The sequence below is a fragment of the Bidens hawaiensis genome, unplaced genomic scaffold (genome assembly GCF_021521415.1).
Source record: "Bidens hawaiensis isolate Kalapana, Puna unplaced genomic scaffold, B.hawaiensis_p1.1 tig00061261_1, whole genome shotgun sequence".
Lineage (NCBI taxonomy): Eukaryota > Viridiplantae > Streptophyta > Magnoliopsida > Asterales > Asteraceae > Bidens > Bidens hawaiensis.
Window position 1 is genome coordinate 1 of NW_027506485.1, and position 53,713 is coordinate 53,713.

Genomic DNA, 53,713 nt, shown 5'->3' on the forward strand with positions numbered 1-53,713 from the left:
AGCTTGAAAACTTTATGGCGAAAAAAAAAGTTGGCAAAAAATAATTAATTAAATATAAATAATTTTATTAATTGTAAAATAACAGACTGTTATACATTTTTTTTTCATATTGAAAAACGGGAGGTGTGAAGTTTTTTATCATCCTGGCGTCGAGCTATTTTTCCGCAGGACCTCCCCTACAGTATCGTCACCGCAGTAGAGTTTAACCACCAAGTTCGGGATGGGTTGGTGTGGTTCCTCTACGCCTAGGACACCAGAATATCGAACCATGAACGAAGAAAGGTATGAGATAAAATAGTGATTGCGAGGCCCCAATTCTTGACTGGGTGGGACACCAAATGACTCTGCCCTTCCATCCCTTGGATAGATAGAGGGGGAGGGCAGAGCTTTTGGTTTTTCATGTTGTCAAAGAGTTGAACAATGAAAATAGATGGCGAGTGCCCGATCGAATTGATCTGGTCATGTAGGAACAAGGTTCAAGTCTACCGGTCTGTTAGGATGCCTCAGCTGCATACATCACTGCACTTCCACTTGACACCTATCGTAATGATAAACGGCTCGTCTCGCCGTGACCTTCTCTTGAATTCTCAAAACTTCTGTCGCTCCATCCCTGCAGGGGCAGAGAACCCGTCACTGTCTCGGCTGTGTGGCTTTAGGTGCATGGTCATTGCCTCAGTAGGTCGATACTCGTGCTGAGCTTACTGGTCGTAGTATGTGTCCTTTTTCTTTTTGAAGATGGTGATCATAGGACTGCCTTTTATCAATGTAACAGGCTCAGTCTGCTTCTCCCGCTGTTTGTTCGAGAACTTGTCGCTCTTCTTCGAGTTTTTTAGGTTCCTTGGACTCTATCCTTCTATCCTATAGTTATAGTAGATTAATACAAGATCTGTCCTGGTAAATATTTATTAAATTCTTATAACTTACTCAATATAAAACATAAAAAAAACTTAGGAATTTGGTCCGGTTCGGTTTTTTTTTCGGTTTTTTTTACATTTAAAAACAAAACTGAACCGTTAATGCAGTTTTTACAAAAACATAAAACCAAACTGCCGATTTTTGCTTCGTTTCTGTTTTCTCGTTTTGGATTTTTCGGGTTTTTGGTTTTCAGATTTGTTTTTTTCGGTTTCTTGCACACCCCTACATATATCTAGGTTCGATTCCTGCCCCCAATATTTAGTTTCAAATACACTAGGTGATGATGATATTAAGCGAATATGTGACTTTCACTAATTGGATCAATGAGCTGAACAAGTTTATTTCAGGTGCATTATCACTATCGTATTTTCAGACGAATGTTCACGGAGTAACCCATTTGAAGGATTCGTTTTACGTTTAAACCAAAAAAAAAAAGAGTGAAATTATGAATTTATAAGTTTGAAGATATTAAACAAGAGCACATGAAGCCAAACATCAAACAAAATGAGTAGGCGTGGGCTTCCATCCTTTGTTTCTTCAGACACATGATTAGATGATATGAACCGATTATGATGATGCTGATGATGATGACAACCTCCCATAACATTAACATCTATATCTATATATAGACACAACATACAGATGGCCTCCTTGCTTCATTACAACTACGCCACACCTCCGATTATTTTTCTTCGAAGAAACGCTAATTTAGGATCCAATTCAAACCCGAACCCAAACCCGAATCCGAACCCGTGCTCCTCGTCCTCCTGTTTCCACGGATTTTCCTGGGCTTTCTCCAATTGTTTTGGTTTGTTCTTTCTTCGATTCGTCTTATGATTAGTTTAGTTTATTATTCAAATGGGTGGTCTTTTGTTTTTGTTTTTAACTTTTGTTTTCTTGATTTTATTACTCAAGCGGAAAGATGTTGCCAATCTTTTCATGACAATTATTCAGGGTATTTGTTCATTTTGTGTTTTCCCCCAAATTGTATTATTATTATTATTATTATTATTATTATTATTATTATTATTATTATTATTATTATTATTATTATTATTATTATTATATTGTTCTTGTCTCATAAAGCTTCAAACTTTATTGTATTCTTTTGGGGTTATTAAATCTTATGCGTCCTGTCTTTTAAAACCAACATTTATTAACTTTAATTATGCCCTAGTTCATAGGTATTAACATATGTTCTTAAATGGAAGTGATGAGGTGAAAATATAATAGCTACTAGGATTTTAATGTTCAAACAAACGTACCCAGTAAAATCCCGAGGGTGGTTCTGCTGACACCCCTGATTCAAAAATCCCTTTTTTTTACGTGTATGGGATATTTCTATAACTTTGTTTCTTGTTTATAATTTGCGGGTTTGAATTTATGTAGGTATAAGTAATATTTGGAAGCATCAAAGCCTTAAAGCTCACGCGATGAGCTCGACTCGAACTCATGGGAGCTTCATATCACCAAGTGCTGCCAATGGGGTGAAAGACGAAGAGCAGGATCATCTTCTTGTCCTTGTTCATGGAATATATGCAAGGTAATGTGTTAACTATTATTACAACACTGCTCTAAATCTTTAATAGTTGTAGATGTTGCCGTTTTACTGTTTTATAATTTGAGATGTTTGGGTCAACTTTATGTTCCTTAAAAGGCAGCTTTACTCAATAAGTCAATAACATATTAAAACAGTTCCAGTTCTTGCAAATGCAGTATGCTTTGATAAACACGCGTTGATATATTAGTATTTGGTTATTGTTTTTTAGCATTTGGTTTCATGTTTGATACTAACATGAACAATACTCTAAATCACTTTATGCAGCTCGAGTGACTGGAAATATGTAGAAGCAGAGCTCAAAAGACGATTGGGGCGACACTTTTTGATATACGGTACTACTTCCTCATATTCTCATTTCTTTCATTTATGGTCACAGCTTTCTAATTCTCTTCTTTTGAAGAACCACACATAGCATCATTGCACGTTTGAAATCTGGTATTTAAGTAATGTTTTAGGGTTGGCGTGGCTAAATGTGTATGTTTATATGTGTGTATGTATGTATATATGTGTGTGCACTTACTGGCATGGTTCAGTTCCAATTTAAGCAGAGAACCATGAAAACTGCATAAAAAACTTGTACATAGTGCTGAAATAAAGCAAAAGGTACACGTGGTTATGTGGTTTTCACAGTTACTCTACTTATTGGTTTTGTATTGAACGCCCCCCCCCCCCCCCTCTTTTCTCTCTTTCCTATATATATATATATATATATATATATATATATATATATATGAGTTATTTTATTTTATCTCAATATCCTATTACAGCAAGTTCTTGTAACGCTTACTCTAAAACCTTTGCTGGAATTGACGGGGCTGGAAAAAGGTTAGCAGATGAAGTAAGTATCCAAATCGCTGCCAAGTGCTTATTGCATTATATCTCATGTATGATACTTGATCACGAACATACATACAGGTGAAGCAAGTTGTGAAGAGTAGAGAAAACCTTAAAAAAATATCATTTTTAGCCCACTCGCTCGGTGGTCTAATTGCACGATATGCAATAGGTGTTCTTTATACCCGTACTGATGATAAATCAGCCGGCCAGATCGCTGGGTTGGAGGCCGTTAGTTTTATAACCCTAGCAACACCTCACCTTGGTGTTAGAGGCAACAAGCAGGTTTTGCTTTTTTATTATTTGAAATCGATTCAATTGATTGTAGGACTTCATATTTATAAAATAATGTTTTTATTTATTTATTTATTATTCAGCTTCCGTTTCTTCTCGGTCTTCCCATGTTAGAAAAAATTGCAGCTCCAATGGCTCCTATTTTTGTGGGACGGACAGGTAGTCAACTGTTTTTAACCGATGGCAAACCTGACCGACCGCCTCTGCTTTTGAGAATGACAACAGATGCTGAAGATGCCGATTTTATGTAAGTGTAAACGACTAAATATGGAAATCTTCATTAAAAGAAATAGTCAGATTACAATGCTTATTGTTTGTGTTGCAGATCGGCTCTTGGTGCGTTTAAATATCGTGTTTTGTATGCCAATGCCGCCTATGATCGTATCCTGCATGCGTTTAATGTGTTGCTCTTCATGCTTTTGTTTTTGTTTTTGTTTTTCTTTCAACTTATCATTTACTACTAGATATGGTTGGTCGGCGTACATCCTCAATCAGAAGGGAGTCTGAGCTTGTTAAGGTACATTATGCCCTATATGTAGAGGCGATTAATATTTTATCAAAGTTGCAAGTTCACACCAAAACATAAAATATTTTCATATATTGTTATGTATCAGAAATATATAGTTAAAATGTAGTTAAAATTTTTATACCCAGTCCTGTTATGAAAACATTGAATATTCATATAATATTTCTAGACCGCATGAAACATAACTGGAATGTACATTTATATGCTTAAATTCTCAGCCTCCTTTCAAATCTTTGGATGGTTATAAACACGTCGTTGATGTGGAGTATTGCCCACCCGTAGAATCCCAAGGCTCAAATTTTCCTCCCGAAGCCGCAAGAGCAAAAGAAGCAGCCCAAAATGTCCCCACTACTCAAAATACCCTCGAATACCACGAGATCATGGAAGGTAGACTCGTAAACCATTTCATTATTTAAGCTATCCAATAACTAAATACACTTCCATTGTTGATTACAGAGGAAATGATCCGCGGGTTACAACAATTGGGATGGAAAAAAGTTGATGTCAGTTTCCACTCTTCACTTTGGCCGTTCTTCGCACATAACAATATTCATGTACGTTATTTTTTATTATCATTATTATTATTTTTAGTGTAAAGAATGAATATTTAAACTCGGTTTTTGTGTAATTTTCAGGTGAAAGATGAGTGGTTTCATAAAGCGGGAGCTGGAGTGGTTGCGCATGTTGCCGATACAATTAATCAGCAAGAAAAGCAACACCAAACTTCTTCACTCATCACTGCTAGTTTGTAGTTATGGCATGTGCTTCAAGTAATGACAAGACTTGTGCCATTTTACTAACCAAGTTCATATAAGTATATTTATGTACCATGTATACACACACATGTACAAGTACATGTATGGGGTAGTGGTCCGGTGACAAACCGGGCAGCTTGAGTGAGAAGTTGAATAAAGTATAGGTTTAGTTTTGGAAAGGACATATATTGAATGTTTGCCTGTTTGATGGATGTATGTATAAGTGTACACAAAATAATGTAAAGAAATATGTTTCAAGTTTAGGGTGTGTTTAATTATATTATAACAAAAAGACTCATCACACACATAACAATAGTATATTACTAAGTTATTTAGATCATGATACATGAGCATATCCCACAAAGTTTTGTAATAAGGTTTCAACTTCATAAATTATGATATATCCTTAAGATCATTAAAATAGATAGGTGAGAATATTACTTAAGGCCTCATCGGCAACGATCTTATACATCCTTTCCGTTGGATGAACTGCGTCCCAAAACAAAAATCTATCTCGATCAGCACATGTACCCAAGCCTTTACAAGTAACACCGTATTCAATCGTTCCAGTCCCACAACACCCCTTTGTAGTATCTATAAACCCTGTGAAGAAACGTGGATCTACTCACTGGTAGCAGATCTACTTTCCTCGGGTGTGATTAAACTATTTCACCGATGGTTCTTCTGGATCCGAGTTCTTCCACCTACAAAAAGAACAGCGCCGTTACTTACCCCTCAGAAAGGGACAGAGGGGTCCTCTTTGGGGTAACCCTCCGGCGTGAGAATCAGTATCTTTTGGAGAAGATAATAATGTTGTATGTAAGTGAATCTCAAGGGTATTGCTAAATCGCTGAATACCCTTGATGATGTGACTGTGTGTTTTTCTGTAACTGACTGTGAGTGAATATAATTCAATGTGATTGAATGTGATATCACTGCTTGTAACTGTCAATGATTGAGTGTGAATGAATGTCCCATCAAAGTGGAGTTGATGCTGTATTTATAGTGCTAGGGTTTCCACTGGTTGGGCTCAGCCTCGTTGGCCTCCTCCAACCGCACTGCGCCATGTGTCCTCTGGGACACCTGGCGCTTTCTCGTTGGTTGTAATTATGTGGTAGCCCACGTGTCATGCTGAGTTGTCGACCTTTCATTTGGCAGCTGTCAACATCAGCATATTCTTACTCCTTAAAAAGATGCCTTCTAGAAGATTGTCTGACGTGCACAATCAAGGTTGCCCTAACCCTGATTTGGATAAGGACGAGGTTGATTATGTGCACGTGTGATATGCGCCCATCCTGAGGATGCGCGAAGTCTTCTTTTTATTCTCACGCGCAGATATTTCATGCGCGAGCGTGTGATAATGCGCCGCGCGATGGTGCGCCGCGCGCATATGCGACGCGCGAGCATATGTGATGTGCAAGAGCATGTGATATGCGCCGCGTGCATATGTGATGCGCGAGCATATGATGCCTGAGCATGTTTTGTATGTGCCATGCGCCTAGGTTTTGGCTTTGTGCCTTCATAATGTCTTTATCTTGTGGGTTGACCCGCCTTGATTGGTGTTGAGGCGGGTACATACCTCTTCAAGCCCCCCCAGTCTAATGTGTGTCTTATCTCGCGCGAGCGTGGTAAGATAGATATTAGACTCACTGAATTGTCCTTTTATAGGGGATTTTGTCGTTTTCGTGGTTGTTTCCGTCATCGCGCGAAGTTCTATCCACTTTGTTGAAAACCAAAGGTCCAAACACGTGGTTGGTTGGTGGTGACGTGCGCCGTAAACGTGTCAGAGGTTTCGTGTGCTCGAGGTGCTACAGTTGCCTTTCACGTCCCCTCACAGCTGTCTTGAACACGTGTCGCGCTCGCATTGGTTAGTACCTGCGAGTGGGGGCGCGTGTCTGTTCCGTGGCAGGTCGGTTTGTCACCTCACACAGCTGTTAGGGACACGTGTCGCGCCTTCGTTGGGTTGCCTCTGCGAGTGGGGGCGCGTGGAATCCGATCAGCTGCCACTTTTCTCTCTCTTGGTCCTATAAAAGCAGGCCCTTAGGTAATTTTTATCCTCATCTTTATTGTTATTCAAATTCGAATTCCTGCTTTCACATTCTGACTTGAGTGTTTACATCGATTCGAATCCTCGATTATCGGCTATTACAGTTGTATGTCTGATAGTTCATACTCGTCTAGCCCTTCAATCACCTCCGTTGCCTCTCGAAGACGCCGTGTGAAGTCTGTGGTGATGTCGACATTGAAGCAAAAAGGAAAGGGGAAGAAGGTTGTTGAAACCACATCGGAGGAAGTAGGGAGGACCAAGGCGACCAAAAGGTGGAATGAAATCCCCTGCAAATTGAAGCAGGCGGATCTCGACAACCTCATCACCTCTCAGGGGTTTCCCACCCTGTTTGGCTGCATGTTGCCTAGGTCCGGGCAAACGGCGGCGAACCCGCCTGCCGGCTATATATCCCTATATAGCCACTTTTTCAGCCACTGCAACCTTCGTCTCCCGATGACAAGGTTTGTGGGTGCACTGTTGAAGTTCTATGGGATTCACATATCCCAAGTCCATCCGTTTGGACTCGTGCGCGTGACTCACTTTGAGTTCATGTGCAAATCCCAGCGCGAGGAACCCACTCCTCGGCGCTTTCAATATTTTTATAAGGCCAAGATCCAAGACAATTGGATATCTTTTATTCCTCGCAGTCAGAAGGTGAAGTGCTCCACTGTTTCATTCAAGAGCCTTCATGACTGGTCAGAGAGGTTTTTTTATATTAAGGCCGGTGTGATCCCCATCCGTATGACCATGCGCTCTATCACTTCTGCGCCTGCGGATGAGGATGTCCTCAAGAACCCAACTGGCGCATGGGTTAAGAAACTGACCGCCGAACCATCCCCCGCGAAGAAAATTTGCGAGGAGGCGCTGGTTGGGGTCGGCATGAGCAGGCTCTGGGCCGACAGCGCGCTTGAGCCCGTTATCCAAGTCGACGGGTTGTGTAAGTTTTTTTTTTTTTTTTTTTTTTTTTTTTTTTTTTTTTTTTTTTTTTTTTTTTTATTGCGCCAACATCCTTCTTTTGCTGATATCATTTAACTCGTCTTTGCGCAGTCACCAAGGATTACATCCTTGCCGCTTATGATGAACATGTGGAGGGCGGCTCCGTCGAACTTGGCATTGGGGAGGTTGGTTTCCCGGATCGCTTCGATGACATGTTCATCCCAGTGGATCTGGATTTTGACTTTGACGGTGACGCGCCTGGTAAGCCTTCGCACTCTTGTTCATTCCTTTAGAAGACCCAAGCTTATTAACAGTTCTGTCGCTTGTTTTTGTAGATGCGCTTGAAAACTACGAGCTAGAGCTCGCGGAAGAGGAGGAGGAGGAGGAAGAGGAGGCACCTCTACTAAAGCGCAAAGCTAAGGGGAAATCTGGCGCAGGGGCCAGTAAGAAACAGAAGAAAGAGGACACCCCTGTCGCTCATCCCCATGCTCAAACGAAGAGACCTAAGGAAACCACAAAGGTTTCTTTAAGTTCTCTGCCTGTGAGAGTGGGCAGACCTCCTGTCCACTTGAGGTATGGTGCCGTCGCCTCCTCCGTTCGCGCTGCTGAAGAGATAAGCCGCGCCGCGCCTGCAACAGGTATACTTTGCCTATCTTCGTCTGATTGAGTAATTGTTAAACCGTTGGTTATTTGAATGTTTGCAGAGCCGGCGACGGTAACAGATCAGCCGCAGGCGCCACAAGGTGCTACGGCTGCGCCGGGGACTCCATCGAAGTCCCCTGTTCTACCCTCTGAAAAGGGTAGAATGAATTTTATGGCGATGTTCGACGCGCGAACAGAGTTGCGCCAAGGTAAGTGTTGCACATTTGTTTTCTGAATTTTTCCTTTTGGACTTAGTCATAAACCATTCCTTGTTTATTTGTTCATAGGAGTTGTAGCTGGTACAACAGTTGCTGATGATACTCCTGGCGCGGCTGCCGGCGCCGCTGGTTCTGGTCCTGCTCCTGCTAGTGCTGAGTCTCCCCTTATTGGGATTACCAAGGAGCAGGAGACGGTGTTGCGCGCCGAACTGGCGGCGTCTAGACCTCCTTCGCCTCCTCCTGCACGTAGCCCTCCCCGCGAGGCTGGTTTGGAGCCTTCCAGGTCGCAGCAGAAGAGGCCTGTTGAAGAAGACGAGGAGGACGAGGGGGTTCAAGGTGAAGACTCCTTAGGAGATCGCGCCAGCCCTGCGATGCCGCAAGTGTTTGCAGCGCAGACCTCTGGTGGGGCTGGCGCAGACATTCCTGCTTCATCCCCGCAGGTATGTATTGATTTGTTGGTCCGCTGCGCGTATCTCCCTATAAGTATGTTTTATGACTTAGGATTTTTCTTACATTTTTGCAGGAAGGTGACCACGTTTACCGCCCGAGATGGAATATTAATGAAGAAAGTTCCTTTCAATCCATGGGCGTATGCGAGGACTTCTGGGCTCATGCCGTGCCTCCTACTGAAAGGAGGTATCAAGAGGAGCGCACTCGCGCGGACTTGCTGAACGAACATGTTTTCGCTGGGTCGGCTTTTTTCGCTGCTTCCCAAGAGCTGCGTCGTGATTATATTAAAGTACGCGACGCTCTTGTGGAAGCCCAGCGAGAGGCTAAGGTGGCCGCCTGGAACCTGTCTGATGCTCGTAGCGCGAGCTGAGAAACTCCAGGCGGAGCTCAGTGAAAATCGAGCAAGTGCCAACACCGCATACATCAAGCGCGGGCATGAGCTCCAGGCTGCGCGGGAGAAGCAGCAATTGGCGGAGGCCGAAGTTGCCAAGTACGCGCGCAGAGTGCGTGTCTTGGAACAGCAGGCCGAGGCGCGTGACCAAGCTATCATCAAGAGTATTACTGAGAAATCATCATTGGAGAGCGAGGTTGCGCGCCTGAAAAGGGATTTGGCGGCCGCGCAGGCCGATAGAGATGAGGCCTTGGCCACGGCGGCGTCCAGCCAGGAAGCACTTGGTGCTGCGCAGGCGGAGAAAGAAAAAATTTTGGCGGCAGCAGCGTCTGACAAGGAGGAACTAAAAAAGGCTAAGGAGACTGTTGAGTTATTAAACTCTCAGGTTCCTGCCCTCGAGACGTCTGTTGCTGGCCTCGCGCAGGATCGCCAATGGCTGGTGTCACAGGGCATGGCTCGCTGCGCTTTGGCGATGAAATATTCCGCCGAGTTTCAAGCCCTTGTGATGGACTGTAATGCCGCCGCGCGTTTGGTGGGCCGAGCTGAAGGGTTTACGGATGGGTATGAGTATGGCATGCTGAGGAAGAACCCATCCGAGTACCCTTACAAGTTCGATGCGGCCTGCGCGGACATGGCCGCGGTGGGGGAAAAGTATATGAATACTCCCATCCCCATCCTTATGCAGGTACCTTGATCTTAATGAGTTTTACTTTACTAACCTTTCTAAGTGTTTGTACTCATTACTTTTCTAATGATTTACAGATAACTGCGCTTGCTGACCAGCCCGACCTCGGCGCACTAAAGAAGTTGCTTGATGATTGCGAGAGGGCTGGTGGCGATGATGGTGGCGCGGGGGATGTTGCCCCTGCCAGCGGCTCTGGCGCGGCGAAAGAATCTGCTCGTGACACCGTTGTGATCGAAGACTCCAATGAGGAGGAAGAACTTGACTATGGTCAGTTCGGAGATGAAGAGCAGACCGCGCCAGATGCTGCGCGAGATGATGAGGATGATGAAGCGGCTGACGTCGACGTGGAGACTTGAGAAGCCCTTCATCAAATTTTGTATATTTATCTTTTATACTTGTAGTTTGTAACTCATCATACTTGTAGATTTCGATCCAATGAAATGAAACTTGTTATCTCCTTTTCGTATCTTGCGCATTTCCATTCATCTCTTCATGTTTGGTTATATAGATATAAGATATGCTTGAACGTTAAAATAAGAACAAGGTTGTAAGGAAATTATTCACTTAACCTCAGTTCTATTTTGTTTGTGGCTCTCGCAGTATCTTGCTCATGCTGACATGCGCGCTAATTTTTCGTTATTTCTTTTTCACGCGCTGGTGTCACGCGGTATGGAAGTATGAGTTTAGCCATTACATGTCAGCTTGTGTTACTCAGATATCCACTATGGTTCCGCGCGCGGCCTCGACCTGAGACCTTAACATGATATGGCATGTACTTTGCCTTAGTTTTGTTTAAGGATTTTTATGATCAGGCTGCGCGGGGTGTAAGATGGATGTATGTGAGTGTTTTGAGCTAAGGCTCTTTGTTTTGGGCTAAGGCCCTGACGATTTTAGAGTTAAGACTCATTAACGTGCTTGAGCTAAGGCTCGTAATTTTGGGCTAAGGCCCTGACGTTTTAGAGTTAAGACTCGTTAACGCGTTTGAGCTAAGGCTCGCGCATGTATGTTTTACTTCGCTTTATTTTGTCTTGAAGTCAATATAATGTTGTCATATTGTTCCAATTTAATAAAGGAAGTGTGAAACATGTATGCAAAGGTAATAGAACCAATATTGAAAGATAGCGCGACAAATATTGAAAGATAGCGCGAATCATCATTAATGATGGCTTAAAAGCCTTGATTACAAATTTGAACTTTTTACATGAAGCATTTTCTAAGCTGTGCCGCGTTCCACGCGCGCGGTATCTTTTTTCCGTTCAAATCTTTTAAAGCATACGCGCCTTTCCCCAGGTCTTCTGAAATTTGATAAGGTCCCTCCCAATTGGGGGACATTTTTCCTGGGGGTATTGCGCGACTAGCTTCATTGTTTCGAAGGACAAAATCATTTTTCTTGAAGTGGCACTCTTTAACGCGCTGATTATAATATTTTTCCAGCTTTTTCTTGTATCTGGCTTCATTAATGATAGCCGCTTCTCTGCGCCCTTCAAGCAAGTTAAGATCTAATCTTCTTTCGCGGTCGTTATCAGTTTTGCTCATCATGAGTACCCTATGGGATGGGCATCCAATTTCCGCTGGGATCATAGCCTCTGTCCCATAGGTTAGGCTGAACGGGGATTCGCCATTGCTAGTTTTGCTTAATGTCCTGTGCGCCCACAAGACATTAGGTAACTCTTCGACCCAAGAATGGGATTCTCCCTCCAATCTTTTCTTCAGCCCATTTAGTAAACTTTGATTCGCGCGCTCCACTTGGCCATTCCCTTGAGGATGGTAAACGGACGTGAAGATTTGGTTGATGTGCAATTCTTTGAGCCAGCTTGACATCTTCCTGTCAGTGAATTGTTTGCCATTGTCGCTCACAATTTCCATAGGAAGGCCAAAACGGCAAATGATGTGGCTCCAGATAAATTGCTTCATCGCCTCAGCTGTGATTTTTACTAGTGGCTTAGCTTCAACCCATTTTGTGAAATAGTCTATCGCCACTACCAAAAATTTCACTCGCCCTTGCGCTTGCGGCAGGGGCCCCACAATATCAATGGCCCATTTGTGAAAAGGCCATGCTGAGGTGACTGGAATCAAGTTGTTTTTTGGACGCATGGTGTTTGGCGCGTAGCTCTGACATGCCTTGCATTTTTGGATTTCTTTTAGCGCATCCAAGTACATGCCTGGCCAATAGTAGCCTGAGCTCATCGCCTTGGCAACCACCATGCGCGGACCAGCGTGAATTCCACAGATTCCCTCATGAATCTCCCTAATCACATAGCTTGCTTCTTCCGCATCCAGGCATTTCATGAGCGGTCCAAGATAAGAGCGCCGGTACACTGTACCATCAAGCAGTTCATAGTTCTGCGCCTTGTGTCTTATCTTTCTCGCCTGTGCGCGATCATCCGGTAACTTCCCCTCTTTCAGGAATTCCATTATTGGAGTTATCCAGGATGAAGGAGTTGTATGAATTACCAGGACCGATTGCGTTTGCACTGACGGGCTGCTCATTATTTCCACCCTGACATCTTTGCCAAAGTGATCAAAATTAGTTGATGCCATTTTACTCAACGCGTCTGCGGACTTGTTTTCGCTTCGCGAGATGTGTATGATTCTGAAGAAGTCAAACTGCTCAACGAGCTTTTTTGCCTGCTCTAGATACAGAGGCATTGTGTTCTCCTTGGCGTCATATAGGCCGTTGACCTGAGCAGCTACCAAGTAAGAATCAACATGCGCCTCTAGTCTTTTAACCCCAAACTTGCGCGCGATGCGCAGACCCAGCCAGCAGGGCTTCATACTCAGCCTCATTGTTGGTACTCTTGAAGTCCAACCTGATAGCATAAGTATATTCATGATTATCAGGGTCTACCAGTTTGAGACCTGCGCCAGACCCTTCGCTGTTGGAGGCTCCATCAGTGAATAGCCTCCAAACATCTTCTTCATCATTTGCTCGCGGAGGGTCTACCTCGCGCTGAGCTTCTTCAATCTGTCCCTCTGGGATTTCCGTGATGAAATCCGCCAAAACTTGACCCTTTATTGCTGGACGGGGCTTATAAGTGATCGTGTGTTCACCTAATTCCAGCGCCCACTTTGTCAGCCTTCCGGAGAGCGCGGGACGTCGCAAGACTTGCTGGATGTTGTAACCAGTCAGTACTTCAATAGGATGACCATTGAAGTATCTATGGAGCTTGCGCGACGCGTGTGTTAGCGACAAAACTAACTTTTCCATGATGGAATAGCGCGTCTCAGGGTCTGTGAGCACTCGACTCACATAGTATATTGGCGTTTGGATCCCCTTGCGATCCACCAATAATACTGCGCCAATGGCGCGATCTCCAGCTGACAAGTACAATGTAAGTGTTTCGCCAGGAAGTGGAGCTGTGAGCGCGGGCAGCTTTATGAGACATTCTTTTATCTCATTGAAAGCTTGCTCAGCCTCAGGCGTCCACTTGAATTGGCTCTTCTTCAAACAGTTCCTCAATGTGTTAACGAATGGAGTAGATTTGCTGGCGTGGTTCGCTAGGAACCTGTTGATTGACACCAATCTACCATTCAGCTTCTGAACCTCTTTCATGGTGGCTGGTGAAGGCATGTCAAGGATGGCTTCCACCTTCTCAGGATTCACCTTGAAACCATCCTTAGTGACCATTACACCAAGAAATTTCCCCTCTTCCGCGCCGAAAGTACATTTGCTCGGGTTGAGCTTCATGTTAACTTCCGTTAGGCGCTGAAGAGTTTCCTCGATGTCATTGAGCATTTGTCTCTCCTCCCTGCTCTTTATCACCAAATCATCAACGTAGACTTCTAGATTCCTTCCGATTTGTTCATTGAAAACAGAATCCATAAGTCTCTGATAGGTGGCGCCCGCATTCTTTAAACCAAAGGGCATTTTTGTGTAACAAAAAACACCCTTGTCGGTTCTGAAGGCCGTCTTGTCTTCATCCTGTGGTGCCATTTGAATCTGGTGATAGCCTTTGTAGGCATCCAGGAAACATTTGAGCTTGAATGGCGCCACGGAGTCCACCTTTGCGTCGATGTTTGGTAGTGGGTAACAGTCTTTCGGACATGCTTTGTTGAGGTCCTTGAAGTCAATACACATCCTCCATGACCCGTTGCTTTTCTTTACCATCACAGGATTGGCTACCCACGTCTGGTATCGGATCGGGCGGATAATGTTTGCGCGCAACAAGTCCTCAACTTGCTCATTCATGGCCTTCGCCTTTTCATCCCCCATGATTCTCTTCTTCTGAGCAATTGGCTCCACCGACTTGAACGTGTTAAGAGAGTGTTGCGCCAAGTCTCGCGGGACCCCAGTCATATCGGAGTGTTGCCACGCGAAGACCGTCATGTATTTTGTGAGCAACCTTTTCACTCTCAATCTGGTGTCGTCTGAAATGGTAGCGCCAATTGTGACCGTTTGGTCGGGGAATTTTGGGTTTAAAATCCACTTCTCTGGCGCATTGTCCGCCGTTGGAAGTTTCATTCTCCCTTCCCGCGGCGTGGTTGTCACTGCGCACAAATGATCGCGGTAAACAAATGCTACGCCTGTTGGTGTAGGGATCCCCAATGCGCCGTGCGCTGGCGATGGTACAGCATTAAATTGGGCAATTGTTCCCCTACCCAGGATCATATTGTGGCATGACGTGGTGGGCAAGACCAAGAAGTTGACCACTTCGGCTCGCTTGTGCTCATCATCCCCCATAGTTAGTTCAAACTGAATCTGGCCTAGGGGATGTATGATTTCATTTGAGACACCACAGATTGGTGCGTTCACAATTTCGAGCCGAGCTTGGTCTGCCGGGTCTAACTTTCTGAAACACTGCTCATACATAATGTCAGATTCGCTTCCAGTGTCCACCAGGACCTTTGACACTTCGTAATGAGCAATGTGTGTGGTAATGACGAGAGGACTGCTTATTGAAGGGCCTCCCCTGATTCTTGGGAAGATGACTTGCTGCTCGCGCCAATCTCCGTGAATTTGCGCGCTTCTCTTTCTTGACGTCTGCCCTTGTCGTCCCCCCTCAGCCACACAGATTCTTTTGTACTTCTTGCTGGCAGAGGCTCCCTCCGGTTGCTCATCTTCTATTCTTTGGTTTTTTACCAAGTGAGCCAGCCTGCCAGACTTTACATCCTTCTCGATCGCATCCTTTAAATGATGGCATGCGTCGGTGTTGTGGCCCGGGGACCTGTGAAATTCACAATATTTACCACTGTTTTGCGGCCCCTTGTAGTGTAGTTGCTTGGGAGGCTTGAATTGGACATTCTCAGTACTTAACACCTGTGAAGGTGTTTTAGTGAGGGGAGTCCATATTCTTGGCAGAGGTCTGCTAGGATCTCTGCCGCCCTCCCTCTTGTCACCCTCCCCGTGTTTACGAGCATCCTTTTGGGGCTGGGGTGAGTTTGGTTGCGCTTGTTTTTCCGCGGAAGAAAAACTTGTTGGCTGCAACCTGGACCATACAGAGTTCTGTTTGGCCCTCTTCTCTTTGCTGCGCGGTGATTCAGCCTGATGCGCTCTTTCTCTTGCCCTATCTTGGGCAATCTGTTTCTCATTTCTCGCGAAAACGCGCGATGCCTCCATTAACTTGGCCCACGTGGTGGGCATACCATCTTTGCTTACGAGAGCTCGTCGTAACTGATCACTGCGCGCGCCTTGTATAAAGGCCACGCGCAGGAGCTGCTCAGTTATGCCCCCGATTGCCAGGGACTCCTGATTGAAACGAGTGATGTAATCTTCAATCGTTTCATCATTCCTGCGGATGCAGTGCATGATGTCATCAGGATCGCGCGTGTGCCTGCGCTGCTGTACGAAGTGGGCCTGGAACTTTTCTAATAGTTCCTCGAAGCCATCAATTTGCCCTGTCGGCAAGCTCTCGAACCATACTCGCGCTGCGCCTGTGAGGCAGCGGGCAAACATATGACACCATGTTGGCATCGTCCAGCTCTCTAGGTTTCCCGTGTTATAGAAACCTTGCAAAAAGTCATCTGGATCTGTCGTGCCATCATATTTCCCCAGACCACTTGGCATCTTGGTCTTGTGCTGGATGGGAGCCTGCGCGATGCGCGCAGTAAACTTTGAGTGTTTTACCAGGATGGCTGGTCTGTAGGGTGTGGTTACGTCCACTTGCCCTCTGACCGGTGGGCTGTATGGCATGTGCAGATCCGGATCTGCTCTGGCTCCTGGCGCCATGTTCACAGGCGCGCGGAGCTGCGAGCCTCCTGCATGAGTATCCCTTGTCTTTCTCATGCTATGCACCTCTTCATCACTGAACTCTGTGTGTGCAGTGTGAACAGAATGCCCTTCTTCCGGCGCACGCGGCCTTTTTGTGGGCTGCTTCTCCATCGCTTGCCTTTGTGTTTGGTCGGCTAGCTTCTTCTGTTTGATCATTTCAGTGTACTTTTCCATCAGACGCCGCTGCTCATTTATGAGCCATTCATTCGGATCGTCTGCTTCATCTTCTGGACCCATTGGTCCCTTCAGCTTCGCGCCGGCCATATTTTGTAACGTGCGATCGTCTGGAGGAGTTTCAGTCTGGCCGTGAGGGGTTGTGACGAAGGGACGGTTGCTGGTGGTACGCGTAGAATCACGCGGAACCCTCAGAACCTGCTGTCCGTCGTTAACACCCTCACGTTCAATATCCTCCAGAGCTTGATCAACGTTACGAACTCCAGAAACCATGGTGATTGAATTTTTTAGATCTGGATGAGATCTGATTGCCGTTTGTAACAGTGGATGGCGCCAATGAAGAAACGTGGATCTACTCACTGGTAGCAGATCTACTTTCCTCGGGTGTGATTAAACTATTTCACCGATGGTTCTTCTGGATCCGAGTTCTTCCACCTACAAAAAGAACAGCGCCGTTACTTACCCCTCAGAAAGGGACAGAGGGGTCCTCTTTGGGGTAACCCTCCGGCGTGAGAATCAGTATCTTTTGGAGAAGATAATAATGTTGTATGTAAGTGAATCTCAAGGGTATTGCTAAATCGCTGAATACCCTTGATGATGTGACTGTGTGTTTTTCTGTAACTGACTGTGAGTGAATATAATTCAATGTGATTGAATGTGATATCACTGCTTGTAACTGTCAATGATTGAGTGTGAATGAATGTCCCATCAAAGTGGAGTTGATGCTGTATTTATAGTGCTAGGGTTTCCACTGGTTGGGCTCAGCCTCGTTGGCCTCCTCCAACCGCACTGCGCCATGTGTCCTCTGGGACACCTGGCGCTTTCTCGTTGGTTGTAATTATGTGGTAGCCCACGTGTCATGCTGAGTTGTCGACCTTTCATTTGGCAGCTGTCAACATCAGCATATTCTTACTCCTTAAAAAGATGCCTTCTAGAAGATTGTCTGACGTGCACAATCAAGGTTGCCCTAACCCTGATTTGGATAAGGACGAGGTTGATTATGTGCACGTGTGATATGCGCCCATCCTGAGGATGCGCGAAGTCTTCTTTTTATTCTCACGCGCAGATATTTCATGCGCGAGCGTGTGATAATGCGCCGCGCGATGGTGCGCCGCGCGCATATGCGACGCGCGAGCATATGTGATGTGCAAGAGCATGTGATATGCGCCGCGTGCATATGTGATGCGCGAGCATATGATGCCTGAGCATGTTTTGTATGCGCCATGCGCCTAGGTTTTGGCTTTGTGCCTTCATAATGTCTTTATCTTGTGGGTTGACCCGCCTTGATTGGTGTTGAGGCGGGTACATACCTCTTCACCCTGTACATGATATAATTTCCTTCAAAATTAAAATAGAAGGCGGTGATATAATGCATATCTCATACAATTGTTAAAGAAACAACTGACCGTATTTACTAGGGTTCTGAATTGCACTTTGAACGAGGCCATAAATGTCGACGTAGGCCGTTTTCATCCCTAAAGTTGTTTTTAATGTAAGCAATGCGTTTTTTATCTTCGAGTTGAATGAAATAGCTACGTTGTTGTACTCGTCGTCACATTTGGCGCCCTTCAGCGTCTTGACCAAAGGCATGCATCCAAAAGGAGGAACCCCAACAATCACCAGTCTTCTTGCTCCCATGGAATGCATTTTCTACAACAATTCATACTCATCATATATTATTATGTTTATCTTATACTCCAATTCATATAGTCATAGAAATTACTTATATTAATGTTTTACTTTTGAGAAAATATAAACAGTCACTTTTTATATGTTTTATACCACTGACGTGATACATGTGAAGTTGTTTTCAAATGTCTACGGTATAAAACATGTAACAAAATGGCTATTCACATTATTTTGTTACGTTTTCTTCATTCAAAAGTGAGTACCTTGACGCAACCATTTAAAAGAGAGATCAAGTAATCTCCATATTGGTCGACAGTGTATTGGGCACGTCGTGTGAGCTCCACGTAATAGTTTTGTAGAAAATCGTTTGTTCCCATGCTTAATATAAACACGGCGTTCTTGACAGATTCACGGGCCTTTTGCGGTCCTACCTTCATGCTAAAGTTTCTTTTATAATGCGCAAAATACTTAAATTGGTGCGACAAGGACAGCACATTCTTCACATGATCAATAAAATAAACTTGATATTAGTATGACAAACTAAAAATCAATCGATGATAAAATTAATCAACTAAGACGTGATATTAGCTTATATAAGGTTGAATTATTTTATTAAAGTACTAGCTTTTGAACCCGTGTATTACACGGGATTTGTAAAATAATAAAGATAAAAAGATCCAGAAAGAATAAATAAAATTATAGATAAAAAGAAGATAAAATATATAGTACAGACAATAAGAAGTCTATAATCTCAAATTTACAAATTCGATTTTTTTTATATACAATATTTGCAAAAATTGTTTTGACAAATTACCCGTGGATAATTATGATAATGAGATGAGAGATTAAAAAATTAGAAGAGAAATTATAACTCATTACTCAATTGTTTTGTCCCATGACCCATGGATATGTAAGATAAATAAGATGAGAAATTAGAAAATTAGAAATTAAATTGTAACCCATTTAACAAACTTATTTTGACTCATGACCAATGGATAATTACGATGAATTAGATGAAATAATAGAGAATTAGAAAGAAAATTATAACATATTTGCTAATATGGTTTTACTCCATAACTCATGGATAGGTAGGACGAATGAGAAGAGAGATTAGACCAAGAATGAATGTAAAATTGTCACATCATCATCATTATTTTCTTTTATTAGTATAGTGAGATTGTATACATCTATAAATATACATGTACGCATAAATTATTATTTTTAATTTTTTTTTCCTATCTCAAGCCCATATATATGGTGAGGCGTTGTTATCTTACTATGCATATCGTGTTATACATATCATAATAATACGACATAGTTGTATCATTTTAAAAAAAGTATGTTAGTAAAGCACATACCGACACTTGAGCCGTAAGGTCATCATAGCCAGAACCGCTAGAAGCAAAACTAACACCATGGGAGAGATCGAAGGGTCTCATCGGTTCTTGGTCGAGATATGGTCGTATCTCCTTCGTATAACCCAATGCCTCGGCTGAATGATATAAAATCAATAATTACAATTATTATTATTACTTTTTTTTGTTTTTGTACTCATGACATCATAAATTGTTAGAACTTTGATAATGGTTAAATAATATTTAATTCATTAATAAATATAACATAGATGTGCAAGTTAGCATTTCAATGCAATAAAATGAATGCGACGCGTTCTCGTGTTTTTTTGCACTTAATGCAACATTCACCGATCTGTAATGAAAGACACCCAAGAAAACTAAAAATTATAATAAAAAAACTATGAAAATCAAATAAATAATGAAACTTAATCCAATTAATCTCATATAATAATACCTTTTTAATTTGAAAGTAAATTATTATTTAAATCTTCTCCATTAGAGTTGTTAAAAATGTCTCCCTCTTAAAAACACACATGCTCTCAATAAAAAAATACATTACCGATTAAATTTACAAATCAGTAGTTTTATTTTGAGAAAACTTCATAGAATAGTAACAAACTTTAACCATTATACCAATTAGGTTACTCTAACTTTATTTGTTTCAATTACGTTGCTCACAATAGAATATTTATTTATTTATTTTGTCTCAATTAGATTATACGATGAATTACTTGTTATCTTTTTGAATTATTATATCATTTTTCTGAATGGCTAATTATTATATATCATTTAACTAAATTAATGTTAGATGAATTTAATTTATTTTTTTTTTAGAATTTTAACCATATGTTTATGCTTAAATGATATAAAGTTAATTAGTATATGAAATTGAAAAACTAAAAATATTTTAATAGAAAAGTATTTCTAATAATAACAAAATTGAAATATGGTGTTCTTCGAGAAAACAAACAAAAATAATTTTTATATATTTTAATAATTAAGAAAACATGTTTTTTTAATTTGTCAATTTCTTTAATTAATAAAATCCATGTCACTAATTTTAAATTACATATCATCGGTCCACATCATCGTTTACAAAAATTTTTAAATGAAAAATATGTCACGTCAGATAATTATCTACCTAAATGATAAAAAAACGTATAATTAGTACATATGTAAAACTTAAGTAATCTAAATGAGAGAAAAAAATTGTGGGTAACCTGAATATTAAGAAAAAAAAAGTTTGCGAGTGACATAATTGAAACAAAAAAAATTTCAATAACCTAATTGGTGCAATGATAAAAAATTGTTACTATTATATAAAGTTATCCATATTATTTTTCATTAACTTAACCTAGTTGAAAATGTTATTAATTAACTACATATTAATGTTGGAACTTGGAAGCTTTGTTTGTGAAGAGTTTGGCAGTAATACTAATCTTATATATGTACTTTAAGAAATTATTGTTGAACAACAAGGCATACGAAGCTTTTATATACGCGCTAACTCACACATTCTAAAACTACTTTTTACATGTGCATCTTTATCCTGATACTAAAATGCTCAATCATCTAGCATGTTAACAACGATACATCTAGGCTACAAGCCCTTTCGTAACGTTTGCATATAAAATATCAAAATTAAATTTTAAAACAAATTGTTTTCTTTTTTGACCAAAGAAAATTGTTGTTATGTTTGGTTTATATTTTATAGAGTTTATATACATCAAGTTTGATTGAGTTAATGTATCAAACTTAAGCAGAACATGATTGTCGCATTGATTTCTAGTTGTGGTGCTCGCGGGCGGTGATGAGAGCGGCAGATCATATATATTTAAGAATCAAATAGTATTATGCTAGCTAGTTGTATGAAAGCATGTTATATATATATATGCATGTACCTATGAAGTCAGTGGCAAGTCTTCCATTACTAAACCTCCCGGTGGGTCGACCACCAAAGAAGTCCATCCCATATGGTGGAAAGTTACTCTTATCATCCGTATTAAGGCGGTTGTTATTCCCCGGATCAACACTTGAATCGCCAAACACGAACAAACCTGTTATATTATTCTTGGCTGCAATCTGCCTTATTTGAGAAATAGAGATGGCATGGGCCTGTGGAACTAAGGTTACAACAACAGAGATCAGTACCATCAGCATCATGTTCATCATAAGTAACAACCTACTCATATTTGTTTACTTGTAAATGTTTCAAGTTAATGGAGACTTCTCCTTTGAGCTCACACTTGATGAAAATGACCAAAGCCTCTATATGCTATAAATAGACACATTGAATAGTAGGTCATTGAATGATATGTTTGGTTCGGAAGATTAACATTTATTTTGCTTTTATCTAACACTTGATGAAAATGACCAAAGCCTCTATATATATGCCATATAGACTTTTGGTTGCTGTGTTGCACCTTGTATTTGTACAATTGTGCTATTTGTTTAGTATATGTATAGGCCCAACAATTTATTCAAACTATTTATCACAAATAAAATATCCTCGTCGATTTCAAATAACACGCGGTGGCAATACTGTAATTTTCATCAAATCTGATCCACTGCTCCCATAGATTCTGTCCACATTCACCATGACCGTTCAACAATCCGTCACCATCCAATGATTATGTCCACCGTCCACCATCCAACGATTCCGTCCACCGTATACCATCTTCCTCAGTCGACTTGTTCACAGGTCATTTAATAAAATTGGCCAATTGAAATTGAAATTGTTGAACTAATTGATCAATTAAACTTTGAAATTGGTCCAATTAATCATCAATTTGAAGTTTCAGTTGATCAATTTTGAGTTTTGAGCAATGGGTTTTAACTGAACGTTTAAAGTTTCAAGCCTGAACGTTTAAAGACTTAAGGCTGAAACGTTTAAAGATGTTCTTTTTTTGGTCAGAACTTCTTAGAACGTTTAAAGATGTTATTTTTTGGTCAGAACATCTTAGAACGTTTAAAGATGTTTTTTTTTTGTTAGATATTCTTTGAACGTATTAGAACGTTTAAAGGTCTTAAGTTTTGTTTCAGAACGTTTAAACATAATATTTTGAACCTTAATCAGAGCTCGATTGAGTGCATTATTTCTGCAATTCCATAACTGATTGATGTTTTTGTTAGAAATTCTAAACCTTTTTGTTAGAACTTCTAAAGTTTTGGTACAGAACTTCTAAACTTGAACGTTTAAAGGTGTTCGTTTTTTGTTAGAACGTTTAAATGTACAGTGTCTTCAGTTTTGTTTAACATCCAAAATAATTTGCAACTATAAAATTGAAGGCTCAAATTTGTATGATTAGGCGAAAAATTGAAGAACAAACAGCAATCGTTTGTTTAATGGTAAAAAAAATTGACCGATTGTGTTTGAAGTTTATTCGCAGGTAACGAACATTTTTAGGTTTAGATAAACAATTTGTGACTTTCAAGGAACGTCTAAAAGAATAATATATATACATCTACATAATTTTGATTGGTTTAACACATAAGTGAATCAGATTTGTTTATACTGTTTGTAATGTTTTGGGTATTCCTTGGTGGTTTGGGTTGTAGTTGGTTTTTCTTTGTTCGTACATTCAGACTTTTTTGTTTCTTGTGAGTTTTTTCGTTTTTCTTTTTTAATATATTTGGACTTTAAAAAGAAGATATATTAAAATGAATATGAAAAAAATATACAGTTGTATATATTTAAAGCACTTATAATGAGACGAATGTAAAATTGACACACAACTAGTTATCTATTTCATTTGCATGATTTCTTTTCAAGATACAAGTTGGCCTTTAAACTGTTTTGTATTGCTTTTACTATATATAAGCTAACATCATTTATGTATATGTTTTGAAAATAGTAAAAGTTAAATATCATATTTAAAATAAAAAACACGCTTTTGTATTTCTATCAAACTTATATTAAATTCTTTTTTTTTTATTAAATTATCTACTTCACTGAAGAGGTAGGTCCCAGCAGAGCCCAGTTGGACCCGCAAGACTCACCTTGAAGAGGAACGTCTGCGCAGAAACCAACTGGATCCGCAGGACCAACCATGCTCAGAGACGTGACGTCCTTACGCGCAGTACGCAAGCTGGTCCCGCAGGAAATGCCTCCCAATGGTGAAGGACTCCGCCTGTCCCCGCAGCCTCGGATACAAGCCATCAGGGAAGGCCACCCGCGCAGCAAGGCTACACGCACAAGGCACTTAGCTCTCAATCACTCAGTGTCACCTGAAGGAATGAGCAAAGCCGGGAACAATCCCGCACAAGGGCGGGAGGGGGAATACTCCCGCCCAAATAAGCCAGTCCGTACGATACGGGAAGATCTTCTGTACTGTACCTGACGAGGTATGGGAAAAAGATCTGACTAAAGAGACGACAGCTTACTGACACAGTATGGCGAGCAGCATGCTCCTGTACTGTGTCACTATTAGCCGCTGCCTACTCACCAACTACTGCCATACCACGTGCGTAGCCGGCAGTTGGTGGAAAAGGAATAGTACACAGCAGGCCTGGTCATTATCAGCCGCTGCCTACCCACCAACTACTAGCAGGGCACGTGCGTAGGCCACTGTTGGTGGAACAGGAACACTGTTGCAGCCGGCCACACCTCCTTGGAAACCTACCTTCGGCTATAAATACCACAAATGGTATGACCATCATATCTTATCTTATATCATCATAATATACCTGATATCTGCTCTAGCAATCTCTTAATATACACTTATATTTAAAGAGCAATCTAGTCTGATTCTCACGCCGGAGGGTGGTCACAAGGAGGAACCCCCCCCCCCCTTCTCAGTGACAAGCTCACGGTGTCTGTTTTGCAGGTTATCAGAAGAACCATCTTCTCAGGGTCTAACCCCTCGTGGGAAACATCTATCTAACCCCCAGGTTACCAGTAATCTGCCCGGGGTCCGGTTAGTGTTTCTTCATTGGCGCCATCCGTGCATAAAGCTAGAACTTTGTTTTTCTCCAGTTTTTTCAAACTTCTAAGATGGTTAGAGAAACTCCGGTAACCACAACCCCAGCTACTGGGGGGAATACCGGCAACACAGTTTTTACAAACACTACCCCGGCTACCCAAGCCGGGGCAAGTGAAGTAAATTTTACGAACACTACCCCAGTTACCCAAGCTGGGGCAAGTGCAGTAAATAATCGCTCACTGGGAATCACCGATACCCAGTTAGAGAAACGAACAAGACTCCCCCGCCAAACACTCGATGAAGTTAAGGCATGGGCGGAGGCACGTCAGAGGGAATTCCAAGCTGAGTTGGACGAACGCTTGCGTTCCGTCCAACAGGCTGACGAATTCGAAGATTACTTGGATGACTCGGAGGAATCCGACTCCGACGCGAACCCTCGCCATAGGGCAAAAGGGAAGCGTAAGGAAACGGACTCCCAACCGAGAAGGCATTTTGGACAAGCCTTCAAACCAAAAAGCACAGGTGGAAGTCCACGAGACTTCTCCAAAACATTCAGACCAAACGTTGCAAATGCGGGAACGTCCAAATTTGCAAGGGACATTGCGGAAGCAATCGCCCCTAAAAGTGCCAAACAAATGTCCAGCATAGGCACATATGATGGTATATCCGACCCAGATGATCATTTGAACAGATTCATAGCGGGGGCAACCGTCAGTAGTTGGACGGAACCTACATGGTGTTACATGTTCCAAATGACACTGGTCGGGGCTGCTAGAGCGTGGTTCGATCGTCTACCGGTCAACCACATCTACGACTGGGCTGACTTCCAACAGAAGTTTAGCCAACACTTCAGCCAGCAAAGAAAGTATACCGAGGAGCAATGGACAATCCTCAACTGCATTCGAGAAAAAGATGAATCTTTGCTAGACTTCATAACTCGCTTCAACTCGAAGAAGCTAAGTCTGGGTAACATTAGCGAAGATCTTGTTCGCGCTGCTTTTATTCAGGGCGCAAACGACCCAGAGCTCATCCGCACCTTAACGGGTAAAGATGGCATGCCATCCACATGGGATGCCATCATGACAGCAGCTAAACGCTTTGGGGAAACGGAGAAGCAACTGGGTAGAGATCTCCCACAGAGCACAAACCTCTACACCCAGAAAACAAGAGAAGACAACGTTCTCACCGCCCGATTAAACAAAAAGCGGAAGCTAGGCATTTGGCAGTCAAGGGTAAACTTTGACACCTCATCCGGCTTGTAGCATCGGTTAGGCGGAAGGGATAACGTACAGTCAAATAAGAACTCCAGATGGACGCCGCTCACTAAAAGCGTCACCGAGATATTCGCCACCGAGGAGCTCCCATGGCCAAAGCCTCAAATAATCCGACATCGCCACAATGCTGATCGGAGCAAATACTGTGAATTTCACAGGACAAAAGGCCACAACACCGAAGAATGCATAGACGTGAAGGACATGGTCGAGGCATTCGTCAGAGATGGGACGCTCGCGCACCTCGTGGCGCAATGAACGCTGAGCAGGCTGATGCGTGTAGAACCCCAGCTGGGGAAAACACGAATAAAATTCCAGCTTCAATATGGAGACTACATGCTGCGTAAAGAACGAGATCCCGAACCAGGTGCGTATCGGCTCGATGGCACTCCCATCCCAACAACATGGAAGGGAGCTCATTTACACAGTTTGCATGTAAATCAATTCCAAATTTGTAAAGAAAAGGCCAAGAGCCACTTCTAATGGAAATGATTCTCCTTAAAACATTGACGCTGATGATTTTACATTTTTATGAACTATCAACACGGATATGCCGGTTTTCACCGCATAAATACGTGGAAAGTCGTTGCGTGGGGAAGGCGGCAAAACCCGCATAAACCCAAAAAATGACAAACCTTCACGCAGGTCAGTCGAAGGGGAAAAGTTCAGTCTCCCATTAAATGAAAGTGCCGGTCTATCCGCATGAATCATGAAAAAGGGAACTAAACACTAACCTATTGACAACCGCGCGTCGAACGGTTAATTTATTCAACACGGATATGCCAGTTTTCACCGCATAAATACGTGGAAAGTCGTTGCGTGGGGAAGGCGGCAAAACCCGCATAAACCCAAAAAACGACAAACCTTCACGCAGGTCAGTCGAAGGGGAAAAGTTCAGTCCCATTAAATGAAAGTGCCGGTCGATCTGCATGAATCATGAAAAAGGGAACTGAACACTAACCTATTGACAACCGCGCGTTGAACGGTTCAAAACAGAATTTCTAACAAAAGGATGAGGAAAACCTACACGCAGGTCAGATAAAGGTAAAGTTTAGCCATCCTACTACGTGCAAGTGACGGTCCTACCCGCACAATCACGGAAAAGGAAGCAAAACTTCACACCTATTATCTACCACGTTCAAAGGTTAACTTATCCTCAGAAAGGATGAGGAAAACCTACACGCAGGTCAGATGGTAAAGTTTAGCCATCCTACTACGTGCAAGTGACGGTCCTACCCGCACAATCACGAAAGAGGAAGCAAAACTTCACACCTATTATCTACCACGTTCAAAGGTTAACTTATCCTCAGAAAGAATGAGGAAAACCTACACGCAGGTCAGATGGTAAAGTTTAGCCATCCTACTACGTGCAAGTGACGGTCCTACCCGCACAATCACGAAAGAGGAAGCAAAACTTCACACCTATTATCTACCACGTTCAAAGGTTAACTTATCCTCAAAAGGATGAGGAAAACCTACACCCATGTCAGATATAGGTAAAGTTTAGCCATCCTACTACGTGCAAGTGACGGTCCTACCCGCACAATCACGGAAGAGGAAGCAAAACTTCACACCTATCTACCACGTTCAAAGGTTAACTTATTCTAAACACTTGGAAAATTGCTAATTTAAACTAAAGTATGCAAGTCATATAACGTTTATAAGGCAAGGAATCCAATAAAAGAAGCGGTCTTACCCGCACAAAGATTTATATTTCATAAGTATTCATTACAAGAATGGCCGGGTAACTACCCGCCTACAAGAAGATAAATCTATACAAGCTAAGTCTATCCTAGCAGTGGGAAGGGATCTTCGGGATCAGGCTTCAGGGCCACTTCCACTTGAACCAGCACCATCAGTAGATCGTGGCAGTTCAAGGAAAGCTTTAAGGATAGCTAACCCATCATCAGCAGCAGCAACTTGATTCACCTTCTCCACCACCGGATGCGGGAAGGCGGCGTACTGATTCACTGCTTGGTCGTAAACAGCTTCAGTATCAACATTGTACAAAGGGAAGTTGGAAGGCGGGATGCCTTTTTCAACGAACCCTAGACCAAGCAGGAAGCCGACCTTTTCCCCATCCTCGTGAGAAGCGTTGAGGGCTGCGCTCATAGCATCATCGTAAGAGGTCTCAGCAAAGACCCGATGCACAACCTACAAGAAAATATACAAGTGTCAAAACCTTTTCTGTTTACAAAGAAAAGCGTAAAGACATGAAAAACATACCTGAGACAACGCTTCTCGAAGAAGCCATTCCTTGGCAACCAGAGCTTCTTGGAGGGCAGCTTGAGCTTCGTTACGGGCGCGTTCGGCTTCACTCTTGTTGAGGTTGGCAAGCAACACTTCTTTAGCCGCAGCCTCTTCGACGCCCTTTAGCTTCCGCTCAGTATGGTCAAGCACCCCCCTCTGGTCCAAGATCTCCTGGAGCTTTTTGGCGTCTTCCATCGCCAAGGCATCATGAGCCTGCTGGAGAGCCTCTAATTTGGCTTTAAGTTCTTCATTCTCCACGCGTAGAGGCTCAGCAACAGCTTCAGCCTTGGTGGCCCTCTCAGTTGCGTTCCTCGCAGTTTCCTTGGCCAGCCGAAGCTGTTCATTAACAGCTTGGGCAGCCTTGGAACGGGCCTCGAGTCGTGCCTGAACTTCAACCTCGAGGGCCTTGAAGGCCTTCTCCTTCTCCGCAGCCACTGCGGTAAGTTTTTGGTTCTCCTCCCGGACAGCCCGCGCCTGAGCTACTTCCTTAACGCGAGCTGCTTTTAACTTGTCGTTTTCACGACAAAGCAGCTCGACGCGCGGCTGCATCCGGGCCAGGAGAACCCGAAGCTCATTGCTAAGCCTACCCTCCTGGTAGCTAGCCATGGCTTCCCCCAATGCACCACTGGGAGCAGCGTGACGAGCCCATTCCACGCACTCCACAGGGGTACGAAGGGTTGTTCCTCGGCGAATGTTCCATCGTGGAACATACACTTCATTGGAATCCGACACTGCAAAAACACAAAGCAGTTAGGAAAAGATGATAAAGAAAAAATATATAAAAATAGGCCAAAAGAACCCTACGCACCTGTAGGGTCAATTACAGGCCGATAGCCGCCGAACCCATCACCTGAACCCAACGGAAATCCATCCAAGAGGTCAGGCAGATGGGAAGGTGGCAGAGATTGGCGAGAAGCCCCATGCGTACCTGATGGATCGGCCGTCGTTGCCGATGGCGGGGGCATGGTAGCAGCCGCCGCGGTCGCCGCCGCGGAATCCGCAGCAATAGTAACCGCCGGCTCGGTGAAGGATGCTGTAAAAATAGCCTTCACAGCCGGCGGTGACGTCATCTCAGCTGGAACAGTCGGCTCAAAGGAGTGAGCAACTGAACCAGCGGAAGCAGGCGCAGGCGCCTGGGTCGACGCCTCAGGTAGGCTGACCAAGCCTACCGTCATTGGCGGGGAGGTACCACTCTGCGCTCCACCCTGGAATGCGTCAACATCCACGCCTGCACAAAGAATATAAGTGTTAAATGATATCAAACTATGAAAATAAAAGCTAAAGGAAAGTTGTACTTACGGGTTTTCTTGAGCCTAAAGGTACGGAGAGGCGGGGACGGACCCGATGGAGCCGGCCTCTTTGCGCCGGTCACCGTCGTCTTCTTTGGCTCTCCGGAGGTGACAGTCGTAACCTCTGGAGCGGTGGTCTTATCACCACCGGGATTCCCCGCCACCTCTTCGCTCTCGGTCTCCGAGTCAGACCGAGGCGCTGGATCGGCTGTGGAGGCCACCTTCTCCTTCCCCTTCCCGCCGGCAGCCTTCTTCTTCCGCACCAACGAAGGACCATCTGCGGATTCCTCATCAGAACATACGATTAGAGGAATTCCAGCAGAGGTTTCAGCATTGAGGGGTACAGGGTCGAATAGCGCCTTACCTGGCCGACGGGCGCTAAGGATCTCATGGCCTAGCGGATAGACCTCCACGAACCGATCCGCCGTTTGTTCCAGGATGGGCAACTCGTTCTCGTCCAGAGCACGAGTACCCATCCGAGCGGGACCGTCAGCCTCCCGCGGGTTCAGGAGCGACTGCAAGTCGTTCCCCTCTGAAATAAACAAGAAAGAAGTTAGAAGAAATTCAAAATCAACAAAAGGGAAAAAGGCATACCGTAAGGAACAGAGTTCGAACCGTATTCGAGGACGATCGAAATCTTGCGCGCATCAGCCTCCTTCCACACCCGGCTCATCCCCAGCATCACCATCCCGGACTCCGCAAACCGGTAAACCGGAGATTGGACCCGAGATATCTTCGAGAACCATTCCGCCTCCTGGTAGCTGGAGGCGTGAAGGCTTGGGAGAGCTTGCCCATTCTTAAACTTCATGGCAATGGGGATGGCGCGAGCGGATATGAAGAAGAACTCCCACTTCCACGAGCGAAGACTGCGCTCGGTCGCGCAGATCTTTAAACCCTTAATCCGGGTTGTCAATGTGTACCACCCCTGGATGCACCTCCAAGTATAGAAGGTTATCAGGCGGTCAACATAGGGCTCAACGCCCAAAATCCGGCACACCCACTCGAAGTGGCGAATCTTGGCGATCGCCATGGGGTGCAACTCGGTCAAATGAACACCATGCCTCTCAAGGACACGGTAAACAAACTTTGTCAATGGGAACCTAAGATTCCCATAGACAAAGAATGCAGCATAAACCCCGATCTTGCCTCTGGGGGCATCGTACATAGTATGATGGGGTTCAGGAAACTCAGGCTCGAGAGACTCGAGCATGAACTTCCTGACGACATACCGGTACAGATCGCCAGGCAGAGCACACTGGCACTCGCCAGCAGTACTCTTGTCATCGGCTGTGGATTCAACATCACGAGACATCTTGTAAAAGAAGAAGAAAACGATTTCGGGAGAATGCTTGCCTGAAAAGGTGAGTATTCGCCGGAAATCGCAAAGAAGATGAAGAGAAGAGTGAAAGTGTGGATTACAAAGAGCCCTCTACCCCTTTATATACTAATCGCAATTAATGCGATGAAATTAATGCGGAAGAGAGAGAAAACGAAGGTGCAATGAAACTATGACACGTGGCAAAAAGCAAGCTGGCAACAGCTGTTGACAGGACGCATACCATTAATTTCGCGGCCACGCGCCCGAAAAATCGCGCCCACGCGCCTGAAAAAGCGTCTGGAATGACCATGTACTGTCACGTCACCATAACTTCCTGCACGATCTGACACAGTCAGAAGAAACCGTCGCACGACGTTTCAGAGTTTTGGACTGTTCTTCTTTCTACCAACTCTTCGAATTTCAAAATTCAAAATTCAAAAAGATCAAAAAGTAGGCGGGAAAATACCCCTTACCTTGGCAAACAAGTAACCGTAAGACGGATGCGGGTACAGTGTTAAGGCAAAACCCTTCACATACCTAGCACCAGCAGGGAATTGAAGCCAAGAAAACCTTGGCGAACAAGTAACAGTAAGACGGATGCGGGTACAGTGTTAAGGCAAAACCCTTCACATACCTAGCACCCGCAGGGAATTGAAGACAAGAAAACCTTGGCAAACAAGTAACCGTAAGACGGATGCGGGTACAGTGTTAAGGCAAAACCCTTCACATACCTAGCACCCGCAGGGAATTGAAGCCAAGAAAACCTTGGCGAACAAGTAACCGTAAGACGGATGCGGGTACAGTGTTAAGGCAAAACCCTTCACATACCTAGCACCCGCAGGGAATTGAAGCCAAGAAAACCTTGGCGAACAAGTAACCGTAAGACGGATGCGGGTACAGTGTTAAGGCAAAACCCTTCACATACCTAGCACCCGCAGGGAATTGAAGCCAAGTACCTCGGCAACCAAGTAACTATAAGACGGGTGCGGGTACAGTGTAAAGGCAAAACCCTTCACATACCTAGCACCCGCAGGGAATTGACGCCAGGAATACCTTGGAAGTAAAGTAACCGTAAGACGAGCGCAGGTACAGTGTTAAGGCAAAACCCTTCACATACCTAGCGCTCCGCTGGGAATTGAAACCAAGAAGGATCTTCTGGGCAATGCTTGCGGAAACGGAAATAACATCCCCGCATAGCGGGAACGTCGAGAACTACGTTGTTTGAAGCTCCAGGATGGAATTGGTGGTTTTAACATAATTGATCACTATGTTCAAAACTACCAAAACCTCATGGAGAATCCACACAAGTGGGACTCAACGCTCCTGACTTGCGAGGAGGTTACAGACCTGCCCGCATCATACCCAAAGACCAAGCAGGAAACTCGGGAATTTCTGCAAGTGACAAGGACTTCCGCGGGAGGAATCCCCATGGAAAACCTTAAAAAACCCTTTTCAAAAACCCTTTGCTTAAGTCCAAAAGTTCACCTCACTTTATTAAACACTCATGAGAAGAACATTGGACTGGGGGGACTTGAAGAGGTAGGTCCCAGCAGAGCCCAGTTGGACCCGCAAGACTCACCTTGAAGAGGAACGTCTGCGCAGAAACCAACTGGATCCGCAGGACCAACCATGCTCAGAGACGTGACGTCCTTACGCGCAGTACGCAAGCTGGTCCCGCAGGAAATGCCTCCCAATGGTGAAGGACTCCGCCTGTCCCCGCAGCCTCGGATACAAGCCATCAGGGAAGGCCACCCGCGCAGCAAGGCTACACGCACAAGGCACTTAGCTCTCAATCACTCAGTGTCACCTGAAGGAATGAGCAAAGCCGGGAACAATCCCGCACAAGGGCGGGAGGGGGAATACTCCCGCCCAAATAAGCCAGTCCGTACGATACGGGAAGATCTTCTGTACTGTACCTGACGAGGTATGGGAAAAAGATCTGACTAAAGAGACGACAGCTTACTGACACAGTATGGCGAGCAGCATGCTCCTGTACTGTGTCACTATTAGCCGCTGCCTACTCACCAACTACTGCCATACCACGTGCGTAGCCGGCAGTTGGTGGAAAAGGAATAGTACACAGCAGGCCTGGTCATTATCAGCCGCTGCCTACCCACCAACTACTAGCAGGGCACGTGCGTAGGCCACTGTTGGTGGAACAGGAACACTGTTGCAGCCGGCCACACCTCCTTGGAAACCTACCTTCGGCTATAAATACCACAAATGGTATGACCATCATATCTTATCTTATATCATCATAATATACCTGATATCTGCTCTAGCAATCTCTTAATATACACTTATATTTAAAGAGCAATCTAGTCTGATTCTCACGCCGGAGGGTGGTCACAAGGAGGAACCCCCCCCCCCCCCTTCTCAGTGACAAGCTCACGGTGTCTGTTTTGCAGGTTATCAGAAGAACCATCTTCTCAGGGTCTAACCCCTCGTGGGAAACATCTATCTAACCCCCAGGTTACCAATAATCTGCCCGGGGTCCGGTTAGTGTTTCTTCATTCACGAAGTCCATATAAAACATTGACGAGTTATATTATGTGATTAATTGTATTCTTTCGTGAAATGATACTAACTTATTATAACAAACCCAATAATAAAAAAAAGTAGTCATGTTAGCAGTAATAATAATACCAGTAATAATATAACATGAGTTAACTATAATTTTTAAAAGATTACTATAGTAACTTGGTAAAAATGTAACTTTATAAAACTTGAACATATAAATACTATTTAGACCATGTGCAGTGGGACGCTATCAAAATGTTTAATAAAACAAAGGTGATGATGGGGATAAAAGATTGAAAAGAGAAAGAAAAAAACAATAAAAACAATAAAACTTGTGAAAATGATTCCAGGTGTTGTTGTATTGCGGGCCGGGTCGTGCTGCTTGCTTGCCCGGTTCAGTTGTACCTTGGTTCTATATAATACGTTTTCGTTGGTCTTTCAAAAAAAATAATAATGAAAGTACCTTATCTCGAAAAATTATTGAGAAAGGACTGGTAAGTAGTTGCATTGAAGCATGCCATAAATTTTGTTGCACTAACATGTGCGAATGATGGCCATTGGCAGTATTCATTTAAACTGTAAGGAAAAATGGTATGTGTTTATAAGAATGTTACAACATATTATGTTATAAAAATGGTATAAGAAAACTAAATGATAATTAACTTAAAAAAAACCAAAGAAAATAGTTTACAGATCAAAATATTATACAAAAAATGACACGAATAAATAGAAAATAACTTTACAAAATATACACAAATGCAGTGTGCTTATTTGCCATTAACTCTCACACAATCTGAAAACTTTAATCATCATGTTTCGGTTCGGTCTTGGTGTTTGCATCTTCAACTTTTGTGACTGACCCAAACGATAGCTTTCGGTTTCTCAAAGGTTTGTTTGGTGAGTTTTTATGGGCTTTTTTTGCAGGGCTGTTGACTTTTTTTGGAGTCAACACAACCAGGACTCTTTTTTCCCATGGCTGAGCAACAACCCATCTATCCACCCAACTCCAATCCCAATTTGCAGTGGCCAGTTTTGAATCCTTTGGGCCTAAACTTGATTTTGAATCGGGCCTCCACTGCAGATTCATGTTAAAATTAAGGGAGTCAATTTTCTGACATAACACGGATCCTAAATCATTTTTTGCGGGTACGGGGTCTGGGTGAACCCGAGAAGACGTTTAGCTATATGGGCCTTTCTTGTGTGACCAGTTTGACCCATCTTTTTATTTTTTATTTATTATAAAATGTGTTTATATAGTTTAAAACTATTTTAGTATTTTTACCCCAAAGTTTAAAAGTTTAAAAATAAATTGGGATGCTTTAAACATAATTAGTTCAAGAAAAAATAAAAAATAATATGTAATTTGATATTTTAAAGTATTAATATGCAAATAGAAACTAAATAAAGTTCTTTTTTCTGTTTAAACGAGTCGCGTTACTGTTCATGTCTGTGTGACACGATTTTCAGGTTCGTGTCGTCTCGTGTCTTGGTCGGGTTTGACTCATCAACCAGCAAACACGACCCGTTTATCAGCTCAATAATCACCATTACTTGACTCAGCTCTATCGATGTTTTCTTTATAACAAAGAAAACGCAAAAAAATTGTTAGGATTCATATGGGATTGTGACCTGATGAGAGAACGCATATGCCATAGCGCGCTCGCGCTTTACCGCTGCTTCTTCTCTCTGTTGTATCCTTGCAAGAGCCTCATTTTTTGTATCAGAACCACCACTCCACTCCACCTGATATGTGATTATTAGAACATGTAAATAAAACTGAATCTTAATGAATAATTAAACAATAACAGAATAGACGACTTTTTGAAGCTGAAAATGATAATATCCAAATGAGAAGATATGTTTCACCTCTAGATCATGGAGCTTAGTCTCAAGTTTCAACTGATTTTCTAACTTCTTTCGTCTGATTCCTCCATTTTCAACCATGTGTTTTCTGCGCGTTTTTATCTGGGCTTGTATCTTGGTCCATGATTGAAGATTGATTAATGTGTTTGATGCTTGTTTCTTGCCAAAATCACCTCGTGTAAGCGTTTGCAGTCTTGATACTCCTTTCAAATTCCTTAAAACCTTTCTTGCCTTGTTACAAAAATTGTTAACAGTTAGCTTCTTTTTCTTTCCACATAAGTGAATATAACATTGATGAAATAATCGATTGTTCGTTCGTGTACCTTAAACGCCCTGAATGCAGTTTGGATCCGAGTTGCAGCTATATTCTCACTGAGAGTAGTTTTGTATTTTTCTTGAGGTTGGGGTTCCAAATTATATGAATCCGGTACTGAAAACCCCTGTTCCAAAAATAACAAATTAAGTTAAAAAAAAAGGTTCACATTGGTTTGCAAAAAGGTGAAAGCTTGATAACCGAAGTTGTCCGTTACATTCACAAGATTATGAAAACAATTCTTGTAAACAAATACGTACGCGTACCTTCGTCTTGTTTTTTGATTTTCTTGATTTACTCAAGTTGATTATAATCTTGAACCAATGTTTAGATCCCATTGTTGATGCTACACTTTCTTTATGCTGCTAGATAACAAATAGCATATAGATACATTTGAGAAAAGATTCAATACATTTGGAACACGAAAAAATAACAATATTCAAGAATATAGTTGAACCATCTTCATCAAACAAAGTTTAATAACATTCTTGAATTTTTTTTATTATTGTTGTTTTTATATCCTCATTAGTTTAAGAGTTGGAGAGCTACTCCTTTGACTTTCAAAAGTCAATACATTTCTTTATGGAACACTTGTGCAATAAACTAAAATAGATACTTGTTACATGATCATCTAATATGATAGCATTGTCATAATATGCTAAATCTGATGTTCATTATTCGGGCCGACATGCGAAAAATGGTAATACGGGCAATATGACTGTCAACGATCTGCGCCGTCACGTCATGAGTCCCGTATGATCTGAGCAAACACCAACTCATACAATTTGCATAAAAGTATAAAACTTTATGGCCCGTATGACATGTCAGTATAGTATAACACGTCATACGACCTGTACAACCAGTTTGCGCTTGTCATACGCCTGTATAACACATCATAGTTCTTAAATAATCAGAAAACTACATAAACCTGTTTATATAGCAGAAACCCTAAATCCAATATGGGGAATTATGCAAAGATAATCAAGGGTAATTAACAACATACACAAACAAGAACAATGAGTAATCCAATTAGCCAAGATACATGAAACCCTAATCAAGATTCAATAAAAATGTAAACTTTGACATATATGTCTACTAAAAATCACATACCAAAACTCAAGCTCCCAAAATAAGTGAAAGAACTTAAAACCAGAGCAAAAATGGTGTGATAACATTATGGGAAAGGTGTGTGTTGTGTAGATATTTGAGGCAATTGGGCATGGCCCATTACTGCATACCAACCAGCTAGCTCACTTATTTCATGAAGGTACAACAGGGATGACAAATTATTGCAATGATTGAGATGTAGTTTAATGTGTCTCAGCAGGAATCTTATTATGATTGTATTTGGTGAACAATAATAAATTAACCAAATTGGTATAAACTTTATGTTATGATTGTGGTTGGTGGGTTGGGCAGAAACATTATAAATTGGAAATCTTGTTTGTTAAATCAACAAATTCAGATTATGCAAAATTGGGGTGGTGGTTTGGTTACAACTTACAACAAAATTTAGATTAAGAAAATCGTGTAAGACACGTGAACCTGAATGCGACCTGTTGACCCAAAAGTGTTTAAATTTTTATTTTCTTCACGGATTAATACTTTAAATTTATATTTTTACAACAACAAAAAATGCAAATTTGTATAAAGGAATTACATTTTAATTATAAAATATTATGCCAATTTCCTTTTTATGTTTAAAATTTGGGATAAGAAACCTCACTCGTTTAACTTATTACATAAAAAACATTTAAAAAATGGATTAAACGGGCAACCCGTGGACCCATCAAGTTGAGCCGACCCGTTTACCTAAATTGGTTCACGTGTATATGGTCGGGTATGGGTCATAGATTTTCAATAATATGATACTGAGATTAAATTGTCATCTCTACCAGAGCCGGTTGGACCATATATCTAACCCAAGTTCTAGCTTTGGGCCACCCAAAAATCAAGGCCCCCATATTTTATAAAACAAATAATATATTAATATTAGGTTTAGTAAATAAATGAATAATAATCAATGTTTTTGCTTTATGCATCGGAAGTTTCAATATTTACGTTCAATAAGTTATTTGAATATATTTTTACACATAATATAACTACAATAAATAAAAATTTTAACTCCGGTAGAAGAGATTAACAATACTCGTCCTATTGTCATCCTTACATAGAAGAGGCATATGCTGTCAAGATGGAAAAAGCATACCATGCTCAAACTAAGTTAATAGAATCAATTGCGTTTGTTTAATCACTTTGCATATTGATTTGAGTTACAAATGTGTTGGACACAGATTAATTATGATCCATGTCAATGAGATGTTAGATAAACAAGAGTAATCAATAACTAACCCTACACAATTATTTGGAAACAACAAGCATATGAATGGTAATGTGGATGACACTTCTTTTGTAGTTTCTATGTTAACAGGAAGTGATATGTGACTAGTATATGTAGACGTCTACTGTTTGTGTGCAATCTGGATAGTTTTTGATTTATATATGCACAAGATACACCTTGGAGCGCCTTCAACGCCAATTTCTGGATAAAAATAGGTGCTTAGGCTGATGTCAGTTTTCGAGATGCCGTTAAAAATCATCTCACTCTTTCTGTACCATACTTTTGATGGGATATTAGTAGGCCATTTGTTTGTTTGTTAAAAGAAAGGATAGAAATTGGAATGAATGACTACAAGTGTTTGTTTGATAGAGAAACTAATGAAAGCATTGTACCATATTCCACAAACCATGGCCTACTAAGCTCCTTTAGTATCTCATCTCTCTAATATAAATGGAAAGACATATTTTTAAAATAATAATCTGTCAATATAATTCATTTTTAAGTTTAATAGATAAATCAGATACTCCATCTCTAATACATTCAACCTTTGAAACCATTTTAACTTATACTTGAAACAGTACTATGATTATAGAGTAAATGTTTATAATATTATTATGGAAGGATAGGTTTTTTTAAGAATGATTAACACAAGTTATAAAATAAAAGAACAGTCAACCCGGCCCATTAAAATGATTTGTATAAACCCACCCAGCCATGTTTAGGCAGTAGGCACGCCACCCAACCCGATCGCCCAGTCATCTAACCAGCTCTACATATAACTGAAGTCTTAACAATGTGTCACCTGTTTTAATATTTTGAATAAAAAATATGTAGTTATTAGCATGAAAACACATTAAAACCCAGGTTGCTACATGCTAATAAAGAACAAGCAGTCACTCAAAACCGATCCTCAACGTACATTTGACCTCAGAGAAAGTAAAATGCCATAACCGCGTTTAACATATTTACTGCTTTTCCACATCATCAACAATAACCAATGCTTTTGATTGGGGCGGCTCGGTTTCTTCCGAAGCATTTGTCCCGTCTTGTTTCTGCTATAAATATTAAAGGATATGCCCAAATTTCATTAAAAATTCTAATATAAAAAAAGTTAACAAATTTAGTGAGTAGCTGCAGTGATTTGTGGTCAATGTTACCTTCTTGGTTAGACCTTTAGTCTCCATGAGATGATAAAATGTTTTCATTAGCATTTCTTCCTCTACCTAAAAAGTGTTAAAAAGATGATTAATACTCGGTAAGTAAATAATAATAATAATAATAATAATAATAATAATATATAGCAAAAAAATTACCTGAAGTTTATGTAATTCATGTGACATTGATCTATAAGCATCCATGAGGAGTTCATCTTGTTTCTCCAAGTGTCTACACATTAAAGATGAATATCATTTTCATCATGCTAATAGAAGACAATTCAACAAAGAATACTACCTTAACACGTCTCCGGTGTGTTTAGAATCCATTGTTTTCGAAAAAAAACGAGGCTCCAATCTTAGTCAGCCGTCGAGTGAATTGCAGGCTCTGCAAGTAACAAACAGTCTTGAGGCATTGTAATGTAAATCAACTCATTTTAAACTATTGACTGTAACAAAAGTGAAAAAAATAACAATGCCTTTAGTAAAATCCTAATATCCATATCAGCTATTTGTATGTTATCAATTGATATGATAAAGGTTATGTTATGTTTCTTTCTGTTCTACACCTCAAAGAGTTCAACTATTCATATGAATTAGCTATCATTATCAATGGTTTCAAATATACAATTGACAAAATAAGTTAGCATGGATACTGCATACATTCAATCAACTATAAATCACACCAGTAAACGTGTTAAATGATGAATCAACAAGTGAATTGTTTAAACCCTAATTGTTGATTTTAGGAATAAATCAATTCGTGACGTAAAAAACTATAAGAATTGGAAGCCAGTTATTATTACCTGAGAAATCGGAAAACGTGGGGGTATAACAGTGGTTCGATGGCGGACGCTCGGCAGTACGAGGCGGCGAAAGGAATGCTACCTTTATTTCCAAACTACTGATTTCCCCCACGGGTGTCGTCAATAAAAAAAACCCATGTGTGATCAAACTTATACGCTGGTAATACCCGAGTGTTATCACTTACATTTGTTATGTAAGTAAAACCCGGACGTTGCTGATTGTTGTTGGTAAAACTCAATCGTTGTTAAAACCTAAGCATTGAAACCTGAACGTTGATAAAACCAAATGTTACGGCACCTTGTTGACGTGAATTTAGTCATTATCGTTTACGTTCGTTAATAGTATAAAGTATAAACACCAAAAAAACACACATATTCAACGCGCGCACATGCAACACACACACAAAAAAAGTAAATCGGTCAACAAGGTGCCGCCAAATAAACCGATAGGAACCTTGCAGCACCCGAACTTCACTATTTCTTATGCATATAATGTCTAATCAAATTAAAATTTTACCTTGTGTATTTTATTCTTTTATTTTGAGTAAACTTCAATTTTTCGCCAGCGAGGTTATCTTCAAAATTAAACTTTTATCTTATGTATTTCATCATTTGGGTATCGAGCCGGGGGTCTCACCGGAAGCAGTCTCTCTATCCTTATGGGGTAGAGGTAAGGCTGTCTACATCTTACCCTCCTCAGACCCTACTATAGCTTTGTTATTGGTGGGATATACTGAGTACGATGATGATGATGATGATGATGATGATGATGATTTCATCATTTGGGTCATTAATGTTTCCATCGTAAACAATTTTCGTCCCTTAAGATTAACCATTGTAATGGTTTTGTCATGTCTCAGACATGTAAGATGTAAGGAGTATTATCGTCTTTTAACCCTATGTTATTAAGAATTATGCAACTATGTAAAAATAATACATGTATGAAAGGGTTAAAAAATATGAGGACTAAGATTTGAGATGAATAGTTAGACATCATATAAACTAGTGAATCGAAATATTTTTTTAAAAAAAAGTCATGTATAAATGCTAGAGAAATAAATGATGTAAAACAAACAAGTGAAGCTTAGTATCTACTAAGCTCGAGGGTTAACTCCAGTTAGTATCTATAGTTAGTATTCAAATAAATTACATTCAAGCTTAGATCTAGTTCATTTAGGCCTATCTGAGTCGAATTTTAGCGAGTCGAGTTCGACTAACTCTATAGATTTTAAAGAAACTTGATTGGTATGCGTATCTCTTGTGAATTAAGTACATAACACTCTTAGAATGAAATATTTCATTGGTATGCTCACGAAAATTCAATCAAATAGTGCTGTCAAATGTCAACTATGATCAGAGCCCGAAGTGTATCGTATTTAGAAAAATATATGATAACACAAATATTAATAAATAACCAAATTTTAATAACGTTGTCAAACTAATAAAGCTTGATACACATACCAACTTCACGTCATCACTAAACCAATTGATGCATACATCAACTTTGTAATATACAACCTGTAAATTGTGATTTTTTAACATATTTTAAAAGGTGTATTATTATATTTATAACTTGCTTAAAGAATCATACACTCTATATTATTTATATGTAAATGGTTTAACGAGAGACGCAAATGAAGAAAAAGAATCTTTGAGTGATATAATATAAAAAGCAAATGCACCTCTAAATTTAACTTTCGTTTATAGTTTATTTAATAACTAGTTTTTATTTCTGTATTACGGGGTTGTTTTATATTATTTGTTTTTAATATTTATTTATTTTTTAAAATTTTATCTTTTTTATTATATAAAAGTTAATAATATACTTATGCTTTGATGATAAATTGTTTCACAAATAAATGAGATATTATAACCCGGTTTAAAAGTTATATGGGTTTGATGAGACCCAATAGCCGTTTATTTTTTTTACTATAAAATTGGTTTTTTAATTATAACTTATATATATCTTTTTTTTAAATAAACCAGATATTAATTTATATCTCTACTTTATAGGATTTTTATATCAAATATTGGTGAGATTAGTTTTTAATTTAATGAGATGTTATAACCCGTTTAAGAAATATCTGGGTTTAATGAAACAATCTGACCACATAGCGACACATAGGATTTTTATGTTTTTGTTTATATATATTATAGATTTATTAAAAAAGACCGGATTATATTAATCTGAACTATAACTTATTGATCTATAGTAATGGACTATTACCAGCAAAATGTAAAGTTAAAATTGAATTTCTCTTAACTCATAGAAAGGATATATATCACTTATAATAATAATAATAATTTAACTATACTATTAAAGCAATAGGCTTTAAGTCCATTTCTCATCTTCATATTGGTTGTTGAATAAACATTCCATGTATATCAATCACTTCTCTAATTTCCATCTTAATAAAATAAATCTATAATATATTTAAATAAGATACAATAAATTATCTTTAATTATTCTCTTTCATATTTAATTTAATTTTAATCTTGAATCTTTTATAGTTATCTTTCAAGTCAATAATTATAATTCATACTTTTGACTCCGACTAATTATATTCATTTTGGGGAATTTCTAGGCAAATAATGATATTTATGAAATTATCACTACTAAATTATATCATATTAAAAATAACAGGTCAGATATTTATTCATTTTGGTGAGGTAATTACTATTTAACATTTCTCTTAAAATAGTGTATTACCAGAAAAATTAAAGTCATGTCACATTAACTATTCAATTTAATGTATTTTAGATAATAGATAATTTTGATAATTAATTTATATTTCATCAATAGTATTCAATATACATATATTACGGATTTAAGTTTAGTATAATTGGTTATAATATTATATTTCTGAAAATTTATGAAATTTATCGATTGACTCACATAAATATAAAATTTTACTTATATCAACAATTATACTATGCATAACTATTAAGCAAACCTTTAAGAATAAAATAATAAGAACCATCCACAAATGTCAATTTCATCATATCTACCATTCTAAAAATTTAAATTTAAAACATTTTAAAAACATAACAGAAGGAATATTTAATTATGGAATTTCTATATTCTAATCAATTATTAATTATTATTTGATTAACTATTTGACTAAGCATCCATAAGGTTTACTATAAATACGTATGTTGACCAATTGACTTATTCTAAATTTAGCAATTAATGATTTAAATATATGAGGTTGATTTTAAATTTATATTTTGTCATTGAAGTATTATAAAATGCAATTGATGTAATTGATGTATATGAGGTTGATATTTGTTTAAATATATATAGTCTAGATTTAAAGATATTGATTTAATTAATTTGTACTTATAATATAATTTAACAACATTACATTTTAGTAATTCAAAATTTGAAAAACAATTAATCATCATCCCCTAATTTTTGTCCATGCTTTAAAGTAATTAAAATTCCATGATTCTTGGTTCTTAATTAATTCCGTATATACATTCCTTATTTATTCAAGTCTCCCAAAATTCAAATACTTTACTATTTATGTATAAATACTTCACTTTCACACAAGAATTCTTACACTATCATACCACCACCAAGCAAAAATGATTATCTTTGTTTCTAAGGTTTATATTTTTCTTGTGTTTATATCGTCCATTTTGTTATTTGGTTTTTTGGGTTAAAAGTGTTATTGTTCTCATATTGTTTTCTAGGAAAGAGGAAAAATGAAGATTATTTCTAAGTCATGTAGGTTGAATTGTATCAAGGCAACGGACAATAAGGTTAGCTGTGATAATTTAAATGGAAGATTTCAACTCTATTTTGGTTATAATAATATGGAATTTTGGTGTTATAATGTCAGATGATATTATTAAAATTAGTTTTAGATTTATGTAAAATATATTATTAAAATTATTATGAATATTTAACATGATATCATTTTGTTATGTAGCCAATCTTTCAAAAGTACCCATGACTCGAGAAGGAGCGTCAATGATTTTGTCTTTTGATTTGGTAAGCACTATAAATTAAATCATATTCCACATTTATATGCCTCTAATAAATATATGCTTTAATATTTTGGTTGTTTATTCAAACTGGTGTTTAAACTATTTCAGATGCTCTTCTTATTGTGCCAATGACACCGGCTGAAAACTCCAAACTTAACACTTATGTCGCTATAACTTCTTTGACTTTAAGTTTGTGTACCTTTGACTTATTTTGAATCAATTGGTTAAAAGACTTATATTTCATACTCTGTTTGATACACTTATCATATTATTCCGGTAAGGTTTTATATCAATTATAATTATATTGTTTTCCCTTTTTTTTGTATTTATATTAATAATTATATGATTTTTTTTTATAATCTCTTTAGGTTATATATCAAAGTCGAAGATTCAATGGAGATCGTCACTATTTCGTTTTTCTGGTAACGTGATTCAAATTTTCCGGTTGCAAATTTTAACATTAATTTTACATTTTTTCACATGATTCAAATATTCTATAATTTGTAATTTATTTTTTATGTGATATTAATATTAATATTTAATTTTATCATTTCAGGTTATTGTCCCCAACTTGATATAGCTAATTTCATGGATTGAAGATTGTTTGATAAGATGTCTTTTATTTTGTTTAATATTGATGTATATTTCTGTTAATATTCATGTATATTATTTATTTTTCACAATTTTTGTAATTCAATTGATTATTATATAATTCAGAAATGAAATTTAGTTGATTATTCTTTATATGCTTTGTTATTGCTAATTATTATTATCAAAACAAAATGAATATAATGTTTATTAATTAACAGCATTAAATATTAATGGCAAATTAGAAATTGATTCACTATTTTCGAAAATATTTTAATTTAAATTCAAATTTTAACTTAATAATTAATGTTACTTTGATGACTATATGATAACTTTTCAATTTAGAGTTTACTTTTTTCCAAATTTAAATTATATTCAAATGTTCTTTCCGAATATAATTAAATCATTTAATAGTTTTCTAACTTTTCTTAATTTACATTATGATAGTCATTTATCAAAATTAATTACTTCCTATAATAACATTGGTGAGATTAACTTTTCTAATTTCATCAAATATCTCAAAATTTAAAATCATTTGAATGACATGATTAAAATCACATTCAATTACCAAAATTACATATCATTCAATTTATCATAATTATGCAAAATCATCGGTTTATGAATTAATTGTAATTAAAACCTTTAATTATTACATATATAAACAGGAAAATTTGTTGATTTTTTTTATTTTCAAGAGATTAAGAGATCCAGTTTCATAACATTTGGTACTAAGCTTAATAACATTTTTTCATATTGATTTATTTATTATGCTTACTTAAATTTATATCATCGACTGTTGTAGGAATTATCAAAAGCAGTTTTTAATTCGAGTTCGAATTCAAAACAGCTTTTAAAATATACATGATTTTCAAATTTGAATTCAAAAAATTTTAAATTTAAATGATTGACTATTAATGTTTTCTATAACACCCAATTTATTTGAACTATGGAATAATAAAAGTCACATTTAATCATACATTACGAATTATGTTTAATGTATAATATTATTTCTTTAATGTTTAACACGATCTGATATTAGTATTCACGTAATGTGAGATATAATTTATCTTGTTGCAACCAACTATTTTGAAGAACATGAGGTTTTCAAATGCATCAATGTCATATGTAATTCACATGTTATATTGGCATTGTCAAAGTAAGAAATTTTAAAGTATATGGAAACTTTGAATGATTATATTGTAGTATTGTTTAAAAATGTTTGTCAAAACAGACTCGGGTCACATATCAAAAACATGTTCGGGAAAATGTGAGTTACGAGTAAAATGATTTTAGCTCAAACGCACATTTAAGTTAACAAATATTTATTTATTATATTTTTTTTAATTATCACGTTTTAATTAAGGTAACCAATAAATAATTAATAATTAATAAATGTATTTACGTTTTTATAAAGATTCTTATAATACGTGTTTTAATTACATTAACCAAAAATTAATTATTAATTAATGTATTATTGTTTCTATTGAAATTTCTATAATTTTCATGTTTTTATTAAGGTAAAAAAAATTAATTATTAGTTCATGTATTTTCTTTTTTATACAATCCTATAAATCCATATTTCAAACTTTTAATTAAGGTTACAGAACATTTTTAAAGTTATCGAACAGAAGTATGTTCCATAAGTTTATGAGGTTAAGAAAATATATGTAGCTATAAGTGAATAAAATAACATTTTGTCTTTAAAATTTTAATGATTGTCTGTAGATTAAAGAATGGGCAAAGACACATGATATCAATGATCCCAATGCCAAACACTTTAATTCTTATTCACTAAGAGGTTATTTTAAATGTTTGTTTTTTAGTTTTAGTTTAACACTTTTTGACGGTAGTATCTTAATTTTTTCTTAATATTCATAACACATTTAAACCTGCTTAAATACGGGATTTGACCAATTAGCAACAAACTTTTAAATCTTTCTATACTCTTCAACCTCAACAAACATTTTCATTTTCTTATATTTGACCATTTTTTTATGCCTAAATGTCAAAATTAATGTTTAAAATAAACACACCATTTTATTATTTCAAAAATAATAAAACTTTTTATATGTTTTGGAAGTTGACTAATTAAACAATTTGATTTTAAAATTTTTATAATTATGTCGAAATTATCTATTACAATTCAACTATACTAAATATATTTTTTTTTTGGAAATTTACTAATTTTTTTTAATCATAAAAATGAACCATAGTTTTGGATTTAATAGATCTAACTACAAAGTCATTGAAGGTCTCTTATACAAAATTTTAAAAAAAAATTCTCTTGTAATAATTTGTATATTTATTGATTATAACTTTATATAATTATGTGCTTTTGTTCATATACAAAGCATGTGTGTATGTTTTAACTTTATTCAAAAGTTTATCAACGAATACTGTAATTATGATTTATCAAATTCTAATAATATAATCTAATTGTAGTAGTATCCCAATATCAACAAACATTATTTGACCAATTCTCAATGACATCTAAAAGATTTTGATGATTTATAATAACAAAAAAATTTTCATTTGTTTTTATTTGATCAATTTATAATTATGTTTAAATGTCAAGATGCATGCCTAAAATAAACCACACATATTTTCGATAACCATTTTATAATCATAGCTCACTGTCTCTTGAAACTAACAAAATTCAAATACGAGCCAGTCATGAGCAATATTTAACGAAAAACTAGCTCAAAAGAAAGTGTATGGAATATGTATAATTTACCAAAACAAATATGACCTTTTAAAGTTAAAAGTTAGAAATTTTAATTAAAAAAATGATTTTTTTCTTGATGGTAAGCTACTAACTATATATTTTTTCAAGTTTGACATTTGTTAGAAGTAATTCGAATTTGCAGCAGCCAAGTCCAAGAGATTCGCAATACAAACTTTATCATTCATTTCAAATTTTTTATTGTTTGGATAAATGAGACGAATGTTTGAGTTATTAGTTTACTTGTAATCGTCTTTGTATATACACATATAATCTTAGATACTCACTATAATTGATTATTTGTGCTAAATAATCATCATCTTTAATTTTAATGATACATTCCAATCATTTATACATTTATTTATTTATGTTTTTAACAATCGAAATTGAGAACTTTTTTGTAGTATTTTGAACTACTTACTAGCATTTTGAACGGTAACATTTTATTTTAAACGCGTTAATACACTATATTGTATTTAAATATAATTTTTTTATTAACTAAAATATAGTAAATAAAAATTAATATGTTATTAACTAAAATTTAGGAACTTGTAACAGAAAACTATAAAAGATTTTTAATATATTTATTATTAACTACATTATACCTTTTTGATAAACAAATTTTAAATAACATTGAATATATGCTTACACTTTTCTTTTTTCTATTTTCTTTTTTAAAATGATACGGAATATAATTTTCAGTTAATCAATACTATTTTATTTTATTTTCGTAAAACCAATTAAAATATATGTTTTAATAAAGACGTGTATACAAATCAATTTATGTTAATTAGAGGTGCAAATATATTTCTCAATTATTTTTTTTACTTATATTTGGTTAACTCAATTTATATTGTTTCCATACTTTGCAAGAAAGTTCACAAATTTAATTGTGGTCCATATAAAAAATCACTTTTTTGGTTTTTAAGTAAGATCATACCAATTATTTTTAATATTTTAATTTGAACTAAAATTTTTATAATAACATTATGCTAAATAAAATCAAAAAGACCAAAATTATTTTGACCCATAGATTGGTTCTAAAAGTCGGTGTGTCAATAATGTTACTAAGGAATATGGATCAGAAGAACGGTTTGTGTGATGGAACTAGATTGCGAGTAATTAATTTGGGTAAGCGTTTTGTTGTAGTAAAAGTTATTTCAGGTACTAATACTGCTTATCGCACTTATATAATTCGTTATGGTCTAACACCTTCAGATAAGAAACTTTCGTTTAAATTGAAGAGAATGTAGTTTTTTCCAGTTGTATTCTGTTTTGAAATGACCATTAACAAAAGTCAAGGTCAATCTCTGGCGAGAGTTGACATATATCTCACACACCCGGTGTTTACATATCGACAACTCTATGTAGCTTTATCAAAAGCGAAGAGTGGTGTTAAATTCTTATATTAAACAAGGAAGACAAAGTTACAAATAAAGTAAATATGGTTTCCAAGGAAATCTTTTTAGTAGCTTATGAATTTTACATTTTTAACTTTTGATTATGTTTTCAAAGATTGTAATTTGAATGTTGTTTGGGTTTATCTTTGTATTTCACAATCATTTGTTTTCGTAGCAATATTATTTACAACTTAAAGTATGTTGTCGTCTCGAATAACATATAACAACTTATGTTATCCTTTCGAATAACATGTTTTTGTTCAAAAATTTAAATATTACCACCCATGTCGTACACGAGTTAATAACCTAGTAATAATAATAAAGCAAGAACTAGTGTAGTTGGATTATGATTGGGTAGAAACAAAGTGGACTCCCATCTTGCATCTCTTTTTTCTTTTTTTCATCTTCACAGCTCTTTACAGTTTATTACACCAATCACTCATTATTATTATTATTATTATTATTATTATTATTATTATTATTATTATTATTATTATTATTTCCAGATTTCCTTAAAACACTTTAAGAACCAAACCCATCTTAAAACAGCTCCGGTCACCGGCTATTTATCACCGGAGCAGTCAGCATGGGTTGTAATGGGTCAACGAGTGCCAAAACAGACGGTATGTATGTATTTAGTTATTTACTCGAATTTCACGCTTCTGTTAATCTTTAATTTAAAAGATTGATATGGGTTTTGTGTTAGCTGTTGAAACTGATTAATTAGATGTTGAAGAAAATGTTTGTGTAATTTGATCTGCTTCATATTACTGTTTCAAACATGTTCTTGTGTGTGTGACTAAAGAATGTTGTAACATTTCCGGTAGATCTAGAGGTGCAAATCATATTCTCGGTTAACCGAACCAAACTGAAATTGGTTATTAATCGGTACACTACCAGTTTGTAACCAATTGTTAGGAACTAGTTTGGATTTTTGAGACAAACCGATTTGTAACCTGTTAACCGAAACTGGTTTTTTTTACTATGGTTAATAACCGTTGAAAAGGAACGAGTCGTTTTTGACCCTTTTAACCCCTATATGTTAGTATAAATAGTTATGGGTGTTAAGGTTTGATTACATAACTTCTATAGCTCTCAAAAACCCTTCTTATACTCAAAACACGCATAAACACTCTCAAATAGCAAACAAAGGACCCAAGAACAAATGCGACCAAATCACTTTATTAGATTTTAGTTGAATTACTGTAAGGACTAAGAAGATTATGTTTTGTTAGTTTTAAAACTTTAAAGATAGATTAAAAAAACGTATTTATTGAGTATATTTAAGGGGTGTTTGGGAATGGGATTGCTTATCTTCATCAACTTATAAGCTTTTTGAGAAGTAATAAGGTGTTTGGGATTGCTTATATTGTGAGAGGAAAAGTTCCATAAGTTACACTTTTCATCATCGTACTCAGTATATCCCACCAATAGCAAAGCTATAGTAGGGTCTGAGGAGGGTAAGATGTAGACCGCCTTACCTCTACCCCATAGGGATAGAGAGGCTGCTTCCGGTGAGACCCCCGGCTCGATAGTAGTTTTGCATCAAGCCTTGGACATAAGACACATAACACTCAACCATCGGGACACCGACCGATTGGTGCATGTACCCTTGTCTTTCGGCTATCAACGCCACCACATGATGCCTGATTAACCTTCCGCCACTTTTAACGTTATTTTCACGATATTAGTAAAATAAAGTCAAAATTAGTGCAATTTCGCTTTTGCCCACCCGAGGGTTCACACATGTATACATAAGTTACACTTTTGTAACTTATTAACTTAATGAAAAGTTATAAGGAAGTAAAATAAGGAATCCCAAACACCCCCTTAACATTTGTATTACTTAATTCATTTTTTCCTATTCTTTTTAAGTTTGTTATTAGAAGCCGGTTAATTTAACCATTTATAGGGATTTTAGTTTTAGATGAAAAAAATTGTTAAATAATAATAATAATAATAATAATAATAATAATAATAATAATAATAAACTGTTCTATTATCAGTTAAAAAAACCCAAAATTTTCTATATTTTTGAGAACTGAAACATAAGTATTGGAATATGAAGGGTTTATGTCACATAATTCTAACCCTTATAAATTTAATGTCCTCCTCTTCTGCCTTCAAGCCATCTTCTAGCTGTTCCCTCTTCCTGTCTCATCATGCACACAGTTGTTCAAAAATGTTTCAGTGAGTTCGACTCTCCAGGCATCAAGTTGGTGACTTTGAAACAGGTATGGTTCGTCATACCTTTTTGGAAGGCAACCTTGAACTAAATGTGAATAAGGCACCTCAAATTTCCCCAATCCTGATGGCTCAGCCCATGACTATGCTCGGTCTCTCCACCGGAAAGATCACCTCAGCCCCGTCAAGCTACGATGGGATCAGCAAGACTTTTCTCACTAAAGATGGCCTGCTTCAACTGTCCACCATCATGGAGACTCTTAAGCCTTTCACTGCAGATAGGATGCGGTGGTCTTCTTGGGCAGACAATCATGTCTCGCTGCTCGTCAACGCCCTGCGCTACACGCTGATCGCCAAAGCGGTTGAGGTTGGAGGAGTTCCGGAGTTTGACCTCCCTATGTTTTCGGAGAATGGCATCACCATTGACCCCAACCAATGGTGGGGTGATTACCCAGCTACTAGCACATGGGAGGCTAACACGTGGCCCGGAGGCCTTGACAAGGCCGGATATCCTACGATGGAAGAACTTACAGACTCTCACCCCACCCGGGATATACCGGCACTTGATCTTCGGGGTCTAACTGGTGATGAAGCCTGCTTCATGCTCCACATGCTGGGTAAATGGGACAGACGTTCCCGCATGCGTCTAGACTTTGAGCTAACCAAGCTTGCTGGCGCTGTTTACTACAGGTGTGATTCAGATATTCCGGGGCTGACTGGGTGGATAGCTAAGGGGAAGAAAGATGAGGTGGTGACTGACGCTGAGGCACCGGCTGCACCGACTTCAGAGTTTGCTTGGAGCGCACTGCTGAGATATGTAACTGTAAACAGATTGTATAATCAGTTTTCTGTTGCTTTACATATTATATGCACCCTTACATACCAATTTCTGCCTGTCACAGCAGACGGGCAGATCTGGCTTTCGTTTAATTGGAAGGCTAACTTGCCAGCCTTCGCGTCAATAAGGGGGCGCTGCACTTTTCTTAACGTAGGCGACCCCGCTTTCGTGAGTCAAAAGGCCCTTGAGGAGTGGAAGTTTCTTGGCAACAAGCTCGAGAAACTAAACCTCATGGCTCTTGTTTGGATACAAGCAGTCCAGACAGGAATGGCGGTTCGTTCAGTCCGTCACGGGCTGGAGACATCGCCAGAAGATCTTTACGCTACTTACAATTTTGACAAGCCAGATGATAAAATCAACGCCGCTGCTGCCAAAGCTTTGCGATACCCAGCACTGCTGCACCAGATGGCTGGTGTCTTTGTGGGTCTTGATGTTGATTTTGATCGCATCCACCGTGACAGGTACATTGAACTCTCTGGTGACATAGACTACCACACCGTCAAGAAAATCTGTGATGTGGAAAAGGGGGTTTTCACGCCTGGCAGCAAAGACGGGACCGCCAAGAAGAAATGTGTCAAGGCACATAAGCTAATCGTGCCGTGGACAACTTTTGCTGGCATGCCAACTTTGATAATGCCGATTAACCCGTTTCCGTACAACTCTCCCTTGTCACTCCAAGGGCAAGTGAACAACCAAAGCGGCATTGTTGAGGCGCGTGGCTTGAGGGTCAGATCGCACACTGCTTGGCTTATTGTCACTGTGTACCGGTGGGCAAACTACGTTGTCAACGGTCGCTTCCTAGGCCAGACAGCAGGGCAGTCAACATGGGTAGCACCTGACCCTGTCAACTTCACCTGGCCTGTGTTGTTCCAAGAGTTCGGGCAGGAAGACATATTGCTGAACGAACAAGAAGCTATACCACCGGCGAGAATGATGATGCCCCACCTCACGAACGCTTACTTCAAAGGGCAAGAAGTGAAGTTTGCTGTCCACGTCATGTCACGAGGCATGTGTGACAGCACTGGAGGGGACGTGGATTATATTAAGGACCTCGGAAACTGAAGAGAAGTTAAACATATTTGAGGTGTTTAATGTTGAATCGAAATTTAGTTGCACAAAAGGGTTCGGTTTATACCGCCTGAATTAAAAAGTCATCTGATTTATATGATTATCATTTGAACATGGGATAAATTAATGAAATAATAACTGGGATTTACTTACACTTTTTCTTACAAAAATCACTCAAGTTTTAAAAGTGTTAAATTATTTACAAAGACTTAAATGGAAGATGCAACAACTTTGGCTAGTAAATAGTGCTTAGTTTTATCAAGCTGACTTAATGGAACAATCATGAAACTTGATACCATAGTGAAACCTGAGTGATTTTTTTTTCTGTTTAATTTGTTGACTTTACTGTTACAGTATTAGGTGAAATATGCATAATTTATTTCCCTAAGAAATTTGAAGCAATTTTCCACATATAAGATATTTAGCATCACAACTATTTTTTTTTTCAAATAACTGAGATGATCTAAGAAAAAAATGCAGGAAATTTAAGTTATTTGTGTTTAATATGTAGATGTGTATATGAAAATGAAATTTAAGTACCGGAAATTGTCTAAATCTCTCATAATTCACTAATATAGTAACACTAATAAGTAATAATAACAATAATAAGGATCTTTTATGTTGCAGAACCTGTTAAGAAAATAACCAAACCGAAAGCATGGAAGCATTCTGAACCGGTAACCGGGGAGCAACTTAAGCAGATGCGTGAGGAGTTTTGGGACACTGCTCCACATTATGGTGGCCGAAAAGGTGAATCTTGTTATTAAAATAATAAACTTTTACCTCATTTGATTATGAATGGGTCAATTTGTAAACATAATGTCTTCTCTCAAACGGGCCAAACCCAATTTCTTTGTGTAATCAGAGATCTGGATGCACTTCGGGCGGCTGCTGAAGCTGACCTGTCACTTGCACAAACAATAGTCGACAGTGCTGGGATTATTGTTCAGAAAGCGGATTTAACCGTTTGTTATGATGAAAGAGGTGCATCCAATTTACATTGTCTTCTCTTAAATTACATGTTTACTCTTTCTTACCGATGACCTCATGTCCCAGGTGCAAAATACGAGTTGCCAAAGTATGTCCTGAGTGACCCCACGAATCTGGTTCGTTGAAGTTTAGAGGCAAGAAGATACGAACGGACCCTTGTTTTGTTTCTAGTTTCATGACCGAAAACCGTGTATATTTCCATGTCTTTATTTCAAATATATGATTTGTGATACTGCAACAGCTTCAGCTTCAGCTTCAGCTTC

At 38.8% G+C, this 53,713-nt stretch overlaps 2 protein-coding genes and 1 long non-coding RNA gene across 4 annotated transcripts; 1 reads left to right on the top strand and 2 right to left on the bottom strand.

Annotated features, from left to right (window-relative positions):
• The first annotated feature begins 1,362 nt into the window (after positions 1-1,362).
• LOC143617984 (uncharacterized) lies at positions 1,363-5,143 on the top strand. The gene is made up of 11 exons (XM_077090356.1): positions 1,363-1,723; positions 2,305-2,458; positions 2,741-2,808; positions 3,244-3,314; positions 3,392-3,595; positions 3,688-3,851; positions 3,930-3,985; positions 4,069-4,121; positions 4,349-4,517; positions 4,587-4,684; positions 4,766-5,143. The coding sequence occupies exons 1-11, from the start codon at positions 1,558-1,560 to the stop codon at positions 4,880-4,882; spliced, it is 1,320 nt and encodes a 439-aa protein (XP_076946471.1). The 5' UTR covers positions 1,363-1,557; the 3' UTR covers positions 4,883-5,143.
• A 28,734-nt stretch (positions 5,144-33,877) lies between these two features.
• On the bottom strand, positions 33,878-35,704 carry LOC143617983 (protein IQ-DOMAIN 9-like). The gene is made up of 5 exons (XM_077090355.1): positions 35,633-35,704; positions 35,377-35,493; positions 35,057-35,284; positions 34,820-34,933; positions 33,878-34,265 (listed from the first exon to the last, which is right to left on the bottom strand). The coding sequence occupies exons 1-5, from the start codon at positions 35,702-35,704 to the stop codon at positions 33,993-33,995; spliced, it is 804 nt and encodes a 267-aa protein (XP_076946470.1). The 3' UTR covers positions 33,878-33,992.
• Positions 35,705-38,482: 2,778 nt separating this feature from the next.
• On the bottom strand, positions 38,483-39,442 carry LOC143617985 (uncharacterized). Of its 2 annotated transcripts, none has more exons than XR_013150931.1 (4): positions 39,160-39,442; positions 39,021-39,093; positions 38,865-38,930; positions 38,483-38,762 (listed from the first exon to the last, which is right to left on the bottom strand). It is a non-coding gene; the product is annotated as an uncharacterized LOC143617985 (long non-coding RNA). The 2 variants fall into 2 exon arrangements; XR_013150932.1 differs by having other exon boundaries at positions 38,483-38,759; positions 39,160-39,436.
• Positions 39,443-53,713: the final 14,271 nt, after the last annotated feature.

Excerpts from the sequence above, each read along its gene's own strand:
- LOC143617983 (XM_077090355.1), bottom strand. The coding sequence starts at position 35,704 with ATGGGATCTAAACATTGGTTCAAGATTATAATCAACTTGAGTAAATCA. Across the intron at positions 35,285-35,376 it reads CTGCATTCAGGGCGTTTAAG|GCAAGAAAGGTTTTAAGGAA; the intron begins GTACACGAACGA and ends TTTTGTAACAAG. Across the intron at positions 34,934-35,056 it reads CTAAGCTCCATGATCTAGAG|GTGGAGTGGAGTGGTGGTTC; the intron begins GTGAAACATATC and ends ATCACATATCAG.
- LOC143617984 (XM_077090356.1), top strand. The coding sequence starts at position 1,558 with ATGGCCTCCTTGCTTCATTACAACTACGCCACACCTCCGATTATTTTT. Across the intron at positions 2,809-3,243 it reads GCGACACTTTTTGATATACG|CAAGTTCTTGTAACGCTTAC; the intron begins GTACTACTTCCT and ends ATCCTATTACAG. Across the intron at positions 3,986-4,068 it reads TGCCAATGCCGCCTATGATC|ATATGGTTGGTCGGCGTACA; the intron begins GTATCCTGCATG and ends ATTTACTACTAG.